The sequence below is a fragment of the Prunus dulcis genome, chromosome 2, assembly GCF_902201215.1.
Source record: "Prunus dulcis chromosome 2, ALMONDv2, whole genome shotgun sequence".
NCBI lineage: Eukaryota > Viridiplantae > Streptophyta > Magnoliopsida > Rosales > Rosaceae > Prunus > Prunus dulcis.
The window spans coordinates 8122008-8194096 of record NC_047651.1 but is presented as its reverse complement, the minus strand read 5'-3'; the positions used below and the strand labels follow the sequence as shown (position 1 = coordinate 8194096).

The 72089-nt window shown below is 38.1% G+C and overlaps 2 protein-coding genes and 1 non-coding gene across 3 annotated transcripts; all 3 read left to right on the top strand.

Annotated features, from left to right (window-relative positions):
• The first annotated feature begins 5342 nt into the window (after positions 1 to 5342).
• On the top strand, positions 5343 to 5449 carry LOC117620429. Its single transcript, XR_004584766.1, has one exon. It is a non-coding gene; the product is annotated as a small nucleolar RNA R71 (small nucleolar RNA).
• A 13933-nt stretch (positions 5450 to 19382) lies between these two features.
• Positions 19383 to 25213, top strand: LOC117617168 (cationic amino acid transporter 6, chloroplastic). The gene is made up of 4 exons (XM_034346449.1): positions 19383 to 19856; positions 19952 to 20171; positions 20268 to 20836; positions 24398 to 25213. Exons 1-4 carry the CDS (start codon positions 19454 to 19456, stop codon positions 24970 to 24972), a joined length of 1767 nt encoding a protein of 588 aa, XP_034202340.1. The 5' UTR covers positions 19383 to 19453; the 3' UTR covers positions 24973 to 25213.
• Positions 25214 to 65045: 39832 nt separating this feature from the next.
• Positions 65046 to 66808, top strand: LOC117619605 (pentatricopeptide repeat-containing protein At5g04780, mitochondrial). Its single transcript, XM_034349597.1, is given in 4 exon segments — positions 65046 to 65471; positions 65473 to 66058; positions 66061 to 66456; positions 66459 to 66808. Coding segments are annotated over 4 exon segments (1758 nt in total).
• Positions 66809 to 72089: the final 5281 nt, after the last annotated feature.

The following is a 72089-nucleotide window of genomic DNA, read 5'->3' as shown; positions in this document are numbered from 1 at the left end:
AAAATGAGTTATTAAAAACAGCAACTTTATTTCTCGCAAGTGCACGAACCGTTTATAGTTTAGCTTATGTAAATATGAAGTCGATCCCACAGAGAATGGTAACTTGGTTCCAAGTTAAATTACTTAGAATGCTAGAAAAACATAGAACACAGAAACTGACTAACTAGCTAAAGGCAAGGTCGAATTCAACAATGCCTCTTGCTAATTACTCAAGGCCTAGGACAAAATCGTAGCACCACACACGCACTCGAAATGGGGGGTTTTGTTGTTGAAATGAAAAGAAGAAAGTGAAATGAAAGTGCTCGAAAGTAAACACTAGCAGCAATCAACAAGTTGTGAAACAATGATTGAGAAGTGTTAGAGACTTGGAATCCACCACTAGTTTTCCTATCCAACTTATGAATGCATAGAAATTGACTCAAGCTTCATCAACAATAGATTATCGCATACAAGCCTATGGTTCTAGGTGCAGGATGCATGATTCTCCTAAGGCATGTGATTGTGCATGGTATCTGCACAACACGTGATCTCTAATATGCAACCTAAGCATGGTATCTACTTAGAATAAAGCATATAAGAGTCATTAAGCTCCTTGAGAATATGATAATCACACAAGTCCTAGAACATGGTATATGTCCTAGTCAACCTATGGTTATTAACCCCTTGAATGATTCTTAGGCCATTCATGTGTTGCATGTGAAAGGAGAGTAGAATTGGTGAATCTAAACCCCTTCCCAACCTGTGCTAGATGCATAAAATCCTAGTTGGCTACTCCAAGAAAACATACATCAAGCACATAATAAACTGGAGATTAACAACTTGATAACAAAAGCAAGGAAATCAATTAACTATAAAATCATCCATAACATTGAATATTCATGACTAGGGCTTCATCCTAAGCCCTAACTAAATGGATTAGTTAGACATAACTATGAATACAGAAAATAAGAAATACATAGATAGGATAAAGAGAGGAGAAGAACTAGATGATGGCAGCAAGGAAGTTCCCAGGACAGCTCCAAGCTCCCTTGACAGCTCCAAGCTCTCTTCTCTCTTTGTGGTGAATCTGAATGTGTGTATGAGAGTAATGGATGAAGTGAATGTGTGTGTCTGACCCCTTCTTGAATGAGTGTGCAACTCTCTATTTATAGAGTGCAATTTCGTCCTCCCCTTTGGCTGGTGAAGCACACCTCTCTTAGCTGCTCCCAACTGCTCCAGCTGCCCATACTTGCCAACTGCTCCAGCTGACATACTTGCCAACTGCTCCAGCTGCCAAATACATGCTTTGGTATGGTTTCTTTATGGAAAGCTTGACTTTTGTTCATCCTTCTGAGTTCCTGAGCTGATTTGACTCCCATGTGTGGCTGCCCATGTCTAGCACATGGCTCTAGGGATGTAGCCACATTAAATGTGATGGCAGCCAACATGACATTTCTGTGAACTTGGTTCAGTCTTTGACGTGTTGAGGGCTCCAGATTTATCCAATTGGGCTGAAATTTGGATATGTTATAATAGACACCCATTGGAACAACTTCTATCAAGGATGTCTCCTCATCCAACCTGTGTAAGTTGCTGAAATGAGGCCTGCAAGATGACCTACGAAACTGGACTGACAAGGAGTGTGGCTCAAATTGGCTTTGTCTTTAAGCTCATATTCCTCTTGTGCCACTCAGCCCTTAACATGCATGAATTGTATCAAATGTCATCCCCTTGCTGTCTTAACCTACAAAACACACAAACATAGGTAAGAGACTCAAAATAAAGAGAAGCTAAACAAAATTACTAAGCAAAGAAGGCATGCAAATGTGTGAAATTATGACCTTATCAAATACCCCCAAACTTAGATTTTGCTAGTCCTCGAGCAAAACAAAATAAAACTACAACTTAGGAAACAGGAAATAAGCAACTAGCCTTCCAAACAATATCCTCAAAGAATCACCAACGTATATGGTTCCAAAGAAACACAACAATCACAATCTAAGTTCCACACATGATTCAAGAGAAAGCAAAGCTCACAATGACACCCTTAAGTGTAGTGTGTGAATGCCAAATCAGAACAACACCTGCAACTCAGATAAGTACATGCGCACACACTTAGAGCAAAATCAATAATTCCGAACCCCATAAGCTCATTATCAAATCAGCTCTCCACAGTAATACCATACAATACCAAGGATCAAAAGGACTTTGCAAGGGTTGTAATGAGGCTTAGGGTAGTGGTTGAATGGAAGAGGGGATATGGATATATAACAACATCTTGAGCACAACTAAAGCATAGGTAAGAGCATGAGAGATTACTGAACTTTGTAACAAGCAAGGAACACATACATGAGCATATTTTCAACATAATTTCAGCACCTTCATATCTGTGTATTTGGCCTAATTTTGTGGCTCTTTACCCTAGATCACCATGATCTTCTCTTTTATAACACCCTAGGGCCGTGACTACATTGGTCACACTTCATTACCTCTTTTGATTAGTTACCAATACCCCCAAACTTATTTCTTTTCAACACTTGGGTTATGGCACTAATGATTCACTTTTGCTCCAAAAACCTTGCATTCTTTATAACTCTCTTTTGAAGATAACTTTAATTGCTCATAGAATAAGTAAGAATAAGAAAACAGAGGTTCATTATGGTAGGAATGGTTTACACAAAGAGAGGCTTAACGTAGGCTCAAATGGGTTGACTAGGGATGAATACATGTAGAGGGATGGTTAGAAAAGCTCAAACGGTTCAAACATGGCCTAAATCACTTCCTAAGCATTGTATGGCAACAAAATGTCTCAAGAGATATTCAAATAAGTTCTAGAGTACGAAACCAAGATCATGAGATAAGTAGAATTGCATAACGTCTCCAAGTAGCAAGAAATTGGACTAACTCGGCAAAGTGCTCAATAAGTGCAAGGATGGCATGCAAGACAGAGTTAACTCAAAACCACACAAAGTCCTTAAACAATGACTATCAATTTCTGAGAAACCATATTAGTATTAGATCCAAGTCTTATCATAGGTGTTTGGAAGGATAACAAAACAAGACACAAAATCCTGCGTTTTTGGCCATTAGACACACTCAAAATTTCAAAATTTGACAATTTGAAACAACATAACTAAAATTTGACAATTTGAAACAACATAACTAAATCCTTCCCCCCAAACTTAAATGAAACATTGTCCTCAATGTTTAGAGTGTAAGAAAAAGCAATGCCTCATAAATGAAAGGAAAGAAGACAAGGGAAAGACATAACCAAAGGTTAGAGTTCAGAAAAACTCCCCTTTGAAGCGATTAGGACGCAAGCAAGCTTCCTCGCATATTCTATCTTCTCCTCGTCACCTTGGGTTGCCTCCCAAGAAGCGCTAAGTTTCATGTCTTCAGCCAGACATCCAACTTTCTATAGTGAATGGGGGGGTTTGGGCTCAATCGACACCTCATGCAATGCAAGAGAGTTCACCAAGCTTGTTTTCCTTTTCCATTTCTTCCTTGCTGCTTTTCTTTTCCTTTTCTGTTTATGAATAGAATCACAATGAATTGTAGGAATGATTGGAATATTCACATCTCCAAATTTGGGCAGCCCCTTCTTGTGTGTGGGAATTGGAGCATTGAACATGTGGGCTGCCCCCTGCTCCTCCTTGTCTCCTTTTTTCAGCAAGCATGATTCTACTGAATAAGGAAGGCCATCAAATCTCTCTTTCCCTGGATTACCAAATACTTCAATTTGAAAACAATCTTGTACAACATTTGGCTTCAGGGCATCAAACACTTTGAAGGCAACAGTTTCTCCATTAACGGTCATGGTGAGAGTGCCTTGCTCTACATCAATCTTGGTCTTAGCAGTAGCCATGAAGGGTCGGCCAAAGATAAGGGGCAATTCATTGTCAGGAATTGGTGCTTCTTCCATCTCCAAGACTAAGAAATCAGCTGGCAAGATTAAACCTTCTACGTTCACCAAAACGTCTTCTAGAATGCCCTTGGGGTACCGAATAGTTCTATCTGCCAATTGAATGCTCACAGTTGTGGCTTGCAACTCACCAAGGTTAAGTTTCTCATAAACATGATATGGCATAAGGTTAATGGATGCACCGAGATCAAGCAAAGCTTTTGGAATCTTGAAATCACCAACAATGCAAGGTATAGAAAACGAACCTGGATCCTTTAGCTTTGGAGGTAGCTTTCTTTGTAAGACTGCACTTACCTCTTCACTCAATGCAACTTGTTCATGCTCTTTGAATCTCCTCTTGTTAGTGCATAGATCCTTCAAAAATTTTGCATACTTTGGAATCTGAGCAATAGCATTGAGCAATGGGATGTTGATTTGCACCTTCTTGAATGTTTCCATTATCTCATCCAAGCCTTGATCTTTCTTTGACTTTGATAACCTGCTGGGAAAGGGTGCAATAGGCCTAAAAGCATTAGTTGAAATTGGAACTTGATTAGCATTAGATGATACCTTAGGGCCTGTGCTCTTTCCAGGAGCATTGATGGACTGTTTGTTGGAAGCTGTGGGCTGCCCATGTGGTGGCTGAATGATCTCCACGTTTTCTCCATCTTCTTGCTCTTCATTGGCATCTCCAACCTTATTATCAACTTGTTTACCACTTCTCAAGATGTGTATTGCTTTAGCATGCTCTTGATGCCTTGGATTCACCTCCGTTTGGCTTGGGAAAGTTCCGGATGCTCTATTGCTCATGGAGGATGCAATCTGCCCAACTTGCACTTCTAGTTTGTTCACTGCATTTTGAAGGTTCTGATTGGTTTGCATTTGTTGCCCCATGAACTTCTTGAACATGTCTTGCAATTCTCCCATTTGATCACCCCTTTGCTCTTGCACTTGTTGGGGAGCTTGCTGGAATTGCCTTTGTTGTGTTTGGAATCCTGGGGGAGGTCCTTGAGATTGTTGCACATTTGGATTGTTGTTCCACCTGAAATTAGGATGATTTCTCCATCCCGGATTGTACGTGTTTGAATAAGGATCATTTTGAGGATTCCTTGCTTGAAGGGCATTTGCTTGTTCTAGCATGTGCTCCGCAAAAGATTGGTCTTGAACTTCCACTTTGTTTCCTAGAGGGCCAGTCACTGCCTGTTGAAGCAAAGAACACATAACATCAAGTTTTGCAGCAATCTCATTATTTGTACTTACCTCAGAGACCACAGCTTTCATAGGAGCTCCTCTTCCTTTATTGTGGCTCCATTGTTGAGAGTTAGCACTCAAGGATTCAAAGAGAGTAAAAGCCTCATCTGCTGTTTTGTTCATCAGTCCTTCTCCACTTGTTGCATCTACCATCATCCTTTCGGAATCTAGCAAACCTTCATAGAAAGATTGCATTTGCATCCAACTCTCTATGTTGTGGTGTGGGCAAGAACTTATCATCTCCTTGTACCTCTCCCAACATTCATGAAAAGCTTCTCCTTCCTTTTGTGTGAAACCAAGAATTTCCTTTCTAATCTTGTTAGTCTTTTGAGCCGGAAAGAATTTCTGCAAAAACTTATTAGAAAGCTCTTCCCAAGTATGAATTGAAGCATTAGGCAAAGAGTATAACCAAGACTTAGCTTTATCTTTTAAACTGAATGGGAATAGCCTCATCTTAATTTGCTCATCATCAAGGTTTTGAATTTTGATCGTAGCACATATTTCAAAGAATTGCTTAATATGCATATAAGGATCCTCAGTGGTATTACCATAATAAGTTGGAAGAAGATGAATCATACCACTTTTAAGCTCAAACCTGTCAACTGTGAGTTGAGGATAGACAATGCACGAAGGTTGATCGGTGACTTTGGGAATGGAAAACTCACGCAGGGGTTTTCTTGGTTGGACAACAAGCGCACCACCTCCTTCATCATTGTTGTTGTTCGGAATCTCTGCCATGTTGCTTGAACCTTCAGATTCGTAACTTTTAGATTCAACGCTTGAAGAACTATAATTCCTCCTCAAACCAGCACGTACAGCAGCGGTTCTTGGTGAAAGTGGCTCAGGTGAACTTTGCTCCTGGTCAGATTCGGACATGCACACACCAAGGAAGTCAATTCAGTGCTTTCAATGGAGATAACAACTAAATACAAAACTGAATACTAAAAGAAAAACCAACGAAAAGAAACAAATGAAACAAACAAAAACAAAACAATCAAAGTAATCTAACTATAGCACCATCGTTACCGAATCCCCGGCAACGGCGCCAAAAACTTGTTGAGCCAATTCTTAACAACTAAAATGAGTTATTAAAAACAGCAACTTTAATTCTCGCAAGTGCACGAACCATTTATAGTATAGCTTATGTAAATACGAGGTCGATCCCACGGAGAATGGTAACTTGGTTCCAAGTTAAATTACTTAGAATGCTAGAAAAACATAAAACAAAGAAACTGACTAACTAGCTAAAGGCAAGGTCGAATTCAACAATGCCTCTTGCTAATTACTCAAGGTCTAGGACAGAATCCTAGCACCACACACGCACTCGAAATGGGGGGTTTTGTTGTTGAAATGAAAAGAAGAAAGTGAAATGAAAGTGCTCGAAAGTAAACACTGCAGCAATCAACAAGTTGTGAAACAATGATTGAGAGGTGTTAGAGCCTTGGAATCCACCACTAGTTTTCCTATCCAAGTTATGAATGCATAGAAATTGACTCAAGCTTCATCAACAATAGATTATCGCATACAAGCCTATGGTATCTAGGTGCAGGATGCATGATTCTCCTAAGGCATGTGATTATGCATGGTATCTACACAACACGTGATCTCTAATATGCAACCTAAGCATGGTATCTACTTAGAATAAAGCATACAAGAGTCATTAAGCTCCTTGAGAATATGATAATCACACAAGTCCTAGAACATGGTATCTGTCCTAGTCAACCTATGGTTATTAACCCCTTGAATGATTCTTAGGCCATTCATGTGTTGCTTGTGAAAGGAGAGTAGAATTGGTGAATCTAAACCCCTTCCCAACCTGTGCTAGATGCATAAAATCCTAGTTAGCTACTCCAAGAAAACATACATCAAGCACATAATAAACTGGAGATTAACAACTTGATAACAAAAGCAAGGAAATCAATTAACTATAAAATCATCCATAACATTGAATATTCATGACTAGGGCTTCATCCTAAGCCCTAACTAAATGGATTAGTTAGACATAACTATGAATACAGAAAATAAGAAATACATAGATAGGATAAAGAGAGGAGAAGAACTAGATGATGGCAGCAAGGAAGTTTCCAGGACAGCTCCAAGCTCCCTTGAGATCTCCAAGCTATCTTCTCTCTTTGTGGTGAATCTGAATGTGTGTATAAGAGTAATGGATGAAGTGAATGTGTGTGTCTGACCCCTTGAATGAGTGTGCAACTCTCTATTGATAGAGTGAAATTTCGTTCTCCCCTTTGGCTGTTGAAGCACACCTCTCTTAGCTGCTCCCAACTGGTCCAGCTGCCCATACTTGCCAGCTGCTTCAGCTGACATACTTGCCAATTGCTCCAGCTGCCAAATACATGCTTTGGTATGGTTTCTTTATGGAAAACTTGACTTGTGTTCATCCTTCTGAGTTCCTGAGCTTATTTGACTCCCATTTGTGGCTGCCCATGTCTAGCACATGGCTCTAGGGATGTAGCCACATTAAATGTGATGGCAGCCAACATGACATTTCTGTGAACTTGGTTAAGTCATTGACGTGCTGAGGGCTCCAGATTTATCCAATTGGGCTGAAATTTGGATATGTTATAATAGACACCCATTGGAACAACTTCTATCAAGGATGTCTCCTCATCCAACCTGTGTAAGTTGCTGAAATGAGGCCTGCAAGATGACCTACGAAACTGGACTGACAAGGAGTGTGGCTCAAATTGGCTTTGTCTTTAAGCTCATATTCTTTTTGTGCCACTCAGCCCTTAACATGCATAATTGTATCAAATGTCATCCCCTTACAAAACACACAAACATAGGTAAGAGACTCAAAATAAAGAAAAGCTAAACAAAATTACTAAGCAAAGAAGGCATGCAAATGTGTGAAATTATGACCTTATCACACTTCCATGTCTTCGTCTGTGAAGACGATAGCATTGTCATTTCCCAAAAATGACCTTTGTGGTTGAGCGATGAAGCAATGGGGATCCGACTCCGCTGAGATGTTCATGAGAGCTATAGTAGCTGCCTCTCTCACTTGAGGCCCAAAGCCGAGTTGGTCAAAGAGTGACTTGAACTTCGGGTTTCTCTGGAGGAGCTGCAAAGCTGTGGGACCCTGCTTCAGACTTAAATATCGTTCCATCGCACCTGTTTCAGCCTCTGTAAGGTTATGAAACGTCATAGCAGTTGTTTCACGCTGCCCCGATGAAGCCCCCAAGTAGTGTTTTTTTGGCATGTCTAACACAAACACTTCGTTGCCCAAGTCGTCATCCCACCCGTTAGTGAGTGGCCATGGCGCGTTGTAACTTGAAGGCTTCGAATATTTACACTAATATGCCTTCTCCATGTTTCCGCAAGGTTCCCACATAGCTTCTAGCGGCTTTGGGTCATTCCTCCATGGGTGGCACAATTCATCATCCTCGAGCACATCATCAGAACATGTAACGACAGCAGCTACCTCTTTTCCCCTTCGTTTTGGCAAGGGGTCCTTATCAATTGTTTGCCTCTTTGAGGGAAGCCCAAGGACTCCCTCGTGTATTTTGGCATGTAAACTCCTCCTTAGACTCTGACACGCAGTAGTTGGATGCCCCACAAATTGATGATAACGGCAGTACTTAGGATTATTCTTTTCTTCTTCGGTAGGAATTTTTGTAGGGTCTGACAGGCCTAATTGCACCATCAGCAATCATCGTGTCAAGGATAGCATGAAATTCCTCATCTTTGCATGGTAGTGGTGGATATGTCTCTCTATCCTTCTGTTTGTGCAAGTTGTAGTTGTTGGATGGCTTGTCATTTATAGCCAATGTTTGGTGCGTCTCCTTCTTCTCGTTCTTCCAAGTCCTTTGTCCCGTTGGCTTGACAGACATGCTCGTCCTCCTCACTGCTTCCAGCAGCCTTGAAAATTGATTAATGCTAATATTCTCCAAATAAACCCTATAATCTGCCATAATATTGCTAATGCAAATTTCCACAAGCGCCTCCTCATCTTTCTTATCGTAGCAGTCCAATGCCATGTCCCGGAACCTGCGCATAAAGTCCACAGGATCCTCACCATGTTTTTGACGAGTGTTGTTGAGTTGAGTGGTGGTGACTCGTTCTTCATGCTGGAAATACTTCTTACAAAACCTGCTTGCCAAGTTTTCCCAAGAGTGAATAGAGCTCGTGCCAACGTCATATACCATGTGTAAGCACGATCAGTAAGGCTTTTTGAAAATTCTCTAAGTCAGAGATTATAATCACCGGCATGTGGTCCCAAGGCACCAATGAAGCGATTGACGTGCTCCTTCGGGCTATCCTTCCTTCCATCAAAGAGGACAAAGGTTGGTGCCTCGTAGCCCTTAGGATACTGCTGTTGAAGCAAGCTTGATGGGTAGGGTGGCTGAGGAAGGTACTTCCAATCCTCCTGACTTCGACTCAGTTCTTTTTCCAGCATGGCAATGACGTCCTCTTGAGTGACAAAAGATGGTTCTTTTTGTTTAGACCCCTTTCCAGCAGCAGCAGATTCCTCTTGTGGGTGTCTCATTTTCTTCGCTCGGCTTAGCAGCAGAGTTTTTCAGCTCCTTGATTGTTTCTGCCATCTCCCTCTGAGTTTCTCCCATTGCACGGATGACTGCAACAAGGTCTGTGAGGGTGAAAATTCCCTCACTTGCACGTTCTTTTTCTCTAGATGAGGCATGTTGCCTTGATTCTGAGTCAGCATGGCTTGGCCCATCTTGAGAGGTCATGTTGTTGCTTATGGTCTTCTGCTTTGGAGGCATTGATGAAGATAATGGCTTAATCCCCAGCAGAGTCGCCAATTTATGTAGGGCACTTTTTCTTCTGGCAACTGTAAATGGGCTGGGCTGCCGTAAAGGGCAGACTGATGGAATTATCCCCCTTGTTTGAATAAGAAAATTAAGCCCCGAAAATACTTCGAAAGGGCAGCGGACCCTTAAGAAGTATTTTGGTTACCTTCACCAACCAAAATAATGACAGCTTATAGGTAATTTTTGCATGCTTACAGATAAACTTTTGAGCTTGGCATGAGAGGCATGTGGCATGGAAGCAAAATCAACATGAGTTTAGCACTGAGGGGAAATTTAGGCTTTCTTAGGGGGGAAAAAGGGAAGTGTTAAGGTGAGAAAGGAGAGATTTGTAGGAGATTTGGCTAGGAAGAGAGAAATGAAGAACAATGCTCTTCCGGCAGCTTGAAAAATACTATGTCTGCCAGAAGAGAGGAATGGAGAAGAGGGTAAACAGTGCACGAAATTACTGGGTTTTTGCAAGTTAGAGAGAAAGCTTGCTCTCTAGGCGTGGGTTTTTGTTGAGTTTTGTTGGTTGGAAGAGACCTCATTTTATAGCTGCTGGAAACCATCACTTCCCAAGAAATCTTAATGGCTTCTACCCATTTTGGCCAAGCTTTTCCCTTCCTTTCTCATCTCCTTCCTTGACTTTTCCCTTCTTGATGAAATCCATTCTGCCTATTTGCACCAAATCAGAGTTTGGAGCTCAAGGCCTCCTTTTCCCGCAGCTGTCTCTATAGGAGACTTCCATTCCCAACCATCTCTTTTATCTCTTTCTTCCCTTTTTTCCATGGCTAAGTCTGATGAGGAAAGGAGCTGGGATATATATGCTGGTTCGAAGGGTGCTTTTTTCTCTTTGATAATACCCCCTGGTTCCTTGGATGTTTTGGCTTTGAAACTTGCTCCCTCCATGTGCTGGAACCTCCCAGCAGCTTTGTTCAATGATCCTGCAGACTTTCTCTACGTGGCTTCTATTTTCCAGCAAAGGGCTGAGGTTTTTTGTGGCTTATTTTGGGGTTTTGTATGGGCCCAGGTGGCTCCTTGAGCAAGTGGGTTATTTTTGTTAAACATTGGGCTTTTGGTTGTGTCAATGGGCCATTTTGCTTAGGCTATTGGGCTATTTTTTCTCTCTTGTGCTCACCCACATGTTTGGGCCTAAGAAATGGGCTTGAGTCTTGAGGCTCCCAAGCAACCCGAGACCTTCCATTTCTTGGCCCATCAATGAGCCCCATGTTGATTCATTACCATCGATACCACAACCCGCTGAAGTAAGCCCCGGGCGTTTGAGTGGCTTAGGCCCACTTAGGCTTGTAGCGTGGTTGTGTTTGAAATACAATTTCATGCTTGGCGTGGCATGTCACTTGGCATGTTTTTTTTATTTTATCATCCTTGGGAAGGGTTGCGATGTTCAATTTTAGCATAGGTTCGTAACTTAGGCATATTTTATCTCAACTCTTAGCATGACAATTTATTTATTTAGCGTGGCACGTGAACTGTAACTCGCATGTGATGGATTTTTGTGCACTTCTCTTCACGTCTTTTCTTAATAGAGCGTCGCTTTGGGCCAATAATTTATTCAGGCCCAACCGTGAATTTTTTGGGTCTAAACAATATATATATATATATATATATATATATGAGCAAGCTAATAGTTGCCAAAACCATGCTAATCTTCATGCCAAGAAAAACAAAACAACTACGGTCAAGCAAGCAAGCCTGGATATTTCATGCATATTGAAAAACCAGCCATGCCATGCCACTGCCAATTATTTTGGGCTGAAATTGATTATTTGGCCCATCTCGCTGCCACTTCGTAGCCTCAATAATCAAGGGGGCTAATGTTAAGGCCCAAAAAGTCACGGGAAGCCCAAAGACATTTAAAGCCCAATATAACATATAATGTCGGTCATGCGTTAATCCAAGCTGTATTTTGGGATTTAATTCATTAAATAAATATAGAAACAGTGTACATGCCATGCCAAACTAATAATACATTTTTTCCCCATGTCGATCACCTATCAAGCTCACATGAACCCAAGTCATGTGGTTTACAGGGCTTGCATGAGGGATTGTGGTGTGGAAGGTTATGAAAGTCCACAAGGCCCACGGAAGCTCTTGGATAGAGAGTTTGGGCTAGGTACTTGGGAGCACCAAAGTCCAAGCCCATTACTTAAAGTTCTTTAATGTGGGTGAGCAAATGAGATATTTTTCAAGCACTTCTTTTTACCCATAGGAAATAGTCATTGTCCAAATGCCTAGCTGTACCCGTTGGAAACAAGCATTTCCCAGCACTTCCTATTACCTACTGGAAACAAGCAGTTTCTAGTGCTTCCTTTTACCCATAGGAAATAATCAGATTATGGAACCTAACTTTACATGCTGGAAAATAGTATGCCCCAGTGCTCTCTTTTAACAACTGGAAATAGGCTGGTTCCAGTACCTCCCTTTACCTATTGGAAATATAGGAAAACCCTCACCCTCTATAAATTGGCACTCATGGCTTAAGCAAAAGGCACCAATTTTTCTTCAGCCAACACTCCTCACTCGGCTGCTGCAAGCATCTCAGCAGCCATCAACCCCTCTTGGTTGCTGCAAGCTTCTCAGCAACCCTGAGAACTCACCTTTCCTTAGCTGTTGCAAGTATTCCAGTAGCCTTCACAGTCATTCTTCAGCCATCACAACCATGTCTTCTACTTTCTCACCCTTGAAATCCATCATCTTCTCCATAAAGCCTCACCAAGCATAACTCCAAGCTTTTTTTTCTTCCTTCCAAGCTATAAACACCATAGCCTTCAAACTTCAAGTTTTTCCTCTCATCCTCCTTCTCTTGAAACTCTCAAATCCCCATAGATGTCACAAACAACAGATTATCAAAACCCAAACTCAAGCATATCTAACACCAAGCCAAGTACATGCATTCTCATTTGCTAAACTTGTCGGTCTTTAGCTCCCACACTCCAAGCTCTCATGCCAAGTCTAGTAGTACCTTGATTCACCAAGCAAACTTTCATGCCAAGCATGTTCAACATCAATACACCATTTTCAACTCTTCGTCAAGCTACTGAAAACATCAGTACAAAACATTCAGCCGCTGGAAGAAGAACAAAGTACTCCCCTGAGACTTGCTTCTCCCTCGGGATACTTTGGGCCTGGTTCTCGCTAACTCAGACAAAGCGGCAACGAAGTCTTCATTCATCACTCTATGGCGATCCAAGAATCAACAAAACCCGGATAAGCCTTCGGACGAAAAAGACCTCAACAGCAATGTGTATTTTTATGTTACTCATATTGGTATTTTTTAAGTTTCTAAAATAGAAACTGCAGCGCATTATGTATTTTTATGTTATTCATATATAATATAAATTGCAACGTAATTTGTATTTATGTTACTTTTATACTGATATGTTTAAGTTTATAAAATAGAAACTCCAACACATTGTGTATTTTTAGTAGCTACACAGCAACATTGCGACAACTTGTATAATACATTTGACTACAAATCTATAGATGAGAATTCCCAATTCAATTGTCCCTTTGAAAATTGTAATTTAACAATTGCTCAATTTTTATCCGTTCTCCTTATACTACTTACATGGGACAAATGGGTAGGCATGAACGAAGAAATTAAAGTAAATTGAAGCAAATAAATTGTGCAACAAATAAAAACAGAAAACAAAAATTTGGAATAATCTGGAGTGGGATCGTTGAATCAAATGAATTGACCAAACTCACCTCGCCCAAGTAGTAGCTCTTTGTCTTTTTTTTGGACAAGTAGTTCTTTGTTTCTGAAGCCTTTCGTGGCTTTCTTTAATTCTTGGTAGGAATATTTGTACGCTGGCTCAGCTACAGCTCCCAAGAATTCTTAGGTTGTAGACATATTAAGAGCAATGACTGACACTGAGAGCCTGATAGTTAAAGATGGGTCCTTTTTCTTGGGCTGTGAAGTGAAGGAAGAGAACCCAAGTCAAGAGCATGAGCCTCTCTGAAGCTCCAACTGGATATGTAGTGGGACCTAGCAAGTAGACCCGTTGAATCTGAAAACCTAACGTACATAAAAACAGTAAATGCGACTCTTACATTAAGCAGGCTTAATTAGTGATTTGTAACTTGAATTTGTACTTAACTTTTAATTTATCTCTATATTTTTTTTAGAAAATTAAAGATATGAACTTCGTTTTTTCTCTAATTTTCTCCATGTCGTCTAAATAATCAACATATCATCCAATTTTCTGTTAAATCATTATAAATAAATAAATTTTTTAAAGAAAAAATTAAAGAAAAATAGAACCCAAAAAAAAAAAAAAAAAGAGTATACACACAAAATGGATTCAAAACCCTTGCCATTTCACTCCTCCAACGCCTTAACCACCATGTTGCCTTATGTTTTTGTGATAATATGCTAAAATACGTATATTTATATTGTTTTATTTTGAACAATTACATGCAAAGCTATTTTGGAGGTTTATCATTTGATGACTACTCTACACATAGAGATGATGAAGATAAGGAAAATTTTGAACCTCATAAGAACTCTGTGTTATATTAAGTCACTTATGTATCATACCATCTAATGTATAAAGTGTAAAATATTGTAGTAAATCATTTAGTATGCTAGTGATTTACCCTCTGAACTTGTACTTAACTTTCGATTGACTTCCTATCGTTTTTTTTATTTATAGAAAATTAAGAATATGAACATATTTTTTTGGCCAATTTTTCTTCCCCCCCCCCCCCCTTCCCGGGCGGACGTCGTTTGAATATGCAACATTTCATCCAATTTGCAATTAAATATGAGGATAAAATGGTCATTTTATATGTTAAAATAATTAAATACACAAATAAAATATTATGAAATCTAAAATGAAAGAAAAAAATATTTTAATAAGAGAGGGGCCCATCCAACCAATCCCTCTCTCCATCTATTTTTTCTCTTGCCTCTCTATTCTCCCTCTCTCCATATGACTTCCAATGGCCCCTCCACCACACCCTAACTCTCCCCTCTGTTTTTTCTTCTTCCTCATGACCTCCCACCCCAAATGCTATCCAATGGCATGGAGGTAAATTGACAGGATCCGATCCTAATTCCACTTTGGAATTCGAACCACGCCTCGTGTGTGTCCGACATCTGGCAACTGTCGGGCACAACTGACCATTTTACCCCTCCTGCTATAGTTACTAAGGGAAACTTTCTTTGGACTTCTGCCGAAAATTCGGCAGAGTCTCCCCTGTATTTTGACCAAACCCAAATTTTTCCACCTGTCAAACAATCAAATAAATCTACACCAACTGCCAGAATAGAATAACCAAGTATTCACCAGCTCCAGTTTCCCACTAAAACTAAATATCAGAGCATTTTCTAAAGTTTACAGGGTTTCAAGGGCTTTTCTACAAAACTCTACCTTACTTGGTGGCGCAGAAGCTATGAATGGCCCGGTGGTGGATCCTGCGCACTTCTATGGCCTGGGGGAGAAAAACAAGTGAAAATGTGAGTGGACAAAAATAAGGTTCTTAAAAATAAGCTAGAACATATAATAACCCCCATTTTGAAATAACTAGGGATATAAATCGATAATTTAGCTATATTTCAATATAAAGTACTCAATACACATGAATAAATATACTGATGAATATATTCGCATAACTGAACAAATATATAAAGATATAAATGCAATAATACGGAGGAAACTGATATAAAATAACTGGAAGCAATAACTGCATAAAAGGGCTTAAAATCCTTTAAAACTACCACCTAGTTGTACCCTTGTAGTATCCGTCAATTCCCCTGGCAGGTCTCGGGCGTCACACAGCCTACCCGAGCCGCAAACTGGCGAAATTAGGGGACTATGATCAGCCTGATCCGCCGGCAGGTCTCAATGACACCAAGTCAACTCGAACCGCTCTGGCAGGATACAGGGGACCGCAGTGAGCCTGATCGCAATCCTGGCAGGTCTCGGGGACACAGAGTCAGCCGAGCCGCAATCCTGGCAGGTCTCGGGACACCAAGTCTGCCGAGCCGCAAATCCTGGCATTCACGGTCCGAGCGTCCCCGAAACTCGTGAGGCAAAGTCAAGTGCACTGACTGAACTGTAAACAGACTGGATGTCCGTAGACATCGGTCCGTCTGAGGGTAATCACCAAATGAAAAGGTGGGTACATGGTGGTTCTAAACAACTATTTTAGAAAAACCTGATAAGTCTCTGTAATCTGATAATCTGAAATAAGCTGCCATTTCTGTATCACAAATCTCAAATCTACTGCTCAACTGAGTAATATAAAAATAAGGATGTTTTACGCTACATTTCGTGCTCGGAAAACATGTAATCATACTTATTCAAGATCAAATACTGAAATTTATTCCGATAAACTCATTTATAAAAACTTATTTATATAAAATCAATATAAAATCACTTATGAAATCTTATTTATAGAAATCATCTATATAACTCATTTAGCTAAATTCATTCATGAAAGAAAGTCCACTCACTGATGGTCCGAGCTAACTGGACCCTTCAAAGGTCCCTCCTGCGAGTCGATCGGACCCTGGTGCCTGATTAACCATGAATAATAAATTAATAAACTGCTGAATAAAAAGAATTTAAATTAAACACTCTGCCCCCCGGCTCCTAGAAATACGTGCACTCGTTTCAAGTTACTCCTATGCCCACATTAGCTTTTTAGATAGTTAGAACGGCCTTAAGGGACCCGACGCTTAACTAAGCGATAAACCACCAAACCGGCCGATCCGGGACCCCGTGGGTCCACTTTCTCCGATGGCCAATCTGGATTTCTCCAAAGGTTTCTCATAGAGAGGGAACCATGTTCCGCGAGTTTGGTCCGAAACGGACGGTCAGATTGGCCAAAATCGCGTTGTCGCTTAAAATCCAAACCCTAGTCCCAGGGTTCGCGATTTCGGAGTATCCGGGACTCCGATTCGCAATCCGTCGAACCCTACACGATCCTGAAATCATGTAGACCGACATATCCAAAATTCAGTGCTATCCAACAATTTGACGACACTGCACCCAAGGATTGTGGGATATGAAAAATCCGTTCGGGGCTCAAACGAACTCCAAATCGCGATCCGCGAAATCCTACGCGCTCGTGACGACACGAGGATCTTAAAACTGCCCAGAATCACTTCACCACCCTCGTCCACGCGCTGCCACACGCGCGGGGAGATTCGGGTGTCCAAAGCGGTTATGGTTCGTCGGAAAATCTAGGAACCAAGACTCCAAACTCCTATCCTAGGTAAAACACCCCATTTGGAGTCACTTTTGTTCTTGGACATACCCCAAAAAGTGACCGGAAACAGTAGATCACGGCGGCCGAAGTTTCGGCCAAATTTCAAGTCGAAAATCGAACGTCTTAGAGCTAAAATCGATCGAAACCCATACATCCATCAGCTAGAACACGAAAAATAGCTGAGAAACCATACCTTACTCAATCGATTTGGTGGAGAATTGAAGGAGAACGAGGAGCTCAAAGTCTGAACTGGAAAATAGACAAAAATGGCGGATTCCGGCCAGTTCCCGGCGTCTCCAGGTCGGCGGCGGGTCGGGGAAGAACGGCGAGGGTGTCACGGTCCCGACTGTACCCACGGCGGAGATCGAGCTGGCCTGTGGTTGCTGGGGCGTCGCTGAGAAGAGGTGGAGGTCGGGGGAGTTGCGCGCGGGAGAGAGAGAGAGAGGAGAGGAGAGGAGAGAGAAACTGACGGGGAGGAGAGAGAGAGAGAGAAGAGATAAAAATCTGACTTTTTCCCAAATTACCGTTTTGCCCTTCACTGTATTTTGACCGTATTTTCTTCGTTACAACTCCGATTCGAGTATACTCCGTGTCTACGGATTCGTTTCGCCGTGCTCTACGCAACGGCGCAAGCGGAATTGCCAAATTCTTTCTCGATCAAAAAGTCAACTTTTCCCTATTAAATAATGTGAGGGTAAAATTGTCTTTTTACTAGAAGATATTAATCCAACTTTTTAGATATTTTGCTATTTTCTTAATATTTTGTTTTGGGTTATTACATAAATTCTAGTAGATTCTTTTTATTTTGATCTTTTTTGCAAATCCAAGTGTTTAAGATTGAATTTTTTTATGTTTTGGTTGATGGGTTTTGTGTGAATTTGGAAAAAGCTTGAGATGGGAGGCTTTAAGGCACTTATAGTAGGGCCACTTATGCCTTATGATCAAAAATTTTACCTTTCGATTGTTTTTGAAAGGCTTGGATCGACTGTGAGCTTTTCGAGTGTGGAGGTATTGAAATTGACAGAGGGGGCGAGGGAGAAAAGAAATTGAGGGAGTGTGTGTGGAGAGAGAGAGAGAGAAGGAAGGGAGGAGATGGAAGGGAGGTCATGGGGGAATGGGAGGAGGAAGGGAGGAGATGGAAGGGGTTGGCATTAGGTTTACTATTTTTCTTCAATTTTTTCCAAAAAAAATAATCTTTTAAAATGATTTAATTGAAAATTGGATGAAATGTTGAGAATTTAGACAGTAGGGGGAAATTGGGGAAAAAAAGAAGTTCATATCCTTAATTTTCTAAAAAAAAAGGATACGGGGTCAATCGAAAGTTAGGTACAAGTTCAGGGGGCAAATCACTAATATACCAAATGATTTACTATAATATTTTACACTTTATACATTGCATGGTAAGATACATGAGTGACTTAGTATAACATAGAGTTCTTATGAGGTTTAAAATTTTCCTTATCTTCATCATCTCTATGTGTAGAGTAGTCATCAAATGATAAACCTCCAAAATAGTTTTGCATGTAATTATTCAAAACAAAACAATATTTAACGACAAATTGACTGAGGATATGGGAGGAGGCTGAGAGAGAAGTCAAGGAAGAGATAATGGGTGGTGGTGTGATTTGTGAGGGGGACATGTGAGAGAGAAGTCAAGGAAGAGATAAAGGGCGGTGGTGTGATTTGTGAGGGGGTTATGGGAGGAGGCTGGGATTTGGGGACGAAGCACTTGGAGAGAGAGATTTTACTTTATTACTATAATTATTATTTCAAATTTTAAATTATTTTTATTTTATTTTAACATGAAAATGACTAATTTACTCTCAAATTTAACAGTAAATTGGATGAAATATTGATGATTTATACGCCGTGAGGGTAATTGATGAAAAAAAGTTCATATTCTTAATTTTCTAAAAAAAATGAAATAGGTAGTAAATCAAAAGCTAAATACAAATTCAGCTGGCAAATCATCAATTAAGGGTTGATTGAGCTAGCCCAAAGGTAAAGTAGTCTTTGATATTATGAGTTAAACGTAATTAGAGGCCAATGATATTATGAATTAAACCTTTAGTCATAATTACTAGAGATTTGCTTGAGTTAAACCTAATTGGTCTTTGATATTACGAGTATTTACCTCTCTCTCTGTCTCTCTGTCTCTCTCTCGGGACCCGCAAAAAAGTAAACGAAAAGCCCCAAAAAGTTTCTTCTCTTCCTTTTATATAAACTCCTCACTCCCTTCCCCATTTCTTCTCACTCCAATACCAAAACCCAGTTCCCAACACCTTCTTCAATCTTCTTTCAACCCCAAACCTCAATGGAGATCAGCGGCTATGTTCCTCATGGGCCCTCCTCCTCCTTCTCAAGCTTCCGCGCCTATCTCAGGGCTCTAGCCCAGACTCCGGCACGCCTTGCTCGCCGGGCCGGGTCCGTCTCCACCTCCTACGATGAAATGAGCGGCGTCCGCGCCCGCTCGGGTTCCGATATGCAGAAGACCCTCCGCTGGTTCGACCTCGTCGGCCTGGGCTTCGGAGGCATGGTCGGCGCCGGCGTCTTCGTCACCACCGGCCACGCCAGCCGTCTCTACGCAGGCCCAGCCATCGTCATCTCCTACGCCATTGCCGGCCTCTGCGCTCTCCTCTCCGCCTTCTGCTACACCGAGTTCGCCGTGGACATGCCGGTCGCCGGCGGTGCCTTCAGCTACCTTCGCGTCACCTTCGGTAAACTTATCACTGCTCCATTCGATTTTTCTTTTATTTTTTAATTATTATTTCTCTGTCTGTAATTAATTTGGTTATTTTTTTTCCTTTTTCAGGCGAATTTTCGGCGTTTTTGACGGGCGCAAACCTGGTGATGGACTACGTGATGTCAAACGCCGCCGTTTCGAGGGGCTTCACCGCCTACTTAGGCACCGCAATCGGGGTCCCTGCCGCTAAATGGCGTTTCACGCTCTCCGCGCTCCCTGACGGCTTCAATCAAATCGACGTTGTTGCGGTTGTTGTCGTTTTAACAATCACTCTCATCATCTGCTACAGGTATTAGAAAAAGCTAATAATTTCGTCACTTAATTTCACTTAAATTCTTTTTATTTTTTATTTTTCTGATTAATAATAATTTTTTATTTTTGATAGTACAAGGGAGAGCTCGGTGTTGAATATGGTATTGACGGCGGTGCATATAATATTCATAATGTTCATGATCATACTCGGCTTCTGCACAGGGGACTGGAAAAACTTCACCGAACCGGCCGACCCGGCCCACCGGGCTGGGTTTTTTCCGAACGGGGTTTCAGGCGTGTTCAACGGGGCCAGCATGGTTTACCTCAGCTACATCGGCTACGACGCCGTATCGACGATGGCCGAGGAGGTCAAGAACCCGGTGAAGGACATCCCTATCGGCGTCTCGGGCTCCGTTTTGCTCGTCACCGTCTTGTATTGCTTAATGGCTGCCTCCATGTCGATGCTCCTTCCGTACGACTTGATCGACCCGGAGGCGCCGTTTTCGGCGGCGTTTCGAGGCAAGTGGGAATCGAACCTGATCGGTGCCGGGGCCAGCTTCGGGATTCTTACATCACTGCTGGTGGCAATGCTGGGCCAGGCTCGTTACATGTGTGTTCTCGGACGGTCCAGCGTGGTCCCCGTCTGGTTCGCTAGGGTCCACCCCAAGACATCCACGCCTGTCAACGCATCCGCGTTTCTCGGTACGTTACTTATTATCCAATAATTTCTTCTACTTTTTTCTTTTTTCTTTTTTCTTTTTTTCTTGTGCTTGATAAAAAGATTAAAGAAAATGAGGTCACCAATTCGATAACCCTAGAATTTATTATCAGTACAAAATACTATTATAACGGCTTCGTTTTGAGCAATGAGATAATTTAACTGATCTCAGTGAGCTTTTCTTTTAAAATTTGTTGGGTTTTAGGGTTTTGTGAATGTGCATATGCGTGGATTAGTCAAGTGCACACACATTTCCCAATGTCCTTGTTTGTTGTGGTTTGGTTGGTGCTTTGAGCCAAATCTGTTGTGGGGACCACTGGAACTGTTTCCGTTTGATGTGGACTGTTTTTGTGTTCGTCTTTATAATAAAGGTGGAACTCATCAATACAATGAGTCTTGAAATAATTTATAAATGTGATTTTCCTACCCTTAGGATTTTGTTTATGCTAGTAAGGTATTTGTGAACTTGTAGCTTTTAATTCCTATTATTAGGACTGGCTAATGGGATTTATTATTGTGAGGTCTGCTTGTCAGTTGATTGGTGTTGAGTATTAGTGGGTGGCTCTTGCACACGTAGAGGATTAGTAGCAGTTGATTAGTGTAGATCCTATAGTGAGTCCTCCATAAATCAATGGTTGAGAGTTGCGTGGGCCACTTAACTCAAATCCTAATTCTCATTATAATTATAATGGGGATTCACAGTTTTGTCACCGACAAAGCCAAGGTGAAAAGGAAAAAGAGCACTACTTCTGTCCACTAGTGACTCAAATGCAGGTTGTGTTTATCTAATTTGAGGATGCCCTGATCCAATTGTTACAATTGATTCATTTTAACGATTATAGGGTAATTTATGATTTTAGATAGTGTTGATGAAATGATAGGATCACTCGCCCACACTTTTTGTTTTTTTTCATTCTAATACTTAAATCATTAAGGGGTCGTTTGGCACGGCGGACTGTCATGGACTGGACTAAATCCTGGGACTGTCTCGGATTAGCTCGGATTGGCCTAAGCTGGATTAAATATTGACCTACGTTTGGTGTTGGGTCGGACTAAGAAGCTGGATTGTAAAAATAGTGAAAACCTATGTTTTGTACTGTGTTGGACTAAAAAAATTACATAAATATTTAAAATTAATTAGGAATTTTGACCTAAAACTAAATAAATACTGCAAAGAAACCAATGAGATATGTATAATTTATTATATATAAAAAATTTAAAATATTTTTTAAAGACAAACTATCTTTATCTTTTGTCTTTTATCTATTTTTTTCTTTCTTTCTTCCTTTTCTCTCCTTCTCTTTTCTTCTTCCTTCCCAGCCCTGTTTCTTTTTTCTCTTTTCTTTCTCCCTCCCGATCTCTCTCTGGTTCTCTCTCTTTTTTTCTCCAATATTGACACAACATTGGTATCCCTTTTTTTCTATATCCCCCTCCCAAACCTTTCTCTGCTTCCCTCTCATTTTCTCTCTATTCTTCCCCCAACCTCCACCCCCCCTCTCCCCTTTCCCCCTCCTTTTTTCTTTTGGTTACAGAGGGGGTAAACGCCCCAAAACAAAAACAAGGGGAGGTCTGGCAGGACCTTGAGCATCAACATCTAAAATGGCTCTAAGGAAGGTAGGAGTTTCTTCAAAAACATCGAGGCCATGATTAAACTTGTGATTGGCAGCCAAGGTCTCTTGTTCCCTTTGAAGTCACAGATCCTCATCTTCTTCGAAGCCACAAATCTCCATTTGGTTTCACTGAGCCACGATCAATGGTTGGTAATTTTTTCGAAAGGTTCAATTGGGTTGTGGTTCCACTGGGTTTGATTTGGTGGTGGTTGATTCAAGTGGTTGAGTTTGAATTGGTAGTGGTTGGTTGTTGTGACTGGGTTTACGGTGGTGATAATTCTAGGTGAAGAAGAAGAAGAAATTGATTCTTGAAGCTTGGATATGGATTCGGTTTTGCGATTGGATTAGTCGGACTTGCGCGTCAAAACAGCAAGCTCGCTATTTTGCGAACTGCATTTCAGCCTCTCTGTATAAGGAGAGCGAGTGAGGAGGTTTTTTAACTGTTGGACTCCACAATCCCATTTAACTTAGTCCCCCATTTTACCAAACATGGGCTTCAAGGCTTATTTAGTATAGTCCAGTCTAGTGAGGCATACCAAACACACCCTAAGTTCTTAAGTTTTATTATTGTGACAGAAAAGTTGTCCAACTTAATACTTAACTCTAGAACATCTATACACACACCCCAACCACTCTTCATATTAAGTTTTAGAAAAGACAAACTCATTTACACTGTATTGCTAGATTACTCTTTTTTTTCAATTCAAGAAACCTACTACACTGTCATTTTCTCATCACAAACCCTAAATATGGCAAATCATAATCAAACAAACATATCAGAAATAATAATAATAATCATAATCATAATTAAAGAAACAAAATTGGAGGGGGAAAAAAAAACCAGACCTTGACTGCGAAGTAAAGAAATATTGCATGCCTAAGCCTTTGATTGATATATATCTAGAAATTGCCTAAATTTTTTTCAAAATAATAACAGTAAAATAATGCTGCTACACATTTGACAACAATGTTTTTATCTCTTTAAGTAATGTGAGGTTAAGGTGAATTTAGAGTGGTGAGGGGCAAGATAGTGGGGTGTAGGGTGTGAGGTTGATGAGTTTTGTTTTATTTTATGGGTGTATTTAGGGGTAATTTGGGAAGATAGTGGGGTTTTTTTAGAAATTGTGAAAATTTGAATTAGAACATGAGATGAACAAAGAGAAGTGCAGGGTTTAAATAAAAAAAAAACTCTCCTAAATATTACATGTACGGTGCTAGGAGTGACCCTAAACCCTAAACGAGTATAGGAAGTTAAATTTTCTTAGGTGAAAATTCTTTTTTGTGACTTTAGTGCAATGGGCGTATCATATCCATCATCCAATTATCTAAAGAGTAGGAGAGTTGAGAAAAGCTATATCTACAATCACAAGCTGTAAAGGACAATATCTTGTAGCATACTTACTTGATAGTTGCCTTTCGCAGCCTTTATCATGTTCATGGGCTTTCTGACTTTAGCATCATCATCTCAACCTGTCGCTTTCATGTTCGATTTTCAAGTCGTAGGAGATCTTAATTTCAAGGCACAAGTGGCGTAGATTGGTCCTCCTACCATCCTAAATTTTGCTCTAGATAAAGATCCCTTCATTTGCAGCCATTGATTGAAAGTGACTTTTACTCACAAGCTTTCTCTCGCCTGTCAAACTTCATATAAATGGCTAGGCCACTCACTCAATTCTAGTTTGGCTCATATTCTATCCACCCAAATACCATGCGTGCTTATTAATTTCACATCTATGTGACATTTATGCTTTTGTGGGTGCTTTTGATTTCCCACCATCTCTTGTTTTTATGCCGTAAAAAAAAAAAAAAAATCATAAAATTGACAAAAAAATAATTTGCAAGCCTAGAAAAAGTCTCTGTCATGTGTTTTTTCTTTTGTTATATTTTTTTGTTGATTTTTCTTACATTTGCTCTAAACATATACGTGCCTTTCAGGTATCTTGACGGCGGCTATTGCCATTTTTACTGACCTAAATGTCCTACTCAACCTTGTATCCATCGGCACACTCTTCGTTTTCTACATGGTGGCCAATGCTGTTATTTTCAGGCGTTACGTCGTTGTGGGTACAACCAATCCGCGGCCGACATTGTCATTCCTGTGCTCATTTTCCCTCACCTCAATCATCTTCTCCTTCATTTGGCAATTCATGCCACCTGGGAAGCTCAAGGCCTTCATGCTTTGTGTTACCGCAGCAATCGCGATTTCAATGTTACAAATCTTCCATGGCATGGTTCCACAAGTACGAAAGCCCGAGTTTTGGGGTGTCCCCTTGATGCCATGGCTGCCATCCGTCTCCATCTTCTTGAACATATTTTTGTTGGGGTCTTTGGATAGGCCATCCTATGTTAGATTTGGGGTCTTTTCAGCTGTTGCGGTGCTTGTATATGTTTTCTATAGCGTTCATGCTAGCTTTGATGCTGAAGGAAGTGGGTCTCTCAGTCAAAAGAATGGTGAAATTCACAAAGAATCAGCACAAGAAGAAAGTAATGATCCCCGTCTCGCAGTGTAGAAATAATAAGTTGCTTTGTTTATTTAGTCATTGACTTGGAATGGTGAGGTTGATGGAACAAAAAAGCGGGGAAAAAGAAGAAGAAAAGAATATTGCGGTTAGACTAGTACAGTTGCATCTTTTTGCCCAAGGAACAAAATGTATAGTTGGTACTTGAAAAGCAGGCCTTAGGTTAATATTCCTTTAATTATACACTAGGTGATGTAATCCATCAAACTTTATGGTTGGATGTTGACCTCAATAGTGGTGACTTGAGAAAGAGAGAGAGCATTAGAAATGCAAAGCAGAAAAAGCCCTTGTCTCTCTCTCTCTCTCTCTCTCTCTCTCTCTCTCTCTCTCCTTTTTTATGTGAAAAGACATATTTGTCATCTCAAGTCGTTGAGATTACCGTTGTTGATGTTCTTTCCTCTCTCGGTTTTGCATTGAAAACCACAGACCATCGATAAGGGAGATTAGTGGACGATTTTCGAACCCAAGTGCCATTCGGTGGACCATTTTCGACTACTGGTGTGAATTGGTTCAGTTGCCCATCCCTAGGAGAGATTAGTGGGGAGGCACAAAAAAAAAAAAGTTAAAAATGGTGAGTTGGGACTAAGTGGGTTAGGCAAAAAAACTGCCAGAATCGTTCAAACATGCTAAACCAAATCAAGCCAAGTGGTTTGATTCGATTTTGGCACTAAAAATGTATATTCCTCGGTGGGCTTGACACAGACCGTATAGAGTTTGGTTTGGTCTACGTAGAAACTGCCAAAATCAAATGAAATTGTCTACATTAAATTTAGAGAGTTGATTTTCTCACTCTTTTTTTGTCCACTTACACTTCCTTTTGTTTTTTTTTTTTTTTGGTTATTAAAAGTTTAGGGGATGAGAGGATACCCCATCCCATGTCCAGGGCATACCAAAGCCTCTTTAAGGACTTACAGTGGGGATTTTAGTCCCTGTTTTGGTTTTTATAGATTACCTACAAGGAGAGATTGTCGGCAACTCCCTTTTGTTTTTTTAATACTTTTGTAATTACCATTAAAAGAAAATGTAAGTGGACAAAAGGGGAGTCAATTTTTTCTTTTTTTTGGAGTATATTTACCATTTTTTATTCAATATCACCATTTTCTATTATGTTTCATCCACACATAAATAGATTGCTTTTGTTTTTGGGTCAATCAGTATAAATAGATTGCTAGTTTGCTATGAAATGTTGAATATTGTTAGTATGTTAGAGAGTTGAAAATAAAAATGGTGGTTTTAGTGTTTGCGTTATATGTGCTTTTATTTGTCTTTTTAGTATTAAAATGAATTAAAGAAGGAGAATTCAAACTTGAGATCTCTTTCAACATTCGAAAGTGAAGTAATACTATTTCATATATTCTTGAAATTGTTAAGATTGTTATGTTGATAATTGATGTGTTTGTTTCAACATTCAAGTATATAATTTTGTTGTGTTTCACATCACATAATTATTATATTTGAACCGTGTGTGAAGCACTAAAAAAATGACATAGCTTTGTATTGTTATTGGAATAAATAACTAAAAAAACAGTATAGAGTTCATGCCTAAACTGATCGCACCAATCGCCCAACCATAGTTTTGTCTTGGTTTCGGTTCTTCCTTGGTTTTACCTCAAACTAAACAAAATCGTATCGCTTAACGGTTGATTGGTTAGACCGCAATTTAGAGGTGAATTTGAACCACGCTCACCCCTAGGCAGAATTTAATTTTATCATTGCATAAACAAATATTAGATCTGGGATTGAAAATTTTCAGGTGAACCAAAAGGGTACAAATTATTGTTGTAAGTGGGATGAAATAGCATTAGGTAACTATTAGAAACTCGTCCGTTACATTTGAAGTATCTAATCAATCTCAGCTTTTTTATTTTCCAAATTCTATAGTTCTATAATGTTCATATTGTTGAAGGACAACCCCATAAGAAAGGTCTTATATAGGAGAAAGACTTTTATGAAGGATGACACTATTTTGCTATTCTCTATCAATAATGTTACAACATGCGTGACAACACTTCCACGTGATATAGCATTATTGGCCAAAGATAACAAAACAGTATTATTCCATTACAACTAAATTTTTCTCCCTTTTTTTTTTTTTTTTTTTTAAGGAGATAAAGACAATATATTGCATTTATAATTCAGGAACAAAGGCCGTCATCCACAAGAGCCAGTACAAATACAGATAACCATACAAGATTATTACAAATACGAAATTGCAGTAACCACAAAGGGTTAATCCAAATAAGGAGGACTCCATCGGCAACATCAGGTGCACAAGTGTATATCCACACATAGCCATAAAGAGCCAAAGAAATTCTGACATAAAAGTCGCAAGCATGCAAAAGTCAAGCAAAGACCACAACACACCTCAATGCACATAACTACCTATGCAAACTACAATCTTTAAACTCTCACAGATAAAAAATTACAAATAGAAACTACAAACACGCAATAAACTCAAAAATAATTTATGCACTTGTTACAAATAAAACTAAAACACAAGAAGTAAATCCGAAGCTGAAACCCAAGATATGCCAATCAAAAGCCCGAACCCTAGATCTGCCAAAAAAAAAAAAAAAGGAGAGGGAAGGTGAGGGGATGGGTAAGAAGGGAGGGGAGGTGGGTTGGGAAGTAGATGAGAGGGCAAGATTGGTGGAGAGAGATTCTCTTACTCTTATTGGAAATATTCTTGACCATGTTGTCATTTCTCAGGGTTGAAGGCTATGGGTTATTAAACACCTCATTCCCTCGAATGATTCTATCATGTTCAAGCATATTTTTATGGAGATCAATTTTCTAGCTGCCAAAAACCTTAACTCTACCAATGGATATTTTCTTTTAACATTGAATTTGGTGTGTTTGTTTTTAGCATTGAATTTGATTTGTTAGGCATGGTTGTTCTAGAAGTTTTGTGCTTTTAGTGTATTTTTGTCTCAAAACAAAAGAAATAAAAAAAATTAAAGCAACTCAAACCTGTTTTGGTTTTATTTTAAAAAGGATTTTGTGGCCGACATATTTCCCTCTCTCCATTCTTGGCTGGCCAATATATCCCAGTCACCAATTTTCAGCTATATCAAATTCTATAGCTGCAGCTACCAACGGGAAGACTTTAATTTTCAGATACGTAGTTTTAGGTAAAGAAAAACATTTTAGTAATGTATGTGTGCAAAAAACTCCCCTTTCATTATAATTTAGACTATCATCACTTGTATTCAAAAAATTATAACTACCACCAATGAGTTAAATATTCATTTCGCCATGAAAGGACTAAAAAAAACATTTACAAGAAGAATGGGTAGTTTGGTAAAATATGTTTTTTTTCTATTAGTTCATTGGTAAAGAAAACAATCATGGTATTTTGTTTTTTAAACGACACAATCGATATTAGAAGAGAGAAGATTTGAACACAAAACCTTAAGTACAAGGATAAACGCTCTTAACCATTTAAGCTATAAACACCTTGTAACAACCATGGTAATTTGGTAAAGAAAACAATGCATTCCCAAGTTATGTGAAAAAAAAAAAAAAAAAAAAAGCAGCTCTCAAGGATATGAAACCTCTAAATATCGAAATGGTTTACCATACATACTCATTCACAGACCTGTAATTCGACTTTTCATGTTATATGCTTTGTCTATTGATGAATATGATTGTTTGAAGAACCTCATTATATTATTCAAAATCTCTTGCTACAATATTTTTACTGCTCCTTGATTATTCAAGATCATACTTCAAATTTGGATCCAAATATTCCCAATAAATCTCCACCTAATTCCATGTACAGAATAACTTCCAGGTCAAAAAATTCGCCACCCCTTGATAGTTGATTGCAATCTTTATCTTCTTATCGATTTGGTCATACCAGAGAATTCCATAAGCATCCAAAGTTTTGTTTAGGTAATGTTTTTTTTTGGGTCAAAGTTTAGGTAATGTTAATAACATAAATATTTTATAAGGCAATTTATTAGTTAAATAATTATATTTAAAAAATGGGAACCGAAAATCAGCGTCAAGGAAAAAGATCAACTCCAGACACCATGTCTTATCTCTTCTTTTTCAGTTCAAGACAGTGATCCTTCTTGACAAAATAAATAAAAGGACAAAAAATAATGGGTCATCATGTTGGCTCCTTGTTTGCTTGCCTATCTCAATTGAATCCTTTTTGTCTACAACACCAGTCAATTTGCCTCTATTATTAATATTATTTGTTTGGCTCAACTGATTTTTTGTCCTATTTAATTTTCTTGGGCGGTGGGATTTCTAAATCTTTGTATGGGTAGTCATATCGATTGTCATATCAAACAGTTCATCCATGAGTCCATGATAAAGGGGTAAATTATTCAAAAGGGTAAAGATAATCCACAAATGTTCGATATCCTTTTCTTAATTAAAATTTCCTATGTTTTTTGTTTCATAGTTAGGAAAAAAGAGAGGGTATTCTCGCATGCACTGCAATGAGAGATCGAAACCAAGGGCCACAAACATGTATACTAACAGCTCTACTATTAAGCTAAGAGACCCATTGACAATTAGGTTTTCTTTTATAAAGCCTTAGGTGGAAAGTGGATTTTCAAGACATATGTGACAATTAGTTTCTCTTAATAAATATTGTTGCCATGCGATCTTTTTAGAGACGATTGACTACTAATGGGGTGCCACATAAACATCCCTGTCAATTGTATCTTATTGTTGTGGGAACAGATATTTTGACGATCAATAAGAAGATGACACGTGAAAAAAATAGTATTTTTTAGGTCAATTGATTACCCTAATAAAATCTTATCTTTGATTTTGGGTCAGTTTGGCATTGTTGTGCCATGAAAATAATCGCTATCAGATTTGTTGTGAGAGAAATTAGCTATAAGATAAAACAGTTTGGCGTTTGGTAAACTTTTGTTAAAAGTGTTGTTGGTACTGATTCCCGCACAATCAGAAAATGATTGTCGCATAATCATTAAACCCAGTGACAGGACCCGACCCAAATTCCCCTTTGGAATCCGAGCCGAACCCTGTTCGTAATCGACACCTGGCAGGTGCCGAGTACAAATAACCTGTTTGCCCTTCTAGTTACAAACTTAATTTCAAATTAGCCTTGACTTCTACCGAAAATTCGGCAGAGTCTCCCATGTAATTTGTTCAATCCCAAAATTTCACCTGTCAAAACGAGCATAAACACAACCCAACTTCCAGCATGCGTAAATACATAAACAATCAACAGTAAAGTTCGAGCCCAGGGGCAATATCAGAGCATCTATACCGGTTAATTTACAAGAAGAACATTTGGAGGGTCAAGGACCCTACACTAAGCTGAAGAGATGCAGGAAGCGGAAACTGCCCTGTGGTGGCTTTCAGATGCACGTCTACGGCCTAGGGGTGCAAAACATTTAAAAGGTGAGTGGACCCAAAAACAAAGTTTTAAGAAAAATAGCATAAGAACATACTAACCCCACTAAAAAATACAGTTATACAAAACTAATTCATTCTTTTAATCATATACATAATGAAATCAATGCACTCATATATATAAATATATGTCAAACATACTCATATCATTTTTAAACTCTTAAAAGCACTGAAATCAGTTTAAACTACCACCTAGGTGTACCCCTTAAATTTTGTCAATTCCTAATAATCCGTCAATTCCCCTGGCAGGTCTCGGTGACACAAAGTCAACCCAAGCCGCAAACTGGCCGGATTCAGGAGACCGTAGTTAACTTGATCCGCATTCCTGGCTCCCACGGTCTGGGCATCCCCGAAACTCGTGAGGCAGATATCAAGCGCGCTGACAAAACTGAAGGCAAACTGGATGTCCGTGGACATCGTCATATCTGAAGGCAACATATACCGAAGGCAAGCTGTTTCTATAACTGGGTACCTAAGGTGGCTTAAGAAAATATAAAATTTCTGAAAGGTCTGATGAATAACTGAATTTTTTGTTAAATCTAGAAATCTGCTGCCATTTTATTTGATATAAATCTCAATCTTTACTTTTCATATCTTTTTAGAATTTTCAACTAGGCAGCATATAAATAAAGATATTTAACTTCAACAAATCATGCTAGGAAAACCATAATCAATAAAACTTATTCAAGATCAAATAATGAAATTCATTTGCATAAAATCATTTATAAAAGAAAAGTCCACTCACAACTGGTCCGAGCTCGCTGGACCTTTTAAAGGTCCCTCCTACGGGCCAACTGGTGCCCGGGTGCCTGATTCAATTATCATAATAATATATATTAATAAAACTGCTCGATATAAATATTGAAATAAAACCCTGACCCCCGACTCCTAGAAGTGCGTGCATCCAATTAAAGTTACTCCTATGCCCACATTAATCTTCCGTTAAACCTAGGACACAAGTCCCAAGAGTCTGGTCTCAAACAGACGGTTGGTTTGGTCACAAACGCACGAACAACGGTTCGAACCCATTGAACCCGGAAATCACACAAAATGCGAAATCCGTTCAGGGTTCATACGTTATCCAAATTAAGATCCGCGAATTCCTACGCGCTCGTGACGACACGAGGATCATTTTAGGATTGACTATGGTCCCCACCAAACTGCCCAGGCGCCGCCACAAGCGCCGGCAGCGCGTGGGTGGCTTGAGAAATTCATGACGGCCGGAAAAACTCCAAACCGCAAGCCGAAACTCCTAACTTAGGTAAAACACCCATTTTGGAACCACTTTTGTTCTTGGACCTACCTCAAAAAGTGGCCAGAAGTGGCCGGAATCACACTTTCAAAACCGGCTGAAACGTAGATTGGAAAATCGAACGATCTACGCTTGGAATTTCTGGAATCATACCCAACCAGCAGCTAGAGCATGGAAAATAGCTAGAAAACCATACCTCACTCGTCAGATTTGGTGGCCGGATGAAGGAGAACGAAAGCTTGGAAGTTCTGTCAACTCCGGCATGATTCGAAGGTTTTTCCGGCTAAAAACAGCGGTTCCAAGGGCAGGGACCAGTTGGGAAAGGAAGAGGAAGCGGCGGTGGTTCGATTGGGTCCAGTCCCGTCGGTTGGAGTGGAGTGTGGCGGTGGTTATGGAGGTTTGAAGGTGACGGGTTAGAGAAAAAAAAACAGGGGAGGGGGGGCTGTGGTCTGAGGAAGAAGAGTGAGGGAAGAGAGAGAGAGTCAGATTTTTTTTAAAAAAATCCTGATTTCAAAAATTACCACTTTGCCCTTCTAAGTATTTTGACCGTAATTTCTTCGTTATAACTCCGATTCGAGTCCACTCTGTGTCTACGGACTCGTTTCGTCGCGCTCTACGCAACGATACAAGTAGAATAGTCAAATTCTTTCTAGGTCAAAAAGTCAACTTTTCCTCTAGTAGAATATTATAAGGGCAAAAGAGTCCTTTTCTCTTAATAGTTTAATGGTTAATTATTAATTAAGGTTTGGGTTATTACACCCAGACCTCTTCGAACTGATTCTTGCATAATTAGAAAATGAAAGTACCTCATTAGCTGCTTTCCCTTATAGCTTTCTCTCACAGCAATTTTTAACAATAAGTGATTTTCTCGTAATTTACCAAACAGGCTGAGCTTCCCAATTTTTTTTTAAAATCACTTATCACCCTAAATAAGCAATGCTAACCGGCACTTAAGATACGAATATCTCCCTAAATCAAGGAACTAATTTCCAACAAATATCTTTGATTAATTCCCATAATCTTTTTGAGTAAGAATAATCCTAATTAAATAAGGATTATTCTTAAAACCCTAGCCAAACAAGGAGTTTATAAATAGATGGCTACAAAACACATTTAAGGTAACCTAAACTCACACTCAAAACCCTAGCCGAACCCCTCTCTCTCTATCTCTCATGCCTCTCATGGCTTTGACCACCCTCACACGCCTTTGGCTTCCCAACTCTCTCATACCATAGAGAAAACTCTGACCTTTCTGTTATTCCTGCATCTTTCTCTAGATCATTTAACTGACTTAGGAATTAGAGGGCATTTGGCCAACACCCACTAAGTGTGGTTGTGACACCCTGACCCAATTTTAACCATTTATTTAATCTATTTAAATCTTTTTATTTATTTAATTCTGAAGTTACAATTTTGCCCTTGAAGTAAGGTTGCGATAGTCAATTTTCGATATGTAAGGATATTTCAAATTTTAGTGGCACAGTTGCGTAGCGCGTGTCGATACGAATTCGTAGACATGTAGTGGGTTTAAATCAAAGAAGTTAAGGTCAACAGAAGTGCAGTGGCACAACCATAAATATTTCAAAGTTAGATTTTTAAAAACCAGTCAGCTCTCTCTCTCTCTCTCTCTCTCTCTCTCTCTCTCTCTCTCTCTCTCTCTCTCACAGCCACATTTTTCCGACGTCGATTCTGACATCGTCTGGCCATTGTTTCTGACGAAACGACTTGCAAAATCTTTCTCTCCTCCTTCTCTACATGACCCACTCAATTTCTCTGGCCAAAAATCAATGTATCGCTGCTGGGAGCTCGAGAAAACTCCGTTTTTCTTTAGAATTTTTCTGCGTCGTTTCCAACAACGGAATTTGTCGATCCAGGTGTGTTTCTTCACCTATTCAACATGATCTAGCTGATGGTTGCATTGGTTAGGATCAGTTTTGAAGTTTTGAAGCTCGATTTAGGATCTAAGTTGTGACCCTTTTTTGGCTTGATTTTCGGCAAGCTCCAGCCACTTTTTGGCCATGACCCAAGAACGAAAGTTGTTTCCCTAGTTGTCATGAACACATGGTATAGGTATTGTTGGGTGATTTGAGAAATTTTCGTCATTGAAAATTTCTCAAACCACCCAAGTGCTGCCGGCGCGTGGGCCTTGGGTGGTGACCAATTTGGTTCTAAAATATTCCCCATTTCATCTCGAGCACGACAGCATGGTCATATTTGAATTTGGTTATCGTTTGACGGTCAAACGGATTTCTGCATATTAGGCGATATCTGGGTTTGATATGTTAGGGCTGTTGAATCGGCTTCATTTCCAAGTATGTTGATCTATGTACCTCTAGGATTGTGTAGGAACTCATAGATACTCTGAATGAATGATTCAAATTTGACGTAAAATAGTGACCGTCCGATCTTGCGATCGAGAACGATCTGACCCCTTGATCGAGACCAAACTTGCGGAACGTGTTTACTACACTTGGTTGAACCTATAGGAACTTTTGGACCGGAAATCAGAGGTTGTGGACCCCGTGGGCCCCATTGATCAAATTCCAAGTTCGGGGTCAAACCGAACGTTGGATCGTGACGAGACTTCTAGATGGGTTGAACTTTTGGTTATGGACCAATAGGAATGTCATTTAACAAATTGAGGTCGTGGACCCTACGAGGTCAGTTGACTTGAATAATGGGCTTTGTCGGCTTGGTTGAGGCCAATTAGTAGTTGCAATTGTAATTGGAGGTTTGTTTTAAATTGGTATTATGCTTTGAGAGTTTTATTAAGTGTTTATTAATTACTATGCAAGCACTTTTACTTTCTAAGCATGTTATAGTATGTTTAATTGTGTGGAGTTGGGAATGGCTTGGTTAACCGGGTTTTGGCATGATTAAGGAATTAATTAAATGCCTAATTATATGTTTATATTTAAATATATGCTCGGTTGTTTGAAATTGATGGATTATGGATACTAGTTTTCTCAATAGTATGTGGTACATATTTGAATGTAGTTTGAGAACAATTTTGAAAGATTATGCAAGGTCAATGTCAAGTTAAGGAATGTTGGGATTGATCTCCTTTTAAAAAGGGAATTTTTGGTTTTTTATTTAAGAACTGACTTTTGGAAAGTTGAGAAATGATTTGTAAAAATGGACTTATTGGAAAAAGAGGAATTTGATGATAAGGTTCGAAAAATGGTTTTCAAACTCACCACAAGAGCACCCCCCTCAATTGCCTTCGGAACAGTCTAGTCATTTATGACAATGCCCCATGAGTCTTTGGGATGCCTTAATCATGTGGTGCGAGGATTTGCGTTCTTAGGTTGATTATATGTTCTTGAGTCCTGCGAGGGGATTTGACAGATATACGTTCTCAGGCTAACTACATGTCCCCCGAGTTCTGTGAGGATATGCGTTCTCGAGCTGACCACATGTCCTCCGAGTTCTGCGAGGATGTAACATATATGGTACTTGGAATTGATGGATTTTGATTGGGGGTACGCCTAGGTGGGGAGTATTTGAGTTTTGAGATGTTTCAAACTAAAAATTGATGATATTATCTTGGTAGTTATTGGTGAAAGATGGAAGCACGTTTTTATTCAAACCGTTGGTATTGATATTAAAGTTTCAAATGGCCAATGTTATTTTAATAATTTTCTCGTTTTCCTACTTATCTATAATGAGCTATTATATATATGTATTTGTTTATGCACATATGTGATGGGTGGAAGATTGATTGGAAGTCAATATCTTTTGCTAAGTTTTAGCGGATTGATTAGAGTTGAAGTTTTTTGGTTTTATGAAAGTGTGAAGTAATATTTAATTCATGTGCTTACTTGTGGGTTGAATGTTGTTTTCTTGTATAAAAGAACTACGTGTGGCTTGATCCCTTGGCAAGGGTACGTAGGCAACCTAGCCTAACCTAGGTGCAGCCGCACATTTATGATTGTTTGTTATGTTCAGTTTGGTAAAGTTAAATTTGCTGAACACTTGGAAAATTATTGAGGTTGCGGTGCATGTAAATTTATGGGTTTGATCCTTTGTCAGTGGAGACTTTCCCTGATTTTCTGGTAGAAGTCAAACCGTAAAGCAGTTTCTGGATTGGGGCAAGAAGGTTATTTTGGTCATTTGTGCGTGATGTTAGAAATACGCCATTAAAGCCAAGTAATTCTGTAATAGTTAAAGTTAAGGACATCTTTGATAAAAGACATATTATGTTATCAATGGGCAAGAAATGTTTTATACATTAAATTGTCTTATATATTTTTCAATATGTAGAAAAACCATAGTTCAAGGAATACACAAGTGGATATGAGAGCTTTGTAATTAGATTGCATACATGGAGACTTCTCATCATCCATAGATCCTAAATATGTTCCCGGTCATAGGAAAATTGATTGGGCGTCAATATTCCTCCAAGACCAGTACACACAATATCGTCTCTATATGTAGGGAATGGCAAGGTCTCAAGTCATTAAGTGTGGAGACACATCGATATCTATGCAGGTGCTTGAAGAAGAACAAGTACACTGAATGCGATCTAACACATGAGTTACAACATGGAAGTCTTTACTCACATATCAAGCTAGAACTCATAAATTGAAATGGTGCAAACTAATCCATACGGCCATGCTGAATTAGGCATAGCTTAAAGGTGCTCATCATGATTCTCAATAGTGTCATGGAAGCAAATGCCTAGGACTGATGATTTTGTACCTTGCAGTGATGCTGCTGTACCTCCTACAGCAGCATCACAAAATCCACCACCAACATTATTAGAACCTAGTACTGGGAAGAAGGAGAGTGATGTGTGGGAACACTTTGAAAAGCATGATTTGGTATTGGATGTGAAAGCAGTAGATGAGACTATAAGAAAAGAAGTTGAAAAAAGGGCTAAGTACAAGTATTGTAGTGCTACTCATGCTAGTGATACCAGGAAAAATGGGACTAGCAACATGTGGAAACATCTAGACAAAAAATACTTGAACTACCCTTATAGGCACAAGGATAAGAACCGGACGCTCACATTTGATGCATCCAAGAGTAATGCTCTTATTTGTAGTGTTGCATGAAGATTTCTAGAAATGTACATGAAAATGAAGGAGAAGTTGAAAGTTGAAATTCGTTCACATAGAATATGCCTTACAACCGATACTTGGACATCGGTTCAAAATGTGAATTACATGGTGTTGATTGCCCACTTTGTTGATTTCAACTATAAAATGCACAAAAGAATCCTAAATTTTGGTGTAATTGATAGTCATAAGTTGGCATTGGGAAATTGCTTGAAAATTGTTTGATTGATTGGGGACATGAGAAGATACTTACAATTACCGGGATAATGTGGCTGCCAATACTAAGGCAATTGATTATGTGAGCAAGAAAATAAATGGGTGTCAAGATTCGAATAGTGTGTTAGGAGGAGTTCACATGCATATGAGGTGTAGTGCTCATATAATCAACTTGATAGCTAAGGAGGGTTTGAAGAGATTGGAAAGCTCTGGCAATCTGTAATGCGGTGAAGTTTGTGAGGTCCTCACCTTCTCGGTTGAGTTACTTCAAAATGTGTGTTGAGACCAAAAAAATAGAGTGCAAGTGGTTGGTGGTGATGGATGTGCCCACTAGGTGGAACTCCACTTATTTGATGCTAGACGTGGCATTGAAATTTCAAAAATGTTTTGATAGGAGGGGAGATGACGCTACTACAAAAAGTGAAAAAGAAGACCAGAAAACAACGATGGTAGATCAAAAAACCATTGTTGTGTTTGAAAAGATGATGGTGATATAAAACCGTCGTGTATGAGTAACTTAAACACCTAAAAAATGGAGATTCCAATGGATGTTTTTAAAAAATGATGCACCAAATTAAAAAAAGTGTCTTATTGAAAAGGTTTTCTTCAGAGTTAAACTTTGAGCCTAAAAACAACGGCAGAAGCTATGAATCCACCGACATAAAAAGTAAAGATGACGGTGTGCAACAACAGCCACCGTTTTTACTCCTTAATAAACATGACCATATTTTCGTAGTATGCGCCGTATAATTTCAAAAGAATCCACGTCGGTATATTACAAAATTTCCCCGTATGAAATCAATTTATAACCGTGGTAAAGATAAATTTATCGACTTATTATTTGGTAGTGTACTACGGTGGTATCTATAATTCTACTGACCGCATAAGTCTGTAGTAACCACGTCAATGTGTTCAATTAATGACGTATAATATTATTTTACCACGCCATGAAGTTAAAAGTACAGTCGTATTTATTCACTTTATATGTCTGGTGTAATAACCCAAACTAAAATATCTAAAAAGAAAGAAAATATCTAAAAAGTAAGGAAAATATCTTCTAGCGAAAAGACTATTTTGCCCTCGCATTATTTAATAGGGGAAAAAATTGACTTTTTGATCGAGAAAGAATTTGGGGATGCCGCTTGCGCCATTGCGTAGAGCGCGGCGAAACGAGTTCGTAGACACGGAGTAGACCCGAATCGGGGCTGTAACGAAGAAGATTTGGTCTAAAAACCGCGAAGGGCAAAACGGTAATTTGGCCAAAAAGTCAGATTTTTATCCTCCTCTCTCTCCTCTCCCCTGTCACTTTCTCTCTCTTCTTCTCTCTCCTCCCGCGCAAACTGGGCCGTGCGACCCTTCGCCTTCTCGGCGACGGCCCAGCCACCACAGGCCGAGCTGATCTCTGCCGTGGGTACGATCGGGTCCGCCTCCGTCTCGCCGTCAAGACCTGACCAACCTCCACCCCGACGCCGCCCTGAGCTTGCCGGAAAACCATGTTTTCCGACGGAGGTTCGTCCGAAGCCATCCGAACTTCCAGCTCGAAATTCTCCTTCGTTTCTCCACCAAATCGATCGAGTAAGGTATGGTTTCTCAGCTATTTTTCGTGTTCTAACTGATGGGCATATGGGTTTCGATCGATTTTAGCTCTAAGGGGTTCGATTTTCGACTTGAAGTTTGGCCGAAACTTCGGCCGCTCGGAACTACTGTTTCGGGTCACTTTTTGGGGTATGTCCAAGAACGAAAGTGACTCCAAATGGGGTGTTTTACCTAGGGTAGGAGTTTGGAGTCTTGGTTCCGAGATTTTTCGGCCACCCGAAATCGCTTAGGACACCCAAATCTGCCTGCGCGTGCTGGGACACGTGGGCGAGGGTGGTGAAGTAATTCTGTATAGTTTTGTGATCCTCGTATCGTCACGAGCGCGTGGGATTTCGCGGATCTCGATTCGGAGTCCGTTTGAGCCCCGAACGGATTTTCCATATCGCGCGATCCGTGGGTGCAGTGTCGTTAATCGTCGGATCGCGCTGAATTTCGGATATGTCGGTCTACATGATGTCAGGATCGTGTAGGATTCGACGGATTGCGAATCGGAGTCCCGGATACTCCGAAATCGCGAACCCTGGGGCTAGGGTTTGGATTTTAAGCGATAACGCGATTTTGGCTAATCCGACCGTCCGTTTCGGACCAAAATCGCAGAACATGGTTCCTTCTCTGTAAGGAACCTTCAGAGGAGCCCAGATTGGCCATCGGAGACCGTGGACCCACGGGGTCCCGGATCGGCCGATCTGGCAGCTTACCGCTTATTGAGGTTTCGGGTCTCTTAAGGCCGGTCTAACTGTCCAAAAAGCTAAGGTGGGCATAGGAGTAACCTGAAACGAGTGCACGTATTTCTAGGAGCCGGGGGCAGGGTGTTTAGTTGAAATTCTTTTTATTCAGCAGTTTATTAATTTAATCTTTATGGGTAATCAGGCACCAGGAGCCCGACAGGATTGCAAAAGAGACCTTCGAATGGTCAAAATAGCTCGGACCATCTGTGAGTGGACTTTCTTTCATGAAATATTTTATATAAATGAGTTATATAGAGGTTTTCCATAAATAAGATTTTATAAGTGATTTTACATTGATTTTATATAAAAGAGTTTTTATAAACGAGTTTATTTGACTAAATTCCTTATTTGATCTTGAGTAAGCTTTATTGTGTTTCCGAGCATGATTAATACAGAAATAGTTCTATAAGTTGTGTGCTGCTTACTTTTACATGCTTAAGAGTTATAGAAAACAGATTTTGAGGCTTATGACAGAAGAAATAGCAGCACAACTTGAGATTTCAGTTATTATTCAGATTTTTTCTAAGGAATTTATTTTAAAACCACCTCGTACCCATTTATTTTTGGTGATTACCCAGAGTTGGACCGATGTCTACGGACATCCAGTCCGATTTCAGTTTATGTCAGTGCACTTGACTTTGCCTCACGAGTTTCGGGGACGCTCGGACCGTGAGTGCCAGGATTTGCGGCTCGGCAGACTTGGTGTCCCGAGACCTGCCAGGATTGCGGCTCGGCTGACTCTGTGTCCCCGAGACCTGCCAGGATTGCGGATCAGGCTGACTACGGTCCCCTGCATCCTGCCAGAGCGACTCGAGCTGACTTGGTGTCATCGAGGAATCTGCCGGCGGGACAGGCTGATCATAGTCCCCTGATTTCGCCAGTTTGCGGCTCGGGTAGCCTGCGTGACGCCCGAGACCTGCCAGGGAATTGACGGATAAGACAGGGGTACAATTAGGTGGTAATTTTTAAAGAATTTTAAGCTCTTTTATACAGTTATGACTTTCAGCTATTTTATACTAGTTTCTCTGATTTTTCAGGCATTGATACATTTATATAGTTTTGTTCAGTTATACAAGGTTTGAGTACAGTACTTTTATACAAGTTTGGTTTCAGTGTTTTATACAAGCTTTGATTTCAGTGCTTGTGAATAAAATTTATTGAGCTTGAATATGATTTACATAGAATGCTTGAGTTTAGTATGCTTTAAATGAAGAGTACGTATTCAGCTTATTTAACAATTTTTTTATAGTGGGGGTTATTATGATTGTTAAACTGTTTTCAAAAATTCTCATGTTTGGTCCACTCACATCTTCAAACTGTTTTCACCCCCAGGCCGTAGAAGTACGCGGGATCCACCACCGGGCCAATCATAGCCTCCGCGCCAAGGTAGAGTTTTGTAGAAAATCCTTGACACCTTAAAAACTTTAGAGTATGCTCTGATATCTAGTATTAGTGGAAAATGGAGTTGAGATCTGTTACTTGCGATATTCTGGCTGTTGGGATAGATGTACTGATTGTTTAACAGGTGGAAAATTTTGGGATTGGTCAAAATACAGGGGAGACTCTGCCGAAATTTCGGCAGAAGTCTAAGGGAATTTTAAAGAAAATTTGAAGCAAGAAGGGCAAAAAGGTCTTTTGTGCCCGACATTCGCCAGGTGTCGGACACGCACCGGACTTGGCTTGAATTCCAAAGCGGAAATTGGGTCGGGTCCTGTCATCTGGCCTTATCTATAAACCGTCGTCTTAATTTTTATTGCTTTTTAAGATTTATTACTTGGATTTTTGTAGCTTACGACGGTAGATCAACAGAATGGCAAGAATTGTAATAACCAAGACGGTTTATATAGAAAACCGTCTTAACAAGAAAATTAGAATGAAATCTTACCATTGGAATTCTGTTCCTCATCATAATGGATTCACAAATGTGAGAGAAAGACAATATTTTAGACGTTGATGATGTATGTGTCTTTGTGTCTTTGAGATACACAAAGGCACATACACATCAAAATCCAAAAAATTTGCCTCTAAAATTTGACGATGGCAGCCACACATCAACATCCAAAACATTTGCATTCAGAAAGACAATTTTTTAGAAGTTGATGATGTGTGCATGCTTGTGTCTTTCAGATACACAAACGCGCACACACATCAACATCCAAACTATTGCCTCCAAAGAGGTGAGACAGAGCCAAGGGCAGGAAGAAGTTGGAACCTTAATTGAAAACTGAAACTGAAAGAACGCGTGAAAAAAACCCTATTTATAAAAATAATCTTCACCATCCACATCGGTTATATTACACTTACCGACGACTAACTAAAGTAATCCACATCGGTCGGTAAACTAAACTCATCGACGTTAATACAAACAATGTCAGTTATTCATAAAATGACGACGTGGTAACTTATAATATCACTTCTTCAAAAGTAAACTTTTGACGTGCAGTGCCAACTAACCACGTCTTTTTCGGAATACAAAAAGTCAATTGGCTTTATTACTAACCACGTCTATTTCTATTATTTTAACGACATAGTAAGGACTTACTAGGGCTGTTTTTGTCAGAACCGTCGTCGTATTGATCTTTGGGACAATATATAAACTTTTTCGTCACTTGACCTAAACTTTTATGTTCTCTCTAAAATTTTCAATTTTCTCCCAATTTCCCTCTCATTCCCCAAAAGCTGCGTGTCTGATTCTCTTCATCTTTCTAGTCTTCGTCTCCAAAACTCCAAAGTTTAATTTGGAAGAAAACTTTCTTTGCAAGCCAAAGGTATTTTCTCACTCTTTTTTTTTCAATATCATTTGAAGTTTTTTTTCCTTAAAGAACAAGTCCCACTGAGGTTTGAAACAAGACTCAGGTTTGAAAAAGACGAAGTCTTTCACTGGTCCTACTCTCAAGTCGTGTGAGGACGACAGGTTTGTCGTGTATTTGATGTTTTTATTAGCACACCACGACGGTAATTAAATTCGTGCTATTTCAATAGCACGACTGTTCTTAATAACTGACATGTTGTGTGAATAAATATGATGTTTTAAAGATAAAACCATCGTCTGATTTGAAACGAACGCAGGAGAGAGAAATCTGGTCGGTTTTTTTTAATGTATGAACTTATAATAAGACGACGATTTTATAAAATTTGCGTCGTTTTAATTATCTTACCACAACGTATTTGCACATCCACGTTTCTATAGATTAGCACGATGGTTTTGTTTTTTTGCTGACGTATGAACTTTCATATTATGTCATTTTTCTACTTAATCGTCGTTGTTTTTCTTGCAGTTTGTATGTCTCTCTAAACATGGTTTGAAATCTCAAAGTAAGGAGGCTCAAGGACATTGCAGTTTCAAAGGCACAAATGAGTGAAGCCAAATATGTTCAAAGCAATCCCGCAAAGAAGATGAGATTTACTTCAACCTCCGAGAAAGACCCAAGCTTTGCGACATTTGATGAGGAGACAAAATCGACTCGCGGTATCAACACAATGAGCCTTGTTGTGAAGAGAAAAATCTAGAAGATTAAGCCTGTGGTTGAGTACAATAAAAGTGGCAGACCACATGGCAAGGCTGCTATTGAGATGCAGAGTTACATTGGTGTTTTGGCACGCACTAGAGTCCATCTTGTGGACAAGAAATGGACTCAATTGCCCAAGGACCTGAAGGAGCATATTTGGGAAGCTGTTCAAATGACTTATGTTGTTGGGGAAGGGGGCAGGAAGATGGTGTTGTCGTCTGTCGCGAAAAAATGAAAGGATTTCAATGTACCTTAACTGGCAATTTGTCCTTCCATTCGCAAATGAGAAGGAGAAGTTAAAAGAAACCCATCAGCTTCATAACTTCATAGAAAAATCGCAATCGGATGCCTTTGTAGCTTCAAGGTTATCCCCAGATTTTGAGGTTGTCCATTTTGACAGCAGTCACAGAGAAGGGAGAAATGCGAGTACAACCATAGGTTGTCTCGAGAAGGGTATGTTGGTTTGGAGGATCAATTGGAAGCAACCATGCCCGGTGAAGAAATCGATTGATCTTTGCTATGGAAGAAGGCAAAAGAAGATAAGTAGGGAAACATCCCTGATCCGAAGGTTGCTGAGAAGGCAAAATTAATCATATGTCTCACTGACTCTAAACTTGTAAAATAGAGGTTTTATTTTTTCATTTAGACGTCGATCTTTTTAGTAACCGTCGTTAGACATGAAACCCCACAACGGTTTTTATTTATGAGTTAGATGTTTTAAATTAAAGTTTTAAAATTTCTTCATATTCATTTAGACGTCGTAAGTTTTAGTAACCGTCGTTAGACATGAAAAACCACTATGGTTTTTATTTACTGCCATTTACAAATTGATATGACGTCGATGTTTTTGGTAAACCGAATTACAACAACCGTTTTGTACTTTTGTGTCATACGTTTTAAATTAAAATTTAAACTTTCTTCATATTCACATGCACACAAACTCTGTCTGTCTATCTCTCTCTCTCTCTCTCTCTCTCTCTCTCTCTACAATTTGTTTGTACTATTTCTGGATCTATGAATATTTTGGTTAAGGTTTTTTTTTTTTTCTCTGGATGTCAAATATACTTTTCATGGACCGACATTAGAATGCATACAAAACGACAGTAGTTTTTGACTGACGTGTTAAAGGATTTACTGTGTCAATTTTTTTAAATAATCTGTTGTCTTAATTGCTTTACCACATCGGTTAATATTTTTATTTAGTTGTTTATTTAATTTGTTTTACTATCTATTCACTCACTAACATTCTCTTTCTCACTTTTAGGATGATTTGAAAAAATAAGTCTCTGAGGGCACTCTGACTGTCTATGGGAGCAACAATATTTTGACCTCGGCTTTGGGAACCCCTGAGCATGGTGGGAGAGTCAGAGGTGTTGGAGCTAGGGTTTTCCCAACTCAATTCTTCAATTTGCCGAGACAATAGAGAGTAAAATTTGGTGACAAATTGAAGGAAAGTGTTATGGAAGCAGTGAGAGAAGAAACCAAAAGAATAGAGGCTAGGGCAAAGGAAATAGTTTTGGAGGCAGTCCGAGCAGAGAGGGAAATTTTGTTGAAACAATTCAGTCAACTAATTCCCAACTTTGATCCCAATTTGCTCGATAAAACTCCAATTACTCCAATTCCTCCAATTCCTCAAGAGCAAAGCCCAAAAAATCCAATGTCTGACAAAGCAAGTTGCTCTAATGTGAGACCCCTTCTTTTGGAGGAAGACAATCCTACGAATGATGCTAATGCTATTGAAAAACGGTAAGATGAAACGGTAAAATCTCTGACATTTGATTTTTTCTTATTTTTAAATTTTGAATAGATGTTGCTTTCAACTGTCGTCTCAGTATTTTATGATGTCGGTGTTTCTTTAACAAATTGTCGTCTATTTCATTAAAGCACTCACTGCATTTTAACTAGACAACCTTTCTATTGTGTAGCGACATTAGAACATTTACACCACGACAGTTATGTATTTACTGTCATCTGTAACCTTTACCCGTCAGTATGTTCTAGAAACCGTCATTTATATTATATACCACGTCGGTTTTTTTGGTTTGTTGGAGTCGTTTATTTTACTTGATGTACAAACTAACTTATATTTCTTTTTTTATTTCTTGTAACAGGATCTTTCAATGCTAGACATGCCACCTCCTCTGTTAGCCCTATGCCAATTGGTCTAGACCAAGTTGAAGCCTGCTAACGAGACCGTGAAAGTTCACATTCCAGCGGAAGTGTTTGGCACTGATCATGATACCTTCCTATTGTGTGAAGATATTTTACAGTTTGCTTCCATGATTGAGATCGGATCCACAGTGATTGCAGTATACATGAGGTATTTCTAGAAATCCTTTTGTTTAATTTTTTTTAAAAATACATTTCCCTTTCTTTTAAATTAAAATCTCATTTAATTGAAATTTCATATATTTAGGTACCTATTTGACTATTTAAAAATGTCAAATATGGTAAAACCTTGTTGGCCTCGTGGACCCTGGACAAGTCAACTCTCAATCTATAATGTTATTTTACCATTCAAAACATCTCTCAGACCACCTGAAAAATGCAGATGGGTATCAATTTTACTTCGTGCCTTATAATCCTTGGTTAGTCCCCTTAACTATACTTGGTGCCTTGTAATATATATATATATACATATATATTTTTTTTTTTGGTAGTATATTGTAACCTATATGGATCATTATGTGTAGGGGTCATTGGGTGTTAATAATTGTGAGACCAGCTAAAGAGACTGTCTATTACATGGATTTATTGTGAAACCGCTTGTTGACGAGGACATGAGAAATATAGTGAATATGTAAGTTTATTTATGAAAATCTAAGATTTTTTTTATTTCTGCATTTGATGATACGACGGCTTTTTCTAATACCGACGTTATAATGAAAACACAACGACGGTAACTTCTAACCGACGTTTGAAATCTTTTACAACGTCAGTATTTTATGTAAACCATCGTCTTAATTAAAATACCAATTTTTTTGTGTTTTTCATTTAAGGACGTTTTTATTTTTTCTGTTCAACTTTCATTTACAACTTTTGGTTATACGTCATTTTTCGTCGTCACTGACGTTAGAATGCTACACAACGACGGTTTTTATTTACCGACGTTTGAAATGAAATACGACGTCACTTTTTTACAAAACCGTCATCTTCACGTATTTACCACGACAGTTAATATTTTTTATTTAGATTTTTAGTTTTGTCATTAACACTTTTTGTTTTCTTGAAATAGTTCAATCAAAATGTATAACTCTCACATAGGCAAACAATCATCATGTAAATTAGCCATATGGAAAAATCTATATGGCACTCCTCGACAACCAACAAATGTAGAGTGTGGCTATTACGTGATGCGTTTCATGAGAGATATAATTCATGATCCAGACCTAGCATTTGAGAAGAAGGTAAAAGGCAAAATTTAAGATATAATTTCTTTATTTTACTACCACGACTTTTTCTTTAAAAACCGTCGTTTTAATCTTTATAACATGTCGGTTTTTGTTCTTTATTTTAACAATGTTTAAGTTTATTTTAATTTATTGACTATGTACATAAATATATGTTTGGTAATTAATTGAAAAATCATTATAAAAAAATCAATTTTTGTTTGAATTTTTGTTTTGTTTAGGATATTTATGTCGTTACATGAACTAAAATGACAATAAATCATAAAAACTTAATTTAATTCCCAAAAACCAACGTCTCATTCTAATTTACACGTCTCATATGTATAAACAATCGCCGTCTTATTATAGCGGGAAATAAAACATCGACAACATTTCCTAAAAACGACATGTAATACAGAGAAACACGACGGTTTATGTATAAAACAGAAATCTATGAATTTTTTTTGTATAGATATATTACGTCCGTTAGTACAACAAGCACGACGTCTTAAGGACATACAATGGCGGTTACCTGACCAAATGTGACGTTGTATATCTAAACAACGGTGGCATCTACAGTAGAATCGACGTTGTAAATTCTACCCACGTCGGTTATTCAGAACAAGCTGATGTTGTAAGAGATGAACCACGGCGGTGGCTGAATTTCGACGTCTAATATGATCTAGGACGACGTCATGTGTTGTTTAACGTCATTATAAAGGGATGCAACGTCTGTTATGTACATTTGTCATTTCATTTTTATGACTTTTATATTTTATTTAATTCCTAATATTCATAATAAATTCCAAAAAATAAACTGATAACTACCGTGCACTCATTGAAAGGCTGTCTCTCCCCTAAAGCTTTAAAAAATGTAATTTTAAAAATATTTTTTATTGTATTTAATTACTAATATTCATAATATATTCGAAAAAAATCTGACAAATTCTATGCATTGGTTGAGACAATATCTCCCCCCTAAAAGCCTAAAAAAAATTAATTTTAGATTTCAAAATTACAAGTGATAACAAAAGTAAAAAAGATTTAGAGACAAAGCACAATAGTCTTTATACTTTCCATAACATAACCCTAAGGTTTATGTGATCCATTGGTGATCATAAAATTCAAAATTATTTAATCCAGATTTTAGCCCACTAATATGGAAGGCATTGTTGTAAGAAGTCTGTACCAATTTTTGATTCATTTTTTCATATTTGTGTGTGTTTTCTTTATTTATTTATAATTATTGTAAAATTTAGGGTTTAGGTTTTAGGTTTTATTGAAACGACGTCGGTTTTCTCTTGCTCTTTTTGGTCAATTACGCGCGTTCGAATCCCAGGAAACGCAAATGAAATCTAATTATTTAATATTTTAGACGTCGGTTTTTATACGCAAATGTAAAATTAAACGACGACTATTACCGTCGTCTTTGAAAAACACGGTCCTTTGAAATTTTTGACCGGGATCTAAAATTTTCAGAATAACCCAAAAACATTTCCTTCTGTCTCTTCAACATAAATTTTTCTAAAAGTTTTCGCTCTCTCTCAAAGCATTGGGTATATTCTCTGAGCTCTCTCTCAAGCATTTGTTATATTCTCTTAGCTTTCTCTCAATATTCTCTTAGTTTGTAAAATCCATAAATATTTTCGTTCATTTAGGTAGCTTTGGTTTCTTAATATATGTTTTGGGAGCTATGGGTTCGTAATTTGGAGTTATATATGGGTTCTTTTATGTTTTGGTGTTTGCATTCTGTTAAGGGTTCTTGGAAAAAGAATGGGGATGGGAGATTTAGACTTCGTTTTTTTGTAAACCACGACGACAGTTGGTGGAACAAACCATAGTCTAAATTTCTATTATACGTCAGGTTTTCATTTACTACCATCGTCTGAGTTGTTGTTTGCATTTGGTAACCTAAAGATGACTGTTTCTCCATTCACCGTCGTCTTTAGGCTACCAAAATCCAGAACATGGTTCTTTAAAAAGCAATACAAATATCTGGGTTTGGGTAGCTTAAAGACGACGGTAACTAGATATGTCATCGTCTGACTCTCTGTTACAAGACGATTATTTTGTAAAAACCATCGTCTGATTCATGTTTAATTTTTTTTAAAATTTATTCTCTGCTATGTGAATATAGTAGTGTTTCACTGCTGGTCTTTTCACTTTATTATGTATATGATTTATAGTGTGTGAGATGGATAAGTCTTGGATGCATGCAGATATAAGATCGAAGGCATACGAGTTAGGGGTGCAAAGATTTTTGAATTTTGTTGTAGAAAATCTTGAAAATACAACTCATATTCATTGTCCATGAGTTAAATGTGGGAATATTCGATTGTTTGGGGTTGGAATGATAAGGGACCACTTATACTTTAATGGAATTGACCAAAGCTATAAGATTTGGACATGGCACGGAGAACCTTGGGAATGGACTACTAATGCTAGTAGAAATGTGGAAGAAGATGAGCAAAGTAGGTTCAGTTTTCTTTCTGAAAAATTAGGGATGGATGATAATAATTTAGGCGATATTGGATTTGACCCTTATGAGTTTGCCAATGTGATTGGGGATGGAGATCAACCTATATACCCTGGTTGCAGTAAGTACACGATGTTGTTGGCTTTGGTGACGTTATATAATTTGAAAGCAAAACATGGGATGAGTGATGTTTGTTTTACAAAATTATTGATACTTCAAGGAGATTTGCTTTCAGAAGGAAATACACTACCTTCCCCTATGTACGAGTAAAAAAGACATTGTCTACTTTAGGGATGAATTATGAGAAAATCCACGCATGTCCCAATGACTGCATCTTGTATAGGAAGGATTATGTAGATTCAACTAATTGTCCTAGTTGTGGTATCTCAAGGTGGAAGGAAGGCAAAGATTCAATCTTGAAAGAGGGTGTGCCAGCGAAGGTGGTGTGGTATTTTCCTCCAATTTCAAGGTTTAAAAGGATGTTTCAATCACATAAGACAACTAAGAGTTTAAATTGGCATGCTGCTAGAAAATCAGCTGACGGTCATATGTCTCATCCAACAGATTCCCCGTCTTGGAAACTTGTTGATGATAAATGGCCCGAGTTTGGTAAAGAGCCGAGAAACTTGAGATTGGCTCTCTCATCTGATGGATTCAATCCCCACAGTTCTTTAAGTAGTAGATACAGTTGTTGATCAGTTATCTTAGTTACATATAATCTCCAACCATGGCTATGCATGAAACGGAAGTTCATGATGTTGACCTTATTGATTTCCAGTCCTAAACAACCCCGAAATGATATAGACATCTACTTAGAGCCTTTGCTTGATAATTTAAAATCTATGTGGGATGAGATTAAAGGAGTGTATGATGCATATATAGAAGAATATATACTTTACACTCAGAGGTATATTACTGTGGACAATTAATGATTTTCCTGCCTATGGGAACTTATCTGGTTATGTCGTTAAAGGATATTAAGCTTGTCCAATATGTGGCGATGATACTTTTAGTCACAGGTTTAAAAATGGCCACAAATTTTTTGGGCATAGAAAATGATTACCAATCAATCATCCATATCGGAGGCAGTGTGCAGCTTTTAATGGGAAACCTGAATATGCCTCCCGAGCCATTAACAGGAGAAAAAGTGATGTACATGGTTGAAGATATTAATTACGTATAGGGCTCGAAATATGGGGGAAGTGTTGGTGAGAATGATGGTGACAGATTTCGTTTGAAGAAGAAATTAAAATTCTTTGATCTCGAGTATTGGAAATACCTTCCTGTGAGGCATGTCTTAGATGTTATGCATATTGAGAAGAATGTTTACGATAGTATCATTGGTACATTGCTGAAGATCCCTGGAAAAAATAAAGATGGGATTGCTGCTCAGTTATATTTATTGAACATGGGGGTCAAAACTGATTTGCAACCCGAGTATGGATAAATACGTACTCACTTGCCTCCAGGGCCTTGGAATTTGTCAAGAGCAGAGAAGAGAGCGGTTTGCAATTCTTTCTATGGTAGAGGGTGATAGGACCCGATCCAAATTCAACTTTGGAATCTGAGCCGGACCCTGTGCGTGTCCGACACCTGGTGAATGTCGGGCATAAATGACCTATTTGCCCTTCTATACAAAACATGATAAAATAACAAGGTTGACGTCTACCGAAAAACCGACAGAGTTTCCCTTGTAACTAGCTCAATACCAACACATTTACACCTACCAAACAAGTATATATATATCCAACTGCCAGTATACATATATATACAGTCCAACCGTTCAATTCTCAATCGAGGGCAAAACATCAGAGCAACTACTAAGAATTTACAAAGGAGTGAATCCTTTTACAAAACAAAAATCCAACATCAAAGAAAAGGCGCGGAAGATGGAAAAAGGCCCGGTGGTGGATCACTGTGCACGTCTACTGCCTGGGGGCGCAAAACATGGAAAAGGGTGAGTGGACCCAAAAACAAAGTTTAGAAAAGAGCATATGAACATACTAACCCCACTGTAAAAACAGTTGTACAAACTAAATTATTCTCTTTATTTCTGAAATCAATGAACGTATATAATTATACATGAACATAATCATATTCATGGTCAACATCACTTTTAAAAACAGTTTAAAACTACCACCTAGGTGTACCCTTTATTTCCGTCAATTCCTTATATCCGTCACTTCCTTGCATCACCATGGGTGACACATAGTCGCAGGTCTCAGTGACACGAGGTCAGTCCGAGCCGCAACTCACAGGATTCAGGGGACCATGGTCCACCTTTATCCGCATTACTCGCTCCACACGAGTTCGAGTACCAAGGAACTCGTGGGGCAACTGTCAAGCATGCTGACTAAACCGAAGGCAACCAATATAATCCGAAGGCAACATTTACTATTTGGGTACAAGGTGGTTTAAGAAAATATAAAGTTTCTGAAGCAAAGCTGTTGAATAATTAACTTTCTGTAACCTTTAAAATTATGCTGCCATTTATCTGACAAGTAACTAGAATTTCTTTTCTTATATCCGTTAAAGGGTATTCCACTCGGCAGCATGCAAAATAAAATATTTAAAAGCATAAAACAGCTTATAACTGAAACTGAACTGCTTAAATTCATTTATTAAAACAAAGAGCCCACTCACTGGTAGTCCGAGCTCGCTGGACCTCTTGAAGGTCCTTCCTGTGGGTCAACTGGTGCCCGGGTGACTGATTCAATGACCATAATATTATATTAATATAATATAGTATTAATATAAAAACCATGACCCCCGGCTCCTAAAAGTACGTGCGTAAAGTTAAAGTTATCTCTATGCTCATAAAAAATTTCCTTCAAGTTTAGCAGTATCTTGGGACTCAAAAAGCGTTAAAGTCCCAAAAAATCAACCCGGAAACCCACGGGTCCATGACCTCACAATATGATTCGGAAGCCGCTAGAAGGTCCAATATATCTAGGACACATGTCTAGAGGGTATTGGTGTCGATCGGACGGTCGGATTGATCACAATCGTGTAATCGCGTAATTTCTAAACCCCAGCCCTAAGGTTCGTGATTTCGGAGTATCTGGGACTCCGATTCACTATCCGTCGAATCCTACACGATTCTGGAATTATCTAGAGTAACCTATCTGAAACTGATTAAGATCCAATGGCTCAACAGTATTGAACCCAGAAATCGCACAATATGGAAAATCCGTTCGAGGCTCAAACGGTATCCAAATTGAGATCCGCAAATTCCTACGCGCTCGTGACAACCTAAGGATCGCATCAAGACATAGTGCCACTGCACGACCCTCGCCCACGAGCCGCCGCATGCCCCGGTAGCGCTGGGTGTCCAAAGCGATTATGCATTGCCGAAAAATCTCAAAACCACGGCTCCAAACTCCTTCCCTAGGTATAACACCATATTTGGAACCACTTTTGTTCTTGGACCTACCCCAAAAACTGACCGGAAGTGGCCGAACACGGAGGCTGAAAATTGACCGAATTTCAATTTGAAAACCAAGCTATCTACGGTCAAAATCGATGCAAACCTACCCAACCATCAGCTATAGCATGGAAAATAGGTAGAAATCCATACCTTACTCGACAAATTTGGAGAAGAATTGAAGGAGAACAAGCGGGTTGAAGTTTATGTCAAAACCGCTCAGTTTTCTTCAGTTTCCGGCCATCGCCGGCAGTTCCACGGGCTGAGAGTGATCGGAAAAGGAAGAGGAGGGGGTGGCGGTTTGAACAAGACCGGTCTCGTGGCCGGTGGTGCTCTGTGGCAGCGACGGCGTCACAAAAACTAATCGGGGGAAGAGGGGAGGTCGTGCGACGGGAGGGGGAGAGAGAGAGAGAGAGAGAGAGAGAGAGAGAGAGAGAGAGAGAGAGAGAGAGAGAGAGAGGGTTTTAAAAATCTGATTTTTCCTAATTACCATTTTGCACCTCGTGATATTTTAACTTTATTTTCTTCGTTAAAGCTCCGATTCGAGTCCACTTTGTGTCTGTGAACTTGTTTTTTTTGTGCTCTATGCAACTGTGTATGTGGAATTGTCAAATTCCTTTTCGGTCAAAAAGTCAACTTTTCGTTAATAAATTATTCCAAGGGCAAAATTGTCCTTCCTCATAATAAATTACTAATTAAATATGAATTTTAGGTTTGGGTCATTACAGAGGGTCCCTGAAAGTTATTGTTCAAATATAAAAAATCTTGTATCTTTAAAAGATTCAAGACTCTTTGGACTTAAATATCATGATTGTCAAACCTTGATGCAACAATTGCTCCCTATGGCAATTTGTTTTGTTTTGGAGAAGCCTACAAGGTATGCAATAAGTCGATTGTGCTTCTTCTTCAATGCTATATGTGCAAAGACGGTAGATGTTTTCAAGCTAGATAAGTTGGCAGAAGATGTAGTCGTTACTTTGTGTTTGCCTGAGAAGTACTTTCCCCATTCATTCTTTGATATCATGGTTCATCTTGTAGTACATCTTATCAGAGAAGTTCATCTATGTGGGCCAGTATATTTTAGATGGATGTATCCGTTTGAAAGATATATGAAAGTACTAAAGGGATATGTTCAGAACTGTACTCATCCCAAAGGTTGCATTGCTGAGTGGTATATAGTTGAAGAAGCTGTAGAGTTTTGCACCCAGCATTTATCTGATGTTAGTACAATTGGAGTTCCTTCAAGCCAGAAGAGTTTCGAAGCCATTATCAGGTTGCACAATAAGCTTAGTTGATCAGGACTTGTTGAACCAAGCACATCTATATGTCTTGGAGAATACGGATGAAGTCCTACCTTATATTGAGTACGTATGAGTTTTATTTTTCATATGGAGCCATTTTAAATATTATTATTCCTTATGTTTATCTTATATACAAGGCAAAACACCCTATTTGGAACCAAAATTGGAATCCCAACCTCCTACCCTATGCAAAATACCCTATTTAGAACCACTTTTATTCTTGGACCTATCCAAAATCGCCTGTTTCTTGACTGTTTTCGGCGACCAACGGCGACGGATCGAGACGGCGAAGGGCTGGGGCTGGAAGAGGGAAGTGTGGTGGTTCCAACGGGATTGGTCTTGCTTGAATACCTGGTCAGAGTTGAGAGGAATCCCCTCTTGAAGTTGGCTAGTCTAGCCCCCCAAAATGCAGAAATTCTAGGTTTAAAAAAAAAAACTGAACTTCGAATTATTTACGATTATGCCACTGAACTTCTTTTGATCTCCATTTCTTCATTACAACTCCGATTCGAATCCACTACGTGTCTACGGACTCATTTCGACGTGTTCTAGACAACGGTCCAACCGAAATTTCCAAATTCCTTCACAGACTTAAAATGATATTTTTGCCCCTTTTTATATTAAATAATATCTTTAATTTTCAAAAACCTTAATTAATTGAAATCATTTTATTTTGTTGTTTATTTCAATATATATATATATATATATTTTTTTTTCATTTAAATTTATTTCCTCTTATTTTAATCATTTAATCTCCCCCCGAATAAAAGTCAACTCTTAAATCATTTCAATATTTCCGGGGTAAAATTATCTTTTTCCTTGAATAATTTAATGTTTAACTAATAATTTAGGATCGGGTTGTTACATTGGTGGCTCAAAAGACAAATGGAACAACTTCTTTTGAATATATATGAAGTGTATAAGTCTAGTAATAATAATATGGGTGCTACTAGTACTACCAATGAGAGAGGTAGTACTAACAATGAAACATAATCTTCTTTGGTTTTTGGAGGTCGTAAATGAAAAACCATAACGGAAAAGTGGAAAAAAAATTCAGCAAGAGAGTGAGAATGTGGTTATAACATATGAAGTGGATAGGTACTTGTTGGATCCACTTGAATCAATTGATGATGAGTTTGATATACTAGGGTGGTGGAGATTAAATGGGCTCAAGTATTCTACTTTGGCATCAATTGCAAGGGATGTGCTTGCAATCCCTACTTCCACATTAGCTTTGGAGTTTTGTTTTAGCACAAGTGGGAGAGTGATTGACTTGTTTTGAAGCTCATTGTCTCCTAGGATGGTTGAGGCTTTGATTTGCTCTCAAAATTCGATAAGGTTCGAAGATATATCTTCATTACAATAAATGCCAAGTATTGAGGAGATGGAGTTCTATGAATCAATTGAAATGGATAATATTTTTATTTTTATAAGTATATTTGAATATGATTATTTTCTTATTTTTTATGTTCTAACTAAAATGGTTTGATTTATTTTATTCTATTTTGTAGAAATGGGGAGTAAAAATCCATGACAAGTTTGAAGCCCTTCACAGTGTGATGAGGATATGTTGGAAGGGGTTTTTCTTGTATCCTATTTTAATTATGATTTGTTGATGGTGAAACTTTGTGTTAATTCTTTAAGTGTTATGCAGGTGGCTATTAAGGTTTTTGGAAGAATGTATGCAGCAGCTTTTTTTGGAAGAATATTATCTTTATGTGTATTTTTGTCATGGGTTGTATCTTTCATAAGTGTAATTTGGATTTCTTACTTTATTTGTGTTTTTTTTTTTTTTTGGGGTAATGGTTTATAAGACGTTGTATTTCCTTTTCTTTGTTGGTTGATGATTGTGTGAATGTGAGATTGATTTAGTTGTTTAGAAACTTAGATTGGAATGATGGATTTTTATAGGTTACACTTGAATTTGCATGATTTCAGGATTTGAAAGAGAAGAAAAAAGTGATTTGGGCATGTTAATAAGAATTTATTAGGTTTTGGCAATTTGACAAAAAAAAAAAAAAGGTTTTGGCTAAAAGTAAATATGATTTGGACTTTTAAAAAATGGTAGCATTAGGCTCAAGCCCAAACTGATCAAACTACAGAATTGACCAGAGTACGGTGGCCTAATTGTGGTTTGGTTCAATTTTGATTTTCATAATATTGTTGAGGCTAACATTCCCTAGACAGAAAAGGTAAAAACTGAAGAAATAGAAAGACAAAAATGGCAGCATTTTTGTTTGAGTTTTTCTATTTAAACCTCATACTTTTCTGTAAAGGACCCACTAGTGTAGTGGTTTGGAGTATTTACTCCCTCAGGCAAGGTCCTGGGTTCGAGTCCTAGCATCTGTGTTGTGTGTGTGAGTTTAATATACTATCGCCCTTTTCAATAGGAAAGGTCCTCAAAAAATAAAATTAAAAAAAAAAAAAAACCTCATACTTTTCTTTGTTTACCCAAATACTTAAACCGATAAGCTCTTAAGTTTCATTATTGTGTAAAAAGACAAAAAAGGTCATCCAACATAATACTTAACCCTAGTCCATCTCTACACACACCCCACTGCTCTTCATATTAATTTTTTGAAAAACACAAACTCCTCTACACCTTATTGCAAGAGATATGCCTACGATATGATTGTGACTTTGCCGATGTGGAAAATCAAAGTACTGCAGTAGGATCAACAATTTGGACACGAAGGAAAATAGCTTTAATTGGTTTAGCATTAAGTAAAGCCTCCAAACCAGACTTGAAAATAGCTCTAGTTGCAAACCATGGCTGCTTAAATAAGAATATGTAAATTGAGGCTACAATCATATCGTAGACATATCTCTTGCTAAATTTTCTTTTAGTATGCCAATTTATTTGATAATGATAACTTCCATATTAATTTAACTGTCAATATTTCTTTATCAAAACCTCATAGTCTATTTTCAAAATTTTAATAATAATAATAATAATAATAATAATAATAATAATAATAATAATAATAATAATAATAATAAATATAATAATAATAATGTTGCTACATATTTGAAAATAGTATTTTTATCTATTTAAGTAATGTGAAATTGAGGTGAACTTAGAGTAGTGAAGGGCAAGATAGCAGGATGTGGGGTGTGGGGTGTGGGGTTGATGAGTTTTTTATTTCATTTTTTCTCTTGGGTGTGTATTTAGGGTAGTTTGTGAAGATAGTGGAGTTTTCTTAGAAATTGTGAAAATTTGAATTAAAATATGGGATGAACATAAAGAAGTGCATGGTTTAAATAGAAAACTCTTTTTTGTTTTGTATGTGTGTGTGTCTGTACACGTTTGGATGGGAAAGAGTGTTTGGTTGCAATGAAAATATGGAACACAATAGGAAAATTGTTTGAATTAATAATTAAAAGTATTTTATGAATAATAATGGGTGGATAGGACTGTTTTTTTCTTCTTCTCTAGATTTATATAATGGGTGAGAACATAAAGTGCATGGAGAAATAGGATAAAGGATAGAAATAACAGCACTCATTCGGAATTTCTGAAAAAATTTGTTGGTACCGTCTACTAAGAATTTAGCAGGGTTGATTCATTTATGATTTTCCTATTATTAATTAAGGCTATGAAAACTATATAACAAAAAGGAGGGTACGTATACAATAATTAAATTATGTAATCATATCCTCAATTGGATGTCCCAAGTTAGGCCGTTCAGAGGATGTCATATAAAAATAAGTTATGAAGTAATGCTCTATTTGACCACATATTACTTTATTTCAGGAATGTCATGATCGATATTCAAAATTTTACAACAAAATATGTATCAAAATTTATTTGTATGACAACAAAAAAAAAAATTGTTAAACGAGTATGTACATGTATAATTAAAACATTAAATTGAACTATAAGAAAATAATGCAACAACAACATGTATAATTAAAACATTAAATTGAACTATGAGAAAATAATGCAACAACTAACGTAAGATCCTCTGTATACTAAAGGCTCAATCAAGTACATGCTAGATTTCATTTAAGAGAACCTGGACAGTACTAGATGTGGGAACATGGAATTTTGACAACCAATCAAAAAGTGACACGTGGAAAAAGGAATATTGACAGGACCCGACCTAAATTCTATTTTGGAATCTGAGCCGAATCCTGTGCGTGCCCAACACTGCGCAGGTGCCGACACACTTCACCAAATTGCCCTTCTAATTAAGACTAAAGAATTCTTTTACGGTTTGACTTCTGCCGAAAATTTGGCAGTCTTCCCTGTAATTCGCTCATTTCCCAAAATTTTCACCTGTACAAAATGCAACTAATAGCCACAATCTTCAGCATGCATCAAACAAATAACTTTGAATGGCCTCAGGCATCTTTATTCCAAATAAATCATTCTGTCATCAAAAACTAGTCTCAACTCTTAGAACAACATGAATATGTTAATTCCGAAATAACTTAACTGAACAAATTTTCAACACAAACCATGTGGCAGCACCTAGTAACTCTAGGTTGCCTTCATACCCTTACTAAGAGATGAAGCCATACGTAGTTCTTTCGTACTTCCCTAAACAAAAGCTTCAACTCTAAATAAACCTCTAAAAACGTACAAAAAGATTTTTGATTTAAGCACAATCTTTCACCCACTCACATATGTGCCAAAAACAACCCAGATATGTATAAAAACGAGAAAGTTACTAAAATAACTTTTGGTCACATAAACCTTAATATCGCTGTCAACAGTTTGACTAAAACATAATAACAGACTCATCACTTAAGATAATGGATATGAATTGTAGAAAATCCTTAAAACTTGGAAACCTTCAATCCTTGTCTCATAAATTCAAAAAATAGGTATTAAAACTTTTACTCAAAAATACTAAAATAAAATCATCAAAATTTCAGTTTAAACATCTTAAAACCAAAATACTCTCCACCTATGCGTACCCCCATTTGTGATCCATCAATTTCACTAATATTCCGTCATTTCCAATAATATTCCGTCAATTCCATGAGTTTCTATTTAATTCCCACATTATACCGTCAACTCCTTGTGTCACGTAATGTGACACATTCTCGCAGGCCTCAGTAACACAAAGTCAACTCGAGCCGTATTCCTTACAGAATTCTGGGGACACGTAGTCAGCCCGAGAAAGCACATCCTCGCAGAAATCGAGGGACATGTAATCAGCTCGAAAACGCATATCCTCGCACCACACGGTTCAGGCGTCCCGAAAACCAGTGGGGTATGTCATAAATGACAAAACTGTTTCTAAAACTGGCGGGTGGAGGGGGAGATACTCCTATGGTGAGTTTGAAAACCATATTCCAAAACTTATTATAAAATTTCTCATATTCCAAAAATCCATATTTCAAATATTTTCTCAACCTTCCAAAAATCAGTTCTCAACTACCTTTGAATTTACACCACATACGGTTGAGAACTAGTGTCCATAATTCATCATTCTCAAACCACTGAGTATATATATTAAATATAGACACGTACTTAGATATTTAATTAATTTATTATTCACATTGAAATCCGATTAACAAACCATTCCCAACTCTTCACAACTAAACACATATAATGTCCTTAGAAAGTAAAAATGATTACATAGTAATTCATAAACATTAAATCATCCAATAACACTCAGTTAGATACTTTAATAATAATAATAATAATAATAATAATAAATAATAAATAAATAAATATTAATCCCTAGAGATCCCATCACTTCCAATAATGCATAATCTTCGAATATCAAAAATAACAACCAAGAATAAAATACAATAATTTAATCTCAAAATCAAACCATAAACAAAATAATTCACATAACAGTCAAGCCTCGTTTATATGGTCGTTCTTGCACTTCTCGAAGGATGAAACTATCTTGGAAGACTCTCGGTTATCTGAGGGATCAAGCTTCCCAAACTTAGTCAACCGGATCGGTGGGGCCTACGACCTCCGATGTACGATCCGAAAGTTCCTACGGTTCAACAAGGTTTAATATACAAGTTGTGCGAGTTTGGTCCGTATCGAATAGTCTGATTGCTCGCAATCGCATGACAGGACGATTATGGTTTAACACAAACTTTAAGTCATTGAATCGGAGTATCCGGGACTCCGATTAATGATCCTCGAATTCTTACACGATCTTAGAGATTCCTAGATCCACATATATTGAAATGAAGTCGATTCAACGGTCCGAACATAACAAACCCGGATAATGCCTAATATGCGATATCCGATCGACAGTCAAACTATAACCAAATTCAAATCCGAGTGTACCGTCGTGCTTGGGACAACATGGGGATTATTTTAGAACATAAAGACTAGCCACAAAGTGGACCAAGCATAGCCATATGCGCTAGCACCGCGTGGGTGCCCCAAAGCGATTTCGGAGATCAGAAAATCTCCAAACCGTTGGTCAAGACCTATATCTACATGATCAGGACATTGAGTGGAGCAACTTTTGTTTTTGGGCCATGGCCAAAAAGTGGCCGAAGATGATCGTAATCGCCAGCTAAAAAGCGGCTGAAACTTTAAGTGATAATTTGAGTTTCAAAAGACAAAAATTGATCTGAAATAACCTAACCATCAGCCAGAACGCATTGAGAGGATGAAAAAACATACCTAGATCAACAAAAAGGGTGGCTGAAATAGGCCGAACGAACGCTTGGAAGTTATGTGCAAAACCGACGATATTTTCGTATTTTCCAGCGAAATACGAAGGCAATGGCGACTGTGGAGGGGTGGGGTAGGAAGCGGATGATGTGCTGGTTATTTTGGTACTAGTGCCTTCGCTTGGGTTGGCCGTTGGAGGAGATGGCGGCCCAAAAACTGTTTGGATGAATAGTAACAGAAGGGGGGCTGCTGCTTGCGAAGGGAGAGAGAAGGAAGAAAGAAAAAGAAGAATTTTTTTTAAAACAACCCGGTACTGTAGCGGTACTGTTTGCTATAGTAACAAATTTAAAAATTTCCATTACGCCCTTTTTGTTTCTAGACCTTTTCTCCTTCGTTACAACTCGGAATTGGGGGTCTCGCATGTCGACGAACTCATATCGATGAGCTCTACACAACGTTACTAATAAAATTCCTAAACTTTTTCCCAAACAAAATGTCAACTTTTAAACCCATTAAAATATTCTCGATGGTAAAATTGTTTTTTATTTGAGTACTTTAATAATTAAATATTAATTTAGGATCATGTTATTACAAATATTCTTTAGGTAAAATAATTGTGCTACTTAAATCCTATTTAATTAGCCAATTATCCTCATTTAAGATATGAACATCTCTCTAAATCAAGTATTCGATTTCTACCAATTCTCATTGATATTATCCTCTTATTCTATTTATGGAAAAGAATAATTCCCACCAATAGTGAATTATTCTCCACAAACCCTACCAAAGATGGGGACTCTATATAAAGATATCATCACACCACACATGAGGTAATTCTGAAAACCTAGCAAAAATACCAAAAATTCACGCCTCTCTCATGGCTCTGCATCATCATCCCACTCCCAACTCCACGCCTCCCCCTCTCACGTAAAGGAAAGCTTCATCGTTTTAGTTAAATCTAAATCTCTCTGAGAACATTTTAGTGACTTAGGCATCAGATGGCTTTAACCAACACTCCCTAGGTGTTCTCCATTGACCGCCATTCATTTTACAAGATTCGAGGAAGAGGACCATCGAGAGAGAAGAGGATCTTTTGCAAATATTCTCCCCGAAATTTATTTGTACAACACTAGATTTCTAAGCTTTCTCATATATGGTCGTCAACATTTATAAAAAAATAACATGTGCATATTATAGTTTCTTGAAATGAGACTTTAAATCTCCTTTAGGTTTAACTTTAATAATTAGTATATAAAAATGAATATAAAGTAAACACACATTACACCAATCAATCATTTTCTAGTAGTATTAATCTTTTCAAATGGTGAAACATTGTCAAAGTTTGAAAGCGCTTTTTATTGTTAATACAAAGAAAGTAAATACGTATAACATTCGATGATGATAATGATAATGATGATGATGATAATAATAATAATATTATTAAGAAAAAAAATTTTGAATGGTGGAAAAGTATAAATTGGATAATAGATAATCTTTTTCGACAATCACTAGACCCCCTCACAAATAGACATCCTTTTACGAGAGCTACTGATTGCCCTCATAAATAGATAATCATTTATGACGACTTCTAATCTCTCAGAAATGGTTGTGATTTTCCGACAACATGAACATGCCGTCGGAGCAAAGCACAACTATTACTGACAAGGATCAGTTTGGTCGAAAATAAATGTGGCGCCAATTTTTCCTGAAAAAAAAAATCTATTTCCGACAACAAAGAAACTCTTTTCCAAGGGCAATTTGGGTGTTGAAATTTGTAAACACCTCTTTGATATATTTATGACATATTGTACTTTGTTGTTGGAAATAGTGTTTTTTTAAAAGGATATTTGCAGTTCCTTCGAAAAAATTCGTTGCAAATGACGACTTTTTTTTAGGGACATTTTGGAAAAGGCTAAGGAGAGAGAAATATTTTTAAAAGAAGCAAAATGGACAAAAATGCCCTTATTTATTTTTGGATTTTCTAAGGAATCCTTTACATTTGCATGTCTTTGGTTTAAAAGTTGAGGAATTTTTCTATTTTTTTTTTTTTGAAAAAGCTTTGACTTTTTCCAAAAGTGAAAATTTTTTTGTGGCTAAAACCTAAATTTACATTTTTTTTTTTTTTTTGTAATGCATTTAGGTTGAGGAGGGTATATTATTATTTGGCACGTACACACTTTATTGTTCCAGCTTTCATTTAGTTAAGATATGGCCGACTTATCATATTTATATCAAAAGGGAGGCTTTCAAAGACAAAAAACATATCAAACCAATTGGAGTAAGTGGGGCTCTAAAATTCATGATAAGGCAAGTCACATTCAAACACAAAAGGAAGGCCGTGTGGTCCACTGGGCTTGTGAGCTAGTGACGTCCAGATTCTTTTGTGCCTCCCATTTTGCTCGGAGCCACATCGATATGACAATATATGTCGATCCTGCTACAATCCATGGCATTCAGTCTCAAGAGAATTCATCAAGTCCACGTTTTTTGTATTTTGTATACAATTGATAGTTACAAGGAGGAGGGTTTCTCACGCAAATACCATTAAAGTATCATGGAGATTAGAACTTAAAATCACTTATCTGCAAGTCAAAGTCATTTTCTGTCGGGCTAGACCCCATTAGCTCATGTCCTCATATTATATATAAACCCTACCCTAGTTGCATAATAATATTTATATGGTCAATGCAGAGTATGCTCTCAAGAGGTCAAAGGCCAAAAGGGTATTGTGTATCTTTTTTATCATATAAGTTAACCTATTTGACGTTTTAAGGATTTCTGACTCAGAGCCGCATGATTGTTGAACCTGGTTGTGCCAAGTTTCCAGTGTATAAGAGCATCTTTGGTGGGGGACCTAAAAAACCAATTTTGAGACTCGTCTTAAGACTAGTGGAATAAACATGGTGTCTTTTCATTTATATTATTTTCAGCAGTGGGGGCACTCAAAACTTGGGATTTCAAATTTGAGTTTCAAGCCTAATATTTAAGAGGGGAATGCTAGCAACCTTCTCTCTAACCTTTTCCTTTGGACCTTCTCCCTTTCCCTCATGACATGTGTCATTTTCTTTACACTTAAAACAATGCTATTAATACATCAAACAACCTACTTTTTGTTTTCCATATTTACCTTTATTTAATGTATTGACTTTAATGTTTACTTCAATTCATTCAAATTTTTTTTACAACTTTCTCTCTCTTCGAATAATACAAACTTGCAGCCCCAAATCCAACCCTCTATTATCATTTTGAGAGAGCCAGACCTTCACACCTGATACAACATGACATCTCCCACAAAAAAATCAAAATCAAAATCCATCAAAATCATTTTGTTTATTTATCATATTAAAGTTTGCAACTTTAAGGTGAGATTTTTAAATTTGGGCTGGGATGTTGTTGTTGGTACTTGGTAATGGTCCTCAAACCCAAATTTAGTATAATGGCCAATGCTTGCCGTGGCCTTGAGGGTCTTCTTACCGTAGCCAAAACTTGCAGGGGCTTGGTTTTGTTTAAAGAAAGATTGGGGGAAGAGAGAAAAAGAGGGAGAGAGAAGGAAGAGAGTATGGGGAGGTGCTGAGGAGAGGGTGGGGTGGAGATGGGTGGTGCTAAGGAGATGGTGGGGAAGATGGAGGTGCTGGGCTTTGGGGAAGAAGGTGGGGACGACTTGAGATAGGGTTTTTTTTTTATTTTTAAATATAAATATTTAAATAATTTAAATAAATTTTTTTAATTTTTTATTATTAAATATTTAATAAATTAATAAATTAATTTTTTACAAGTTATTAAGAAAGCTGTAAAAAAAATTAATAAATTAAAGTCAAGTCAATACATCAAATAAGGGTAAATTTGGAAAACAAAAGTTAGGTTGTTTGATGTATTAATGACATTGTTTTAAGTGTAAAGAAAATGACACATGTCATGAAGGAAAGGGAGAAAGTCCAAAAGAGAAGGTTAGAAAGAAGGTTGCTAGCATTCCCCTATTTAAGAATCCCCTCTCATCACCGGAACCATTATATCCAATAGTTTATCCAACTAATTAAAACCTTATATCAATCTACATTAATGTTTTGTTTCCCTTTCGTTTCAATTTTAATCTAACGAAAATATATATTTGTTCCATTCCCAAAAAGTGCATGGAGATGTACTTTTTACTTAAACTGAATTCGGCCTTTTCAAATTTGAGGACATTTTTTCTGTCCCAATCTAGAATTCAAACATGTGACATCAACACATGCGTCGAGAATTTTAATAATATGACACAAAACAATCAAAATATCGTATTTAGGATCAATAGATATTGGCCATTGGTGTACACAAAAGGGGCCACGAAAAAAGGTTTGTATTGGCACTTTTGGTGCCTAGAGTATATTAGACACTAAATTGGACACCAAAACTATCAATACAAACTCCTTTGTGGACACCAATATCCATACCAGTTGATCATTTTTTTACTAGTATTTTCAAGTATTTTAAAGATATGATAAGTCCTCTTTGTTGTTAAGGAACCGAGTTGGATTAGAGTTTTTAATTAGCAGTGGAAAACTAAAACGAAGAATTTACTTAACATATTTACATAGTAACATGTAACCATATTTATGTTTAACAAACACAGGAGCATAAAAAACTCAACCCTAACTAATCTAAGTACTCGACCAGACCCAAATAGGTTCAAATAGAAATGAAAGGTTTCAGAAGTTCAACAGCATCAATTGAGCGTAGGAAATACAAATTAAAAAAATTCTCCCCAATTAAGCAGAACATAGTGTAAAACATAGTGACCTCAATGCAGAAAGATAAATGCTGCAAAAATGTTACTTGAATCAGTCAAAGAAACATAATAAAATTTGGTAAATTAATTATTTAAATTTAAATCTTAAAGTAATTTAATATAATATAAATAATTTAATACTATTTAATTATTCTCAAAATTAATTAGAATGTTCTTGACAATTGAGCCCGTACATTCTTCAAAAAAGAAAACAAGCCATTGAGCCCAAGCCACGCTTGGGTTGGGCCTTTGCGGTCCTTGTTTGAGCCTCTGCTATAGAATACGATTATTTCCATCACTATTTCTAAAGCTTTTACCATGTTGTAGATTGCAATGCAAGCGCTAATATGAAAACCTTGAGAAGAAACAAGGAAGGAATCTATAACACTGCTCAAAACTATCACAGAAAGTTCTCAGCCATCGCCAAGGGTGCTAGAGCTAACAGACCTAGACACCAAGAATGCCTTGTTTTGGTGGAGACAAGGGACACTTATACTCCACTTCTGCATCAAATCTTGCAAAGCTGTGCAAGAACAGGTGCACCCATGGAAGGTAAGGCCTGCCATAGACAGATCATATGTCTTGGATTGCAAGCAGGCACTTTAACATCTAACATACTCATCAACGTGTATTCTAAATGCGGTTTAGTTTATTGTGCTGACAAAGTTTTTGATGAAATGCCTGAAAGAAGCTTAGTTTCATGAAACACGATGATTGGGTCACTTACCCAGAATGGGGAGGAACAGAAAGCTCTTGGTATTTTCTTGTAGATGTGAAAGAGAAGGAAACCATTTTAGTGAATTCACTGTTTCGAGTGTTCTTTGTGCTTGTGCAGAGAAATGTGCTGTTTTTTAGTATAAACAACTGCACGCTCTTGCTGTTAAGTTAGCAATGAATTTAAATGTCTATGTGGGAATTGCATTGCTTGACGTTTATTCAAAGTCTGGTTTGATAAAGGATGCAAGCTGTGTGTTTGCGTCTCTGCCAGAGAGGAGTGAGGTTACTTGGAGTTCGATGGTAGCCGGGTATGTGCAAAATGGGCTTTATGAGGAGGCTTTGATGTTCTTCCATAGAGCTAAAATGATGGGGTTATTGCAGAACCAGTTTACAATTTCTTCTGCTATTTGTGCTTGTGTAGGTCTGGCAGCTCTTATTGAAGGGAAGCAGGTGCATGCCGTGTTATGTAAAACTGGATTTGGTTTGAATATATTTATTGTTTCCTCTCTTATAGACATGTATGCAAAATGTGGTAGCATTAAAGAAGCTTACCATGTGTTTTGAGGTATGGATGAGACAAACACTGTGTTATGGAATAACATGATTTCTGGGTTTGCTAGACATGCTTGCTCCCTAGAGGTGATGAACTATTTGAGAAAATGCAGGAGATGGGTAGGTTCCCAAGTGAAGTAACGTATGTTTATGTATTAACTGCTTGTAGTCATATGGGATTGATTGAAAGTGAAAGGAAATACTTCAACCTCACAGAACACAATGTGTCACCTACTGTTGTTCACTATTCATGCATGATTGATCTTTTTGGTCGGTCAGGATTGTTGTTTGAAGTCTATAATTTGATAGAGGAAATTCCATTTGATGCTACTGCTTCCATGTGGGATTCACTGTTGGCTTCTTGTAGGATCCATGGAAAACTTCACTTGGCTGAGGTAGCAGCTAAGCATTTGTCTGAGATAGAACCTAATAATGCCGGGAAGAGTTGGATTGAAATCAAGGACAAAATTCACTCATTCATGGTTGGAGAGTTTCGCATGTTAGAATTGCTGGGATATACTCAAAATTGGACTGTTTGATCGAAGAGTTGAAGATTATGGGCTACACGGCTGAGACTGAACATGACCTTCATTATATGGGAGAGAACAGAAAACATGAACCTTTGAGGCACCGCAGTGAGAAACTTGCTCTTACTTTGGGGTTGATGCGTTTACCTTCAAATGCATCTATCAGGATCATGAAGAATCTTAGGATTTGTGGTGATTGCCATTCTTTTATGAAGATTGCATCATCTTGTACTGGGAAGGAAATCATCGTCAGGGATACTAACATGTTCCACCATTTCAAGAATGGTTGTTGTTCTTGTCGGGAATTTTGGTAGAAGATTAATTTAATGGCTACTTATCCAGAATATTAGATATCAAGATACTTTTGGTAAGAGAGTGTACTAGATTTTAGAGATGTCTGAGACTCCCGAAATTTGGTCTTCTGCAATTGGAATTATATCTATGGGACCTTGCATTTTGAAAATCAAAGGGCTGGCTGTGTGAAAGACCTTCCAGTGACTAAAGGAGTAAACGTAAGAAAAGTGTTAAGAGACTAAAAGACTTTACCAAATCTCCTTACTTATCACCATTTTGAGCCCACAATGACATCAAAACTCATGTAGCCCCCAAATGACTTTATCAAAATGTTCCATGCTCACAATTAGCTTTGCAAATTACAGACTAATAAAAAGGTATATAACATTGAGGTTTTTGAATGAATTATGATTTGGGTTGGGTTAAATTGGGCTTATTGGAAAATCATTACGCCTGATATATGTCCAAAATACTATGGGTTTGAAGAGATGTAGAATTTGTCGGGCTCAGGATAACTTCATATCAGATTATTTTAGGTCGGCCAACTAAGGGTGGGCATGATTCGGTTCAATTCAATAGGTGATGTAAGCTAGCTATTGATTTGTCGAATCATGCAAAAGATGAAAAAGAGAGAAAGATGAAGAAGAGAGAAAGAAGAAGAAAGAGAAAAAGAAGAAAGAAATAGTGAGGCACAACAAAAAGAAGAGTTAAGGGGGGCGTTTGGTATCCTATTCAAATAGGGAACTCAAAAACTTTGATTTTTCTTAAAAACAAGGAGTTCTCAAATCTATTTTTAAGATTCAAAAACTTGTTTAGTATGCAACTTGAAAACTGTTTTCTAATCTTAAAAATGTGAGAACTTGTTTGTTTGAATTCTTGAAAACATTTTCTTTTCAAATTACATTTTTGTCCTTGGGGTAGGGGTATTTTGATCACTTTTTGTTCATAAAGGAATTTGGGAAATTAGTTGCACCATTGCATGGAGCTTGTTGATGCGAGTTCGTAGACAGGCGGTAGGCTCAATGCCGACTCGAAACGAAGAAGTTATGATTTACGGAAGTGCAGTGGCACAATCATAATTTTTGCAAAGTGAAATTTGAAAAACCTCAGTCAACTCTCTCTCTCTCTCTCTCTCTCTCTCTCTCTCTCTCTCTCTCTCCCCCGACTTTCTCTCTTTCCCCAACACACTCTCTAACTAGTGAACAGTGGCTGACAGGACCCGACCCAAATTCCACTTTGGAACTTGGGCCGAATTGACCACATTGCCCTTGACCAAATTTGTAACATCCCACATCGACCAACGGAGATGTGGTGATGTGCCTTATATGTACATGCTCGCTTCCATCTAGCACGGGGCTTTTTGGGAGCTCACTGCCTTCAGAGTCATGGGAACTCCGAAGTTAAGCGAGTTGGAGCTAGAGCAATCTCACGATGGGTGACCCACTGAGAAGTTGCTCGTGAGTTCCCAAAAAGAAAATAGTGCGGCAGAGAGGGAGGCCCAAAGAGCACAATATCGTGCTACGGCGGAGCCGATCTCAGGATGTGACAAAATTGACCAAATTGCCCTTCTAACTAAAATTCAAAAATTTCTTTAGGGTTTGACTTCTACCAAAAATTCGGTAGTCTCCCCTGTACATTGCTCGTTTCCCAATCACTTTCCACCTGTAAATATATCATTAACATTGAAAAAAAATTCCCAATCATTCAGCATGCTTCAGACGAATAACTTTGAATGGCCTCAGGCCTCCATAAATCAAATAAAACATTCCATCCTCTGAATCTGAACTCAACCCTTAGAATAATGTGAATACTTAATCAATTTTCAATAAAACCCAATTGAACAAATTTTCAGCACTTGATCTTATGGCTGCACCTAGTAACTCTAGGTTGCTTACGTACCCTTACAAGGGATCAAACTATACGTAGTTCTTTCAGCAAAACTTATAAGTAATTCGAATACATCCGCTAAAACTCAATTAAGGACTATTGATGTTAGAACAATCTGCCATTTATTCGACGTGCATAATAAATAAATATATATATATATATATATAATTAACATATTACTTATCAGCAGTCCCAATCTCTTGGACCACAAGAGTCCAAGAGATTGTGGTCACCCATCGTTGGATATTAATCAAATAGTTCAAAAAGTTTCTTAAAAGGAGTGCAAGAGTGAGTGAACCGTTGAATTTACATCCAACGGTGAGTGATCACAAATCTCTTGGACCCCTGTAGTCCAAGAGATCAAGATTGTACTTATTAGTAGGAAAACGATAAAATTAATAAAATAGCATTCACCACGTGAAACCTTAATGTCAATACCCACAATTTAAAATAAAATATGCTTCCCTCTTTCACATGTAAAAACAAATTCATCACTTAAGAGAATAGATATGATTTGTAGAAAATTCGTAAAACTTGGAAACCTTCAACTCTTGTCTCATAAAATCAAAAAATGGGTATTAAAACTTCTACTAAAAAATATCAAGATGAAATCATCAGTTTTAGTTTAAACCTCTTAAAACCAAAATACTCTCCATATAAGCGTACCCCCATCCATGATCCGTCAATTCCAGTAGTATTCCGTCAATTCCCATAATTTTCCGTCAATTCCAATAGTATTCCGTCAATTCCTATAATATTCCATCAATTCCAAGTGTCACATAAGTGACACATCCTCACAAGCCTGGGAAACACAAAGTCAACCCGAGCCGCATTCCTCGCAAGACTTAGGGGACATGTAGTCAGCATAAGCCGCATTCCTCGCAAGACTCAGGGGACATGTAGTCAGCATAAGCCGCATTCCTCGCAAGACTCAGGGGACACCTACTCAACCTGAGCAGCACATCCTTGCAGAACTCGGGGGACATGTAGTCAGCCTGAGAACGCATATCCTTGCACCATACGGTTCAGGTGTCCCCGAAACTCATGGGTTATTGTCGTAAATGACAAAACTGTTTCAAAGGCAACTGGGGGGGGTACTCCTATGGTGGGTTTGAAAACCATATTCCGAACTTATCATAAACTTTCCCTTATTGCACAAATTCATTTTCCAACTCTTATATCAACTTTCTAAAAATCAGTTCTCAACTACATTTAAAATGTATACCACATTCTGTTAAGAACTAGCCTCCATGATTCATCATTTTCAAGTCAATGAGTATATATATTAAATCTAAACATATAATAAGACATTTAATTAATTTATCGTCCACACCAGAATCTAGTTAGTAAGCCGTTCCCAACTTTGCACAATGAAACATAGTATAATACCCTTAGAAAGTAAAAGCGATTACCTAATAACTCATAAACATTTGAATAATCCAATATTACCCAGTCATATACTTTATTAATACTCATAATAATAATAAATAAATAAATAACAAGATAATCTTCCAATATCTAAATAACACCCAAGAATATCATAAAACACTATAACATAAACTCATAATCCAAAAATAATCAAAATAGTTCACAAACAGTCAAGCCTCGTTTACATGGTCGTTCTAGCACTTCTCAATGGGTGAAACTACCTCGGAAGACTCACGGTCAATCGAGGGTTAAACTGTCCAGACATGGTCAAGTGGGCCAACGGGGCCCACGGCCTTCGATTTTCGATCCGAAAGTCCCTACATGTTCAACAGGGTTTACTATACTTGTCCTACAAGTTTAGTTTGAATCGAACGGTTGGATCTTTCATGATCGGACGGTTGTCATTTAACCTAATCTTTGATTCATTGAATTGAAGTATATGGGACTCCGATTCACGTTCCGCGAATTCCTATACAATCCTAGAGATACCTAGATCAACATATCTGAGAATGAAGTCGATCCAATGGTCCGAACATATCGAACCCGGATAACGCCTAATATGCGATATCCGATCGACAGTCAAACGGTAACCAAATTGAAATCTGAGCATACCGCTGTGCTCGAGACGATGTGGGAATCACTTTAGGACCAAAACCCAACCTTGACACCCCGCTGACGTGCTGTCACCTTCGGCAGGTGTGTAGAGAATTTTTCCGGCGATCGGAAAACTCCAAATTGCCGACCAATAATCATATCTACAGATCAAGTACATGAAGGGGAGTTTGCTCGAAGATAAATTCCACTGTTAAAACCCTCGAATGAATGATTTTGTGTTTGAAAAACCTAGAAATTTCTAGGTTTGGATTCGACGGTTTTAAGATGAAATTAAGTCAACTCTTCAAGGGAAAACACAAAGGGAAGGTAGGGGAGTATTTTGGGTGTGATTGCACGGCCGGTGGTGGTTGGAGCAAAGCCTGGAATAGTCAGTAGTTGTGGCTTCAAAAAAAAGGTCTAATTTGGCTCGAATTTTGGTTTTAATTCCTCGCATATGGGGCTGAAAATTGTTATGGATGTGAAGAGGAGAGAGAGATGAAGAGTTTGCAAGTTGTGGCACCGGAATTGGTGGCCTGATGGTGGAGAAATCTCCATTTGAAAACTGCTGTTCGTGGAGAGTGAGATAGAAGAAATCTGCTAGGTTTTAAAAACTGACTTCGAAATATTTACGGTTATGCCATTGAACTTTTGTAGATCCTAACTTCTTCTTTATAACTCTGATTTGAGCCTACTACGTGTCTACGAACTCATCTCGACGTGCTCTATGCAACGGTACAACTAAAATCCCCATATTCCATCCCAAACAAAAAGTCAACTTTTAAACCATTAAAATATTTCTAGGGTAAAATTGTCTTTTATTTGAATAAATTAATAATTAAATATTAAATTAGGATCGGGTTATTACAGTGGCTGTTAGATTAAGAAAAAGTAATAAAATAATTAAAAATTCACCCAATATAATCTCACTCTTATTTGCAAATAATAGTTTTTGAGAACTTTTCCTATTGAAAGGGGCAATTGAGTACGACCCATTCAAGATGAAAATCTCTTAATTATAATATCTTTGGAAAGAGAACACCCTTTGATTCCAATGTAAAGAATGAAATAAATAATGAAATTTGATTTTGATGTTATGTCTACATCTAGGGAACCCTAGATTGCCTACATACCCTTTTGGGGATCAAGCCATTTGTAGTTCTTTGGAGAATTTGATTGGACTTTCAAGGAATGAATGGCACCTTGAAAGTATTTGTGGTGCGAAAAATATTTATGGAAATTGGATGGATGTGGTTGGGCAGGGATTCAATTTGATTTTGTGGTTGGAAAAGTGTTTGGGGCGAATTTGGTTAATTGGGAGAACCCATCCCCCTTATGATGGTTACATATGGATCCTCGCTGCCACATAATATTTTACAAAGTGGGTCGATGCAA

Coding starts and splice junctions, on each gene's coding strand:
- LOC117617168 (XM_034346449.1), top strand. CDS start 19,454: ATGGAGATCAGCGGCTATGTTCCTCATGGGCCCTCCTCCTCCTTCTCA. Junction 20,172..20,267: donor ACTCTCATCATCTGCTACAG/GTATTAGAAAAA, acceptor TATTTTTGATAG/TACAAGGGAGAGCTCGGTGT. Junction 20,837..24,397: donor CAACGCATCCGCGTTTCTCG/GTACGTTACTTA, acceptor CGTGCCTTTCAG/GTATCTTGACGGCGGCTATT.